Here is a 72,089-nt window from a genome sequence, read left to right as displayed (position 1 = left end):
TTACTTAAATTTCCAAGTGGGGTCAGTTATAATGATTTGCTTTATTAAGAATTTACACCAGACTCCTATTTCACAGCATGCATAACTATCCTAAGGTCAAGATTTATTTGTTTTCAGGAGACTCCTGTTTACTCTCTGAGCTACAGACTTCACCTTATTGCTGATGAATATGATAATCTCAGTTGCTATGAACCTGCACTCCATCAAACTGGATCAGCCAGGAAGCAAAACTCCCAAGCCATGTCCACACCTGTCTTTTCTTATGTGTCCTATATTCAAGTCGCATGTTTCATTGTCCACCTACCTGAATAAAATCTCACATGTGATGAAAACCAACAGAAAATTCTTCCAAATTAAATTTTACCATCTTACTTCTAAGCCCATTACCGATTCAATTTTAAAGAGTCACTGTCTTTGCTGTTGTTAAATGATATGCTCCCTGTTTAGAATTACACCAGCCCATAATCCCATAATCCCCCCACCCCCCGTGCCTGCCCCTCTACCCCAACCATCTCCTCTGTGTTCAGCCTCTTTGACTCGGGGAAAAGCTTTAGCTCATCTTTAAAAATTTCTCAGTCACCCAAATCCAGAGAATCCTCTCTCTCGTACAACTCCCAGAGCAATTAAGGCCTAGACCACTAATCAGCCACTGAAGTAGTTTATTCCTAAACCTGACCTCCAAAAAATGCCTCTACTACCTACCTGCTTTTCCTCACATCAAGAGGGGGATTTTACTCTCCCAACTCCATCTCACCAGCACAGGCTGGTTTTGTGACTGCCTGGACCAATAGAATGGGGTGAAAATGATATCTGGTACTTCGACCAGAGGATGTAAGAGTCCAAGAACTTCTACTTCCTGAATCTTGGAGACTTATGTGTGATATAAGGAACCGCACTGGTAAAAGAGTCACATGAAGGTGTTCTGGAGGATGAGATACTACGGGAAACCCCATCTCAGCTATCATCTGACTGCAATGGTATGAGAGACTTCAAGTCAAACCAGAACTGCCCAGCTAAGCCCCAGCCAATCCATAGAATCATAAGAAATAGTCAAATTAATGGCTATTGTCAAGCCATTGTTAGGGTGATTTGTTATGCAGCAATAACCAAAATAGCCAGTCATGTTAGCAGCATAGGTATTTATTGACTGAGTGGCGTTAAATATAATAACTGTCCTGTCTTAAGGGCAAGGAATGTGTTTTAATGGTTTTTATGTCACTTACTCTCTAGCACAGTGTCCCCAAAATTATAGGTACTGATTATTATCTTGTCCACAGACTAAGTACTTTAAAGGCCCATCTAATTTCTTCCGGCTCTTGGAAGTTTTAGAATAAAGTTAATTTTATTTTAAAATAATTTTCTAATATATATAAAAAAAAACCTTTGAGGACTATATTATTAACAAGTTTTCAGAATCTAAAACATAATTTTGATATTATTTGCATTTGTACTTTTATTATTTTTTATATGTGAAGAAGCATTGCTACCTAATTATTCAACTATAATAAGAAGAAAACATAATTGTTTTTGAGACCTTCCTTAGAAACAAACAAAAACTCAGCTGCATCTAGAAAAAGAGTAACATTTAAAATTCCAAATGACTACGAGTAACATTTTAATTATCCAAGGGCATAGAATCTATATTGCCCGTGATATCCCAAAGCACTTTAGAAGACTTAGGTGAGTAACAATGAAATGATTCCATTTCCAGAAAAGACATGTAGCAAGCTTATTGTTGGTCCTTTCTGCACTTCAGTGATTCAGTCTTTTGGTCTATGTTTTAACTTCTTTTCCGTCATTGGAGGCTTGTCCAAAACATACTTTAAATAACCATGTAACTTCAGAGCTTCATTCTTAAAACATTCAAGAATATTTGGCCAATTCAATGATCTTATTGGCTAAATATCTTTAGCTATACAATTTTGCACTGAAGTCACATATCAATTGGGGAACAAGTACTATGCATACCTGATAATCTGGCCTCACTTATTTCATATTATAAAATTGTTACAAGTACACTGGTCACTTAATTTAAAGGCTTACCTTCATCTGGGATCACAGGTATTAGAAAGAGCATAAAATACACAATTTTGAAAATATAATTTAGTATATTAAGTTTTAATACTGTAAACATAGATTATAAATTAAATTTAAATTTAAAAATATTTGAAATAATATTTATAAACTGGTCCTCAGAATACATGAACTTCCTACATTTTCACCTGGGTATAATTTGGGTTTCCTCTGACATATAGTTTGAGAAAGCAATCAGATCAAAAACAGTAACAAATGTCCTGAGTCAGTATTCAGACAACTGAAAGAACCACAGCCCAATATGCTAAGGTTTTTAACTTTATGGCTTAATATATTGTAGAATCAGTGGGTTATACAAAACAACTCTTCCGCCAGACACCTACCTAATACGTGCTTCTCCTTCTTTTAATGACAGAACTGTGGAGAGACAAAGAGCCAAAAACAATAAAATACTTAGGAATAAAATTAACCAAGGAAGTGAAAGACCTGAATATTGAAAACTGTAAAACACTGAAAGACACTGAAGACACAAAAAGGTATCCCATGTTCTTGGATTGGAAGAATATTGTCAACATGTCCATACTATCCAATGTGATCTATAGATTCAATGCAATCTCTATCAAAATCCCAATGGCATTTTTCACAGAAATACAAAAAACTATCTTAAAATTTGTATGGAACCACAAGAGATCCCAAATATCCAAAGCAATCCTAAGAAAGAAGAATAAACCTGGAGGCATCATTCTTCCTGATTTCAAGCTATATTAATCAAAACAGTATGGTACTGGCATAAAAACAGCCACATAGACCAGTGAAACAGAAGAGAGAGCCCATGTATATGGCCAACTAATTTTTAACAAGAGTGCCAAGAACACAAATAGGGAAAGAACAGTCTCTTTAATAAATGACACTGGGAAAACTGGATATCCACATGCAGGAGAGTGAAAACAGACCTCTATCTTACATCATACAAAAACTAACTGAAAAACAAAGACAAATATGTAGGACCTAAAACCATAAAACTCCTAGAAGAAGACATAGGGAAAAAAATCCTTGGCCTTGGTAGTCTTGGCAATTACATCTTAGATAAGACACCAAAAGTACAGACAACAAAAAGATAAAATAAACAGGGAGAACTATACCAAACTAAAGGGCTGCTGCACAGTAATAAAAACCATCAATAAATTGAAAAAGCAACTTACAGCATGGGAAAAAAATACATGTAAATCATGTATCTGATATCCCAAATATATTTTTAAAAAACTCATACAACTCAATAGCAAAAAAGAAAATAAACCAGTTAAAAAATGGGCAAAGGACTTGAATAGACATTTTTCCAAAGACATACAAATGACCAACAGGTATATGAAAAGGACTACTGCAATGGCTTAACATCACTAGTCATCAAGGAAATACAAAACAAAATCACAATGAGATAGCACCTCACACCTGTTAGGAAGTCAAATGTTGGAGAAACTGTGGAAAAAGGGGAAATTTTACACACTGTTGGTGGAAACATAAATTGGTGCAGCCATTAAAGAAAAAGTATGGAAGATCCTCCAAAAATTGAAAATTGAACTACCATATGATCCAGAATTCCTACTCTTAGGTATATATCTAAAGGAATTAAGATGAGTATCTCAAACAGGTATCTACACACACATGCTCATTGCAGTATTCACAGTATCTCAAATATGGAATCAATCTAAAAGTCCTTCAATGGATGAATGGATAAAGAAAATGTGTATGTATACACACAAATATTATATGTTACCATTTATATGTGGAATCTTAAAAAAAAAAAGGCCAAGATAATTCATAGAAACAGAAAATATAACGGTGTTTACCAGGGAAGGGAGGAGGAGAGGGGGAAATAGGGTGATGTGAATCAAAGTAGAAGTTCTGATTATCTAATGTACAGCATGGTGGTTATGGTTAATAATACAGTATTGTATACTTGAAAGTTGCTAAAAGTAGACCTTAAGCATTGTCACCCAAAGGGAAAAAAAGTTAGCTCTGTGAGGTGATGGATGTATTATCTTGATATTGATAATCATTTCACAATAAATATATGTGTGTGTGAAATGACATTGTACACTTTAAGTATATACAATTATTTTTGTCAATTGTTTGCCAATAAAGTTAAAAACTGATTTTCTCCAGACTCCCCTGCAACTAGTAGTAGTTGTATGACAAGTTCAAGTCAATAGGATGAAAAGCTCCTTCTCTTCAGATACAGGTTCCACCTTTTCTGTTTGTTCTTTTGTCCTCTAGTATGGGACATGAAAGTGATATGTGGGAATGCAGCAGCAATTTTGAAACAATGGGGATATAAAGAAAGGTCTTCTCCCCAAGAATGAGAGGAAATATGGAGTCCAAGACCCTGATAAAACATTTAAGCCATTGCAGTAGTCCTAAACTGCCACTTCCCCATTTCTGCCTAGGTTGCTGTATTTGGGCTTTCCATAATCCATTTTTACTTTCCTCAAAGCCCTCTATGTCATGGTTTAAATCACAACTATATTTATCAGTATCTATTCCTAACTGGTTAAAAATACAAGTTGAAATAACATAGACACGGGGGGAGGAGTCAAGATGGCGGAGAAGTAGCAGGCTGAGACTACTTCGGGTAGCGGGAGATCAGCTAAATAGCTTATCTAAAGATTGCAAACACCTACAAATCCAACGGGAGATTGAAGAGAAGAAGAACAGCAATTCCAGAAACAGAAAATCAACCACTTTCTGCAAGGTAGGACTGGCGGAGAAGTGAATCCAAAGCGACGGGAAGATAGACCGCGGGGGGAGGGGCCAGCTCCCGGCGAGCGGCGGAGCAACGGAGCAAAATCAGGACTTTTAAAAGTCTGTTCCGCTGAGGGACATCGCTCCAGAGGCTTAACTGGGGTGAAGCCCAGGCGGGGTAAGCGCGGCCTCAGGTCCCGCAGGGTCGCAGAAGGATCGGGGGTGTCTCAGTGTCGCAGAGCTTACCGGTATTAGAACGGGGAAGCCGGCTGCAGAGACAGAGCCGAGGAGTGACTCTCAGCTCGGGGTTGCCTTGAACCGGTCGCAGGCTCGGTCAGCTCGGAGCGTGGCCGGAGGCCAGGGTGACGGGAGTCATTTGGCGCTGTTCTCTGAGGGCGCACTGAGGAGTGGGGCCCCGGGCTCTCGGCTCCTCCGGGCCGGAGACCGGGAGGCCGCCATCTTTATTCCCGTCCTCCGGACTCTACGGAAAGCGCTCAGGGAACAAAAGCTCCCGAAAGCGAACCCGAGCGGATGACTCAGCGCGGCCCCGGGTAAGGGCGGTGCAACTCCGCCTGGGGCAAAGACGCTTGAGAATCACTACAATGGGCCCCTCCCCCAGAAGATCTACGGGAAACCCAGCCAGGACCAAGTTCACCTACCAAGGAGAAAGGCGGAATTCCAGAGGAGAAGAAAGCAAAGCACGGAACTCATGGCTTTCTCCCCATGATTTTTTAGCCTTGCAGTTAATTTAATTTTTTTTTCTTTTTCAATTTTTTTTTTCTTTTTCTCTTCTTCTGCTAAATTTTTTTTAACTTTTACCGTTTTCTTTTTTTAACGTTTTTTAAATAGTTTATCTAATATATATATATTTTTTCCTCTTTTTATATTTTTTCTTTATCGGCTTTCTTTTTTTTAATAGTTTTTTTTTTCTTTCTTTCTGAACCCCTTTTTATCCCCTTTCTCCCCCCTCACAATTCAGGATCTCTTCTGATTTGGCTAAAGCATATTTTCCTGGGGTTGTTGCTACCCTTTTAGTATTTTACTTGCTCCTTCATAAACTCTTATCTGGACAAAATGACAAGGCGGAAAAATTCACAACAAAAAAAAGAACAAGAGGCAATACCAAAGGCTAGGGACCTAATCAATACAGACATTGGTAATATGTCAGATAGAGAGTTCAGAATGATGATTCTCAAGGTTCTAGCCGGACTTGAAAAAGGCATGGAAGATATTAAAGCAACCCTCTCGGGAGATATAAAAGCCCTTTCTGGAGAAATAAAAGAACTAAAATCTAACCAAGTTGAAATCAAAAAAGGTATTAATGAGGTGCAATCAAAAATGGAGGCTCTCACTGCTAGGATAAATGAGGCAGAAGAAAGAATTAGCGATATAGAAGACCAAATGACAGAGAATAAAGAAGCTGAGCAAAAGAGGGACAAACAGCTACTGGACCACGAGGGGAGAATTCGAGAGATAAGTGACACCATAAGACGAAACAACATTAGAATAATTGGGATTCCAGAAGAAGAGGAAACAGAGAGGGGAGCAGAAGGTATATTGGAGAGAATTATTGGAGAGAATTTCCCCAATATGGCAAAGAGAACAAGCATCAAAATCCAGGAGGTTCAGAGAACCCCCCTCAAAATCAATAAGAATAGGTCTACACCCCGTCACCTAATAGTAAAATTGACAAGTCTTAGTGACAAAGAAAAGATCCTGAAAGCAGCCCAGGAAAAGAAGTCTGTAACGTACAATGGTAAAAATATTAGATTGGCAGCAGACTTATCCACAGAGACCTGGCAGGCCAGAAAGAGCTGGCATGATATATTCAGAGTACTAAATGAGAAAAACATGCAGCCAAGAATACTATATCCAGCTAGGCTATCATTGAAAATAGACGGAGAGATTAAAGCTTCCAGGACAAACAAAAACTGAAAGAATTTGCAAATACCAAACCAGCTCTACAGGAAATATTGAAAGGGGTCCTCTAAGCAAAGAGAGACCCTCAAAGTAGTAGATCAGAAAGAAACAGAGACAATATACAATAACAGTCACCTTACAGGCAATACAATGGCACTAAATTCATATCTCTCAATACTTACCCTGAATGTTAATGGGCTAAATGCCCCAATCAAAAGACACAGGGTATCAGAATGGATAAAAAAACAAACCCATCTATATGTTGCCTACAAGAAACTCATCTTAAAACCGAAGACACCTCCAGGTTTAAAGTGAGGGGGTGGAAAAGAATTTACCATGCTAATGGACATCAGAAGAAAGCAGGAGTGGCAATCCTTATATCAGATCAATTAGATTTTAAGCCAAAGACTATAATAAGAGATGAGGAAGGACACTATATCATACTCAAAGGAACTGTCCAACAAGAAGATCTAACAATTATAAATATCTATGCCCCTAACGTGGGAGCAGCCAACTATATAACCAATTAATAACAAAATCAAGAAACACATCGACAAGAATACAATATAGTAGGGGATTTTAACACTCCCCTCACTGAAATGAACAGATCATCCAAGCAAAAGATCAACAAGGAAATCAAGGCCTTAAATGACACACTGGACCAGATGGACATCACAGATATATTCAGAACATTTCATCCCAAAGCAACAGAATACACATTCTTCTCCAGTGCACATGGAACATTCTCCAGAATAGATCACATTCTTGTCCTAAATCAAGTCTCAACCGGTATCAAAGATTGGGATCATTCCCTGCAATATTTTCAGACCACAATGCTCTAAAGCTAGAACTCAATCACAAGAGGAAATTTGGAAAGAACCCAAATACATGGAGACTAAACAGCATCCTTCTAAAGAATGAATGGGTCAACCAGGAAATCAAAGAAGAATTGAAAAAATTTATGGAAACAATGATAATGAAACACAACAGTTCAGAATCTGTGGGACACAACAAAGGCAGTCCGAGAGGAAAATATATAGCGGTACAAGCCTTTCTCAAGAAACAAGAAAGGTCTCAGGTACACAACCTAACCCTACACCTAAAGGAGCTGGAGAAAGAACAAGAAAGAACCCTAAACCCAGCGAGGAAGAGAATCATAAAGATCAGACCAGAAATCATGAAATAGAAACCAAAAAAACAATAGAACAAATCAACGAAACTAGGAGCTGGTTCTTTGAAAGGATTAATAAGATTGATAAACCCCTGGCCAGACTTATCAAAAAGAAAAGAGAAAGGACCCAAATAAATAAAATCATGAATGAAAGAGGAGAGATCACAACGAACACCAAAGAATACAGACAATTATAAGAACCATACTATGAGCAACTCTACGCCAACAAATTTGACAATCTGGAAGAAATGGATGCATTCCTAGAGACATATAACTACCACAACGAACCAGGAAGAAATGGAAAGCCTGAACAGACCCATAACCAGTAAGGAGATTGAAACAGTCATCAAAAATCTCCAAACAAACAAAAGCCCAGGGCCAGACGGCTTCCCGGGGGAATTCTACCAAACATTTAAAGAAGAACTAATTCCTATTCTCCTGAACTGTTCCAAAAAATAGAAATAGAAGGAAAACTTCCAAACTCATTTTATGAGGCCAGCATCACCTTGATCCCAAAACCAGACAAGGATCCCAACAAAAAAGAGAACTACAGACCAATATCCTTGATGAACACAGATGCAAAAAATTCTCGCCAAAATACTAGCCAATAGGATTCACAGTACGTTAAAAGGATTATTCACCACGACCAAGTGGGATTTATTCCAGGGCTGCAAGGCTGGTTCAACATCCGCAAATCAATCAATGTGATACAACACATTAATAAAAGAAAGAACAGAACCATATGATACTCTCCATAGATGCTGAAAAAGCATTTGACAAAGTACAGCATCCCTTCCTGATCAAAACTCTTCAAAGTGTAGGGATAGACGGCACATACCTCAATATTATCAAAGCCATCTATGAAAAACCCACCGCAAATATCATTCTCAATGGAGAAAAACTGAAAGCTTTTCCCGCTAAGGTCAGGAACCACGCAGGGATGTCCGTTATCACCACTGCTATTCAACATAGTACTAGAAGTCCTAGCCTCAGCAATCAGACAACAAAAGGAATTAAAGGCATCCAAATCGGCAAAGAGGAAGTCAAACTATCACTCTTCGCAGATGATATGATACTCTATGTGGAAAACCCAAAAGACTCCACTCCAAATTGCTAGAACTTGTACAGGAATTCGGTAAAGCAGAGGACATGAACAGACATTCTGCAAAGAAGACATCCAGATGGCCAACAGACACATGAAAAAGTGCTCCATATCACTCGGCATCAGGGAAATACAAATCAAAACCACCATGAGATATCACCTCACACCAGTCAGAACGCCTAAAATTAACAAGTCAGGAAATGACAGATGCTGGCGAGGATGCGGAGAAAGGGGAACCCTCCTACACTGTTGGTGGGAATGCAAGCTGGTGCAACCACTCTGGAAAACAGCATGGAGGTTCCTCAAAATGTTGAAAATAGAACTACCCTATGACCCAGCAATTGCACTGCTGGGTATTTACCCTAAAGATACAAACATAGTGATCCGAAGGGGCACATGCACCCGAATGTTTATAGCAGCAATGTCTACAATAGCCAAACTATGGAAAGAACCTAGATGTCCATCTACAGACGAATGGATAAAGAAGATGTGGTATATATACACAATGGAATACTATGCAGCCATCAAAAGAAATGAAATCTTGCCATTTGCGACGACGTGGATGGAACTAGAGGGTATCATGCTTAGCGAAATAAGTCAATCGGAGAAAGACAACTATCATATGATCTCCCTGATATGAGGGAGAGGAGATGCAACATGGGGGGTCGAGGGGGTAGGAGAAGAGTAAATGAAACAAGATGGGATTGGGAGGGAGACAAACCATAAGTGACTCTTAATCTCACAAAACAAACTGAGGGTTGATGGGGGGAGGGGGTTGGGAGAGGGGGTAGGGTTATGGATATCGGGGAGGGTATGTGCTATGGTGAGTGCTGTGAAGTGTGTAAACCTGGCGATTCGCAGACCTGTACCCCTGGGGATAAAAATATATGTTTATAAGCTGTAAAAAAAAAAAAAAGAAAAAAAGAAGAAAGGATGAATCCCCAAGTTTGTAGCAACATGGACGGGACTGGAGAGATTATGCTGAGTGAAATAAGTCAAGCAGAGAGAGTCAATTATCATATGGTTTCACTTATTTGTGGAGCATAACAAATAGCATGGAGGACAAGGGGAGATGGAGAGGAGAAGGGAGTTGAGGGAAATTGGAAGGGGAGGTGACCATGAGAGACTATTGACTCTGAAAAACGATCTGAGAATTTGGAGGGGGGGGGGGTGGGGAGGTTGGGGGCACCAGGTGGTGGGTATTGTAGAGGGCACAGATTGCATGGAGCACTGGGTGTGGTGCAAAAATAATGAATACTGTTATGCTGAAAAAAATAAAAAAATTAAAAAAAAAAAAAAGAAATAACATAGACACTAGACAAAAGATTGTATATAAATTCTTTTCGTGGGTTCTCCCAGATCTAGTATCTCCTATTTCAAAACTTTGAACTTTTTATGTAATTACTTCATATTTGAACATTGTAACAGTTTTCTAAGTAATTTCACTGTCTCTATTATCTCTTATCCCACTCATGGTTATTAGAATAATCTTTAAAAAAACAAAAAATAAAAAACATTTTCTTTACTTATAACCCCACTCAAAGAGTCTCACTGACTACCTGTCCCCTGCACTGACTCTAAATTCCTGATGTTCACTTTTCCCACAATTGGGAGTCTTCCATACAATCTCTTCAATCTCAGCAGATATACCCTTGCACTATAATCTTGAGTTCATCTTACAGTTTTTCCTTCCTCCTCGTATGTATCATTTCCTGTGTGTTTTATGCCAACTTTCAACCTTCCATTATCCTTTTCCACCAAGTTTGAATTTGGTGTCCCCTGCCAAAACAAAACAAAACAAAACACCTTCAGGAAGTTTTTCTGATTAAAATCCTTTAAATTAACTTCTGATTACTATGACTTTGATTTATAAAAAATACACACACACACACATATTTAAGCAAACTCTATAGTAAAAACCCTCATATAAATAGTTAGATGGTATTCTTGAATGCAGAGATACTATTCCTCTTTCACTCTACTTGAGGGCTTAGCACATAGCAAGTACTGAAATAAATGAATATGCCCAACATGATTATTTGAGCGTATGGCATACACTTACAAATTTAGAAACTATTCCTAAGATGACACTCAAAAGACATTATTAGATCTCAAAGATAACTATGCAGGTATAGCTCATTAATACTTAATTTAATCCACTTAAAATCTAAATTGATAAAAAATGTTTATGTATCACTGACAATAAATAGGAATTTATTAGAATTAGGACTGTTCTTTTCTTCTGGGTGCTAAACAGTCAAGTTACAATGAAAATCTAAGAATATCTAATTTTCATAGCACAGGGTGCTCTATGTACAAAATTACATGGTTAGGAGAATTTAATCAATTTACTGATCTGAATATCTCACCAACCCACCTCCTCTCATCCCCCAAGTGCTCCATATTGGTATTTGTAACTACATATATTGTATTTGTAAGTACATGATATTACAAGTAGAGTAAACTTAAATACTGTATGGTAATTTTAAAAATAGAAACTTTAATAAGTTATAACTAAAACTTCAATAAGTTTTCTAAAATAATTGAAAAACTTGCATAGTCTTGAAAATTTCATTTCATTAGCCAGACTGTTTGTGTAAGAAATTACTCAAAGAAATGTATTCTTTTTATATCATAGGCTTCATAATATAAAGTATAAAATAATTTTTTGAAAATAATTATAAAATAAAACTTTCATAAAAGAAATAATTATTTTCAAGGCTCTAACTTCATCTTATAATACAAATCAAATGTAACTACACATTAATTAGACTTCACTGGTTTTTCCCTTTGTAATACAAAAATAATAGAACAATCTCAACTTTATTTAAAATTTGAATTTTTAGTATTTGTTTTACAACTGCAAAGCCTTAAAATTAAAGTCAGTAGGGATCAAAATGAATGTTTTCTTTATTTAAATCTTGGCAGCCTTAACTCTCAGAGCCCAGAGATAAAATTTGATTTAAGAGCCCACTAAGAACAACTGCTTAATCAGAAAGCCTGACTTTACAATTAATAAATTTCATCACCCATGAAATATGGGGGGAAGGGAACTCCTATGACCACAAAACATAAAAATGCTCATTTTCATTTAATTCTTTGTAGATCAGAGTGAGGGAGAAAAAAATTGGGATTTTTTTCTTGCTTTACTAGTTATTAAAATCCATAAATGGTAGCTTTAGAAGATCTTCATCATAAGCACATATTTTTATATACAGATAACATTATATTTCTTTACATTGTGATATCCTAGTTGTGGTTTAATCCCAACTCATATAAATTTCTGAAAATATTTAATTAGATAACAATTCCATTTTAATCATCTTTGACCCCTAAATTTGCAGTATTTAAAGCAGGATTAGGCCAGTTGCCCTGAGTTCATTATAATGCTACCATCCCCAGTAGTCTGTGGTTCTCCTGAAAATTAAGAAATATAAAAATTCCAGTCATTTCACAACTTCGTCTCAAGACTTACCAGGGCATTTTCCTTCAGCTTTTTTGTCTACATGAAAATTGCCAGCCACAGGCAATTTTGAGCATGATTATAAGAATATCAAGTTACTTCTCTCTGAATCTTAGCTTCCTGGTTTGTAATTTAAATGAATAATTATAAATAACATCTATTTTATAGGATTCTAGTAAGAACTAAATAACTTTACCATCATGCAGATGGGGTGTCTACTGACCTGATTTTATTCACTCATGATTTGCCTGGGTATTAAATTTACTTTATGTGTCCCATACTAGTTCAGCAATTCTCCTTGATGACTCTCAATTCGGGTTGGGTGGGTGAAAAGAGTTGGAGAGAAACAAGAAAGAAATTTCTTCCATTCAAGTTTTCTTTGACATATAATAAAGTAAACAAATTTCTTCACCCATTCACAAGAGCAGATTTTGAAGACAAAAGCAACCTTGACTGGAAAATTACATTTAGAATGGACTGGGATATGGGGACAGCACCAAACATGGAGGGTCATATGATCGCAAGAATCAGGATGTCTGAAAGTTCCATGCAGGAAAAGAAGAGCTAGCACTGAGGGTGAAAAGTGGTGCTGATGCTACTCTGGAGGGGAAAGCAGCAAAAAATTGTAGCAGATTTCATAAATAGGGAAAAGAAAATCTATCTCAGGAAAAATTTTAGAAGCTTTCTGGGTGAAATGTTACAGAAAACACTATACTGTGCCTTTAATTGATGAATAATGGAAGATAGAGTCTTATCTGTATTATCCTTCAAACCTTTGAAAACAGGTTTCTGTTTTCTTGAATGTGACACAGCAAAGACCACGCTAAGTGGTCAATTTTATGTGACTTACATTACTTATCCATTCAACAAATGTATAACTGAGTGCCCAACTGATGTAGCCACAGTAGCACATTTTGCAGGGCTACCCTCTAGAATTCTAGATCTCAGATTTAGTACCAGGCGACACTAAGAGATGCTACAGAACTAAGATTAGAATGCATTTTCACCATGCCTATCAAATTCTTGGGAGTCAGGATGCAATGGATTGAGTAAAAGATAGCTAACTCTGTGCTATTTTGGTTCCTGGTACAGCATCATAAAGGAAAAAGACATTATTGAGATGAGTACAACTTGAGAAGATTCCTTTTGGTGCTGAATATACAAAGAAGCAAATCCTGTATAGCACTATTACCTGTGCAACATATACAGGAAGCCTAAGAAACTCCCTTAGGAAACTGCAAATTGGACATGAATTTTAATCCAACTTACATAATACAAGAAATCTTGAACTTGAGTTACTTTCAGATGGGTGGGATAAGGTTGATTGGGGAGATATGCTTGGATAGATTCAAACACAAGATCCTAGCAAACAGGATCCAACAGCACATTAAAAAGATTATCCACCATGACCAGGTGGAATTCATTCCTGGGCTACAAGGATGGTTCAACATTCGCAAATCAATCAATGTGATAGAACAAATTAATAAGGGAAGAGAGAAGAACCACATGGTCCTCTCAATTGATGCAGAAAAAGCATTTGACAAAATCCAGCATCCATTCCTGATTAAAACGCTTCAAAGTATAGGGATAGAGGGAACATTCCTGAACTTCATAAAATCTATCTATGAAAGACCCACAGCAAATATCATCCTCAATGGGAAAAAGCTTGCAGCCTTCCCGTTGAGATCAGGAACACAACAAGGATGCCCACTCTCACCACTCTTGTTCAACATAGTATTAGAAGTCCTAGCAATAGCAATCAGACAAAAAGAGAAATAAAAGGTATCCAAATTGGCAATGAAGAAGTCAAACTCTCTCTCTTTGCAGATGACATGATCTTTATATGGAAAACCCCACCCCCAAACTACTCCCCCAAAAGACTCCACCCCCAAACTACTAGAACTCATACAGCAATTCAGTAACATGGCAGGATACAAAGTCAAAGTACAGAAATCAATGGCTTTCTTATACACTAACAATGAAAATACAGAAAGGGAAATTAGAGAATTGATTCCATTTACTATAGCACCAAGAACCATAAGATACCTGGGAATAAACCTAACCAAAGAGGTAAAGGAACTGTACTCGAGGAACTACAGAACACTCAGGAAAGAAATTGAAAAAGACACAAAAAGATGGAAGACCATTCCATGCTCTTGGATCGGAAGAATAAACATTGTTAAAATGTCTATACTGCCTAGAGCAATCTATACTTTTAATGCCATTCCAATCAAAATTCCACCGGTATTCTTCAAAGAGCTGGAGCAAATATTCCAAAAATTTGTATGGAACCAGAAGAGACCCCGAATTGCTAAGGAAATGTTGAAAAACAAAAATAAAACTGGGGGCATCACATTATCTGATTTCAAGCTTTACTACAAAGCCGTGATCACCAAGACAGCATGGTACTGGCATAAAAACAGACACATAGACCAGTGGAACAGAGTAGAGAGCCCAGATATGGACCCTCAACTCTATGGTCAGTTAATCTTCGACAAAACAGGAAAAAATATACAGTCAAAAAAAAAAGTCTCTTCAATAAATGGTGCTGGGAAAACTGGACAGCTATATGCAGAAAAATGAAACTCAACCATTCTCTTACACCATACACGAAGAGAAACTCAAAATGGAAAAAAGACCTCAACGTGAGACAGGAATCCATCAGAATCCTAGAGGAGAACATAGGCAGTAATCTCTTTGATATCAGCCACAGCAACTTCTTTCAAGATATGACTCCAAAGGCAAAAGAAACAAAAGCCAAAATAAACTTTTGGGACTTCATCAAAATCAAAAGCTTCTGCACAGCAAAGGAAACAGTCAAGAAAACAAAGAGGCAACCCATGGAATGGGAGAAGATATTTGCAAATGACAGTACAGACAAAAGATTGATATCCAGGAACTATAAAGAACTCCTCAAACTCAACACACACAAAACAGATAATCATATCAAAAAATGGGCAGAAGATATGAACAGACACTTCTCCAATGAAGACATACAAATGGCTATCAGACACATGAAAAAATGTTCATCATCACTAGCCATCAGGGAGATTCAAATTAAAACCACATTGAGATATCACCTTACACCAGTTAGAATGGACAAAATTAGCAAGACAGGAAACAACATGTGTTGGAGGGGATGTGGAGAAAGGGGAACCCTCTTACTTTGCCCTAATCTGTTGCCAGAGACCAGATTCTTTAAGGACTTTGCTGCTACTATTGGACTTAGAATAAGCCTTGGAGCCAGTGGTACAAGCTAATCCTTGAGAAATTTTTGGAAAATACCATGTGGAGAAAGAGAACATAACTGAGTCATGGCTAGGGTGTGCCACTAAAATTGGCCAGGAATGTCAAGAAAAATGCCAATTTTTAAGTTTTCAAATAGATTGTGAACTCAAATGCTTACAGAGGAGCAGAGTTAACATAAACAAATAAAGCAGACCTGATTAAGGGGAGTGAAAAAAAGAATGTTATCATCTGAAAGAAGCTAATATTTAGGCCCACTGACTATGGATGTATTATTTCCATATTGTCTAATTCTTTAAAAATCCAGAAGTTTTAAATTTGCAGATGAAATTTAATTTTAAAATGTAATTAACTCAATTAAAAACACCAAAACTATGTGTGTCAAGCAAAACTCTGCAACCCAAATACAGCACTTGAACCATTTAATTTAATTCATGGTGGTTTTCACACTCCAACTGTTATAGATGGTAGCTGATGAAATCCCTCCAATATGAACATAAACAATTCCCCAGGTGGTCTAGTTGTTATGAAGTCAACATACACATCCCAAACAGTCTTTATTTAGGAGTATACTGTCTTCAGATAGTGCTGTTATTCATTAAGTAAAGAGATTTCAGTGCCTATGGGTCCACAAAGAATCCTCACGTTGAGACCTAATAGACATAAGCCATTTTTCTATTAAAATATATTTCTGTGCTAACTACAAAGGTTTTTAATAATAAAATTCAAGTATACAGGCCAAAACCATCCCAACCTCACCAAGCTATCCCTTTGAAACAATATCTATCTTCTAACAGTTTTCCTCTCCTCATTATATGTAGCATTAGATAAATCAAGAAGAGTATGAATCTTAACTCTGACTTGTTTTCAGTACAATTACTAAAGAAAATCACAGGGAAAAAATTAGAAATGAAGAGAACATAGGAAAAACAACTAAATGCAACAGATTTAAGAAAAGTTACCAATAAGGTTTCTCTCTTTTCAGTTTTTATGCAAATGAAATTAAAGATATTAGGGAGCTCAGAAGTGTAATCATGGTAGTTCATGAACTTTAGACAACGTGGGTTAAGGCTCTGATACATCCAAATAGAACATTTTCCATATTACCTTTCTCAGAAACCAGTCTATTTTTTATTTTTATTTTTGAAGAGCTAGAAGGAATGTTAGAAACTACTGCCTTCAAGTCCTTAATTTTATAGAGGGAGAAACTGAAGCTACTTTGCTTAAGCGTAGTTAATGGAAGAATTGAGATGATCATTGATATTTCTTAAAACAAGCAACAAAGTTCTATCCTTTGGATTATTTTTGGAGTTTGGTAAGGTTATAATATACATAAAGATGTATATCTGGATATATGTAACCAAAAGAATTGAAACTACATCTACATCAAGCCCTGCCTATTGAAAAAACAGTCCTTTTAGGAATTAAATAAAAATCTATATATGGGCTTTGAGGGATTAAATAATTAGAAGCTCTTGCCCTAGAAGAACTTCCATTCTACGGGCAAACAGAAATGAATATAAAATGACAATTAAAAATATAACCTGAAATACAACTTAAGACAGCATGAGAACTATCACAAGGCAGGTAATTAATTGCCCAAACTTGAATCATGTACAGATATTCAATCTAGCCTTTTAAAACCTATATCTCCATTAATAAAAAACATCTGCCTTTGTAGCATTATTTAGTGGACAAACTATTATTTCAAACTTTAAATATCAGTAAAAGAAGATACAGCATCTACAAATTAAATAAATTATTTCTTGAGGATAGTGAATACAACTACTCTGTCTCAAAAGCACAGTGTTCCCCTGTCTCACTTTTCTATGATGCTCAGTAGCTATGAAGCCCTAAGAGCACTGAGTCCACTGCTTTAACAAAGGATACACTGGCCAGCATGAATTTTTATTTAGACACAAAAGTTTCTGATCAAAAACATTTTAGAGTCATAACATCCACTTAAAAAAGAGATAAATGAAAGTTAGGGTTTGTATAAAACAACTCCAACTCTAAGGAAGAAACAGTTAAATAAATACTATTTCATTTAAAACATTTACATAAAAACTATTTTAAGAACAAACCAATGATTTTACCAACTTTCTGCTTAAAACAATCAACAAAATAATTAGATGATCTTCTAAAAATTTCTAATAGGTATAATTTTTAAACAATAACTATTTGCATCTTCCTGAAATATTTACTCATGAAAATATTGACTATAACAATCTTAAGGTAAATAATTTAACAAAGAACCTCAGTGTGAAAAGTAGTCTCTCTCACACGAGTCTTATTTAAAGTACCTTCCTACATATTAGTTCTATGCTAAGTTAAATTTACTAACTTCTGTTTCTGGATGGCTTAGAATTATGATGACCAACTGTCTCAGTTTGCCAGGAAGTGGAGCATTTCCTGGGATGGAGGATCTACAGTGCTAAACTGGAACAACTGGGCAAACTGGGATAGGTGATCAGCCTCACTGAAGTAAATTTATAGCCAACAAGTGTTCCCTCTGAGAACAAAGTAAACTAGATAATATACAGAAACCATTTATATGAAGACAAATGAGATCTGCTAAGGTAACAAGAAATGGAAGGACTGACTCCGGAGGGCAGGACATTAGAAAAGTAAGCTAATATTAGCAGCAAATTTTACCTTGGAGGCATCTGCCAATTCTAACAAAAGAAGAAGTTTGCAACTCCAGGCTGCTATAGCAGAGCTTTTAATGGAGACCTGGAATGTTGGATTACAAGATCAGTTTTTTCCATCAGGGCATTTACAGAATTCTTAGGCCTATGTGGCAAAGAATGAAAAGTGAAGCAGAGTTTTTGGCATTCTCATGTGTCAAAGATTAGCATTCAGTACATGCCAGAAGAAGAGCCATCAAAAAACCATAATCAAGCTCCTGGTTAAAACACCTGGAAGGCCAAGTGCAGGTAAGAGATGAAATGAATCTCTTCCAAACTACACCTCAGCCATGAGTTAGCATAGTCACCAATTGGATTAAGGTGATAAGCCATCACTGTCTGCATAGTGCAGGAAAGAATGACCCCTCTGTAGAGAATAACTTTTTTCAACAAAATATCTGGATTTGAGCAATATTTATTAGGCATGCCATAAGACATAACTACATGAACAAAAAAAAAAAGAAAGAAAAGAAAGAAAAAGAAGAGGAAGAAAAAAAGGCCTCAGATAACCCAAATATTGGAATTCACTGATGATTACCTTAAAATACAATTAATATGTCCAAGACAATAGAGGAAAGGATGGATAAAAATTAAGAATTTCAACAGATGAGTCGGCTGCAAGCATTCAGGGGGAAAAGAGATCTGTAATTTAGAAATTATCAGATATGTTTCAGAGCAGATGAAACAGAGCAGAAGACAAAAATTAGTAAACTCAAAGTCAAGCGAACAGAAATATCCAAACTAAAGGACAGAGAAAAAAATTTAATGTAAAAAGCATTTAGAGTGTAAGAGATACCTACAGAAGTCTAATATAACACATAATTGGAATACCAGAAGAGGAAAAAGAAAATGGCCAGAATCAAAATGTGAAAAGATCGTTATCTTCTAAGAATCTTCCAAAACTTATGAAAGGTACCACCTTATTTTCAGAAAATTCAGGAACCTCAAGCAAAATAAAAATGAAAACAAACAAACAAGCCAAAAAAAAAAAAAAAAAAAAAAAAAAAAAAACCTAGGGAAATTAATCACACCAACACTGCTAAAAACCAGAAAGGAAAACCTTTGTTAACAGGAAAAAAAAAAAAAAGTATTGCTGTAAGTCTTATGAACGTCTCAAAAAATGATGGAAGCCTGAAGATACAGTATAACATTTTTAAAGTGCTGTAACAGCCAATTCTAGAATTCTACATCTAATGAAAATACCTTTCAAATTTGAAAATTAAAATTTTGGGGAGCCTGGGTGGCTCAGTCAGTTGAGTGTCTGCCTTTGGCTGATGTCACGACCCCGGGGTCCTTGAATCAACCCCAACATGGGGCTCTCTGCTCAGCAGGACGCCTGCTTCTCCCTCTCCCTCTGCCTGTTGCTCCCCCTTGCTTGTGCTCTCTGTCAAATGGATAGATAAACATTTAATTTTTTAAAAAAGATGAAATTTTTTCACAGACAAAAAACAGAATTTGTTACCAAGAAATAGACACTAAAGAAAATTCTGAAAGGAGTTCTTCAGGTAATTTCAAAAAATTCCAAAGAAAAACATGGAATTGTAGAAATGATCAAAAGGTGGACATGAAGGTAGATATAAATATATGCTGAATACTGGCAGTATCAAGTATTAATAATCCCAGTATGGTTTAACATGTGTAAAATTAAAATAATCAAAAGACAGAAGTAGGTAAATGGAATGAAAATGTCCTAAGGTTCTAGAATTAGTCACAGGTACATGTTGTAATCTCTAGTAAAAGAGTGCATAGATTAATAAATAGTATAACAAGTGAATGATACATATTATAATCTCTAGTATAACAATGTATAACTAGGATAATAGTAAAATGAACCATAAAATTCAAAGGAAAACAAAATAGAAAAATGCTTGATCACATAGAAAAGAATTAGTAAAAAAATAAATCTGAACCCAAATGAAGGACTGTTAATTAAATATAAGTGGACCACAAATTTCAATTACTAATATTATCATATTGGATAAAAAAATAAAACCCAGAGCAAGATGGTGGAGGAGTAGGAGACTTAAATTTTATCTGGTCCCTGGAATTCAGCCAGATAGTTAGCAAACCATTCTGAACACCTATAAACTCAACAGGAGATCAAAGAAAAGAATAGCAGCAATTCTAAAAACAGAAAAGTGACCACTTACTCAAAGATAGGAGGTGCAGAGACATGAATCTGAGATGATATATGGAAAGATAAAATGTGGGGTGAGGGAGCCTCCATCAGCTGGCTCCTGCCAAAGGATAGAACAGTGGAGCACAAAATCAAAAATTTTATAAGTCAGCTCTACAAAAGGATGTTGCTCCAGTGGCTAAGTGGGGTGTCTGTGTGTGTGAGTGTGTATGTGTGTGTGTGTGTGTGTGTGTAATCCTAGCTGGGACAGTGTGGTCTCAGGACCCTCAGGGTCACAGAAAGACCAGGGGTGCCTCAGTGTGGGAAAGCTCCCAGGTATCAGAGTGGGGAAGCTGGCTTCAAAGGCAGAGCCCAGGAGGGGCTATCAGCTTGGGGTTACCATAAACTGTGATCCAAAGAACATTTAGGCCACTACTCTTTGAGCAGGGACCCCCACAAGTGGCAGATCCTGGAAAGATCGCTTTCCGCCACTGGAAGGAGCAGTGAGGGAGCATACAGCAGGAATTTGCTGGGTTTGGAGGCTCCAAACAGGGCTGTGTGCCCAAGATAGAAATGTTCAGTCACAGGCTGGGTGAGCTTGGAGTATGGCCAGAGACCAGGGAGACAGGAGTTATTGACTGCTTTTCTCGGAGGGCTCATGGAGAAGTGGGACCCCAAGCTCTCAGCTCGTATGGGGCTAGAGATTGGGAGGCTGCCATTTTCATTCCCATCCTCCAAACTCTACAGAAAGTGTTGAGGGAACAAAAGCTCCTGAGACCAAACCCGAGTAGATTACTTAGCCTGGTCCCTGACAAGGGGGTGCAATACCACCTCCAGCAAAAACACTTGAGAATCACTGCAACAGGCCCTTCCCCCAGAATATTGGCAACAACATCCAACCAAGATCAACTTTACTGATGAATGAGAACTGCAAAACTCCAGTGCCAGAGGAATATGGCATATAGAATTCATGGCTTTTCTCCCATGATTCTTTAGTCTTTCAAAGTTAAACTTTTTTTTTTAATTTTTTTTCTATTTTTTGAATTTTTCTCTTTCCTATTTTAACCAACATCTTATCAATACCTCTTTTAAAATTTTTTAATTTTCATTTTTATAATCATATTCTATCCCTTCACCATATTTTTAAATATACCTTATTTTTTGTATATATAAGATTTTCATTAAAATTTTGGGATACACTTTGTTCTATGAGACCAAAATATACCCTAAATTCAGTGTATTGCTTTGTTCTAGTCGCCCACCTGATCACATTCTTTTTTTTTAAGTATTTTCATTCTTTTTTCAACCAACTTATGTTATCCATTCCTTTTTTAAAATCTTTTTTAATTCTCATCTTTACAATCATATTCTATTCCTTCATCGTATTTACCCTTATTTTTTATATATATGTTTTTCTTTCTTTAAAATTGTGGGCGGCTTTTTCTTCTAACCAACAAAAATACACCCAAAATCAAGTGTGTGGCTCTGCTCTATTTACCAGCCAGATTATTTATATATAGATATAGATATAGATATAGATAATAAAATATATATATTTTTTCTTTTGTTTCCCCCCCAGTTTCAGATCGCTTCTGATTTCTTTAGTGTATATTCTTCTGAGGTCATTGTTACCCTTTTAGCCCTTTGTTCTGTCATTCATTTATTCTTCTCTGGAAAAAATAACAAAGCAGAAAAACTCACCTCAAAAAAAGAACAAGAGGCAGTACCGGCTCCTAGAGACCTAATCAATATGGACATTAGGAAGATGTCAGCACCAGATTTCAGAATGATAATCATCAAGATGATACCTGGGCTTGAAAAAAAACATAGAAGATACTAGAGAATCCCTTTCTGGAGAAATAAAAGAACTAAAATCTAACCAGTTGAAATCATAAAAGCTGTTAATGAGTTGCAATTAAAAAAGGGAGGCTCTGACTGCTAGGTTAAATCAGGCAGAAGAGAGAATTAGTGATAAAGAAGATCAAATGATGGAGACATAAACAACTACTGAATCACAAGGGGAGAATTTAAGAGATAAGTGATATATTGGGGCAAATTATAGTGGAGAACTTCCTCAATTTGGGGAAGGAAATGCATCAAAATACAGAAGGCACAGAGAACCCCCCCTCAAAATAAATAAAAATAGGTCAACACCCCGTCATCTAATAATAAAACTCACAAGTCTCAGAGACAGAGAGAAAATCCTGAAAGCAGTTCAGGACAAGAGGTCTGTAACCTACAATGGTAGGAATATTACATTGGCAGCAGACATATCACAGAGACCTGCAGAGCAAGAAAGGATGGCCATGATATATTCAGAGCACTAAACAAGAAAAATATGCCGCCAAGAATACTATATCCAGATAGGCTATCATTGAAAATAGAAGGGAAAATAAACAAACAACCCCTACAGGAAATATCAAAAGGGGTCCTCTAAGCAGAGAGAGCCTAAAAGTAGCATAGCCCAGAAAGAAACAGAGACAGTATATAGTAACAGTCACCTTACAGGAAATACAATGGCAATATATTCATATCTTTCAGTACTTATCCTGAATGTAAATGGGCTAAATACCCCAATCAAAAGACATGGGATATCAGAATGAATTAAACACACACACACACACACACACACACACAAAGACCCATCAATATACTGTCTGAAACAGACTCATTTTAGACGCCAAGAAACCTCCAGATTTAAAGTGAGGAGATGGAAAACAATCGAATATGCTAATAGACATCAAAAGAAAGCTGGGTGGTAATCTTTATATCACACAAATTAGATTTTAAGTCAAAGACTATAATAAGAGAAGAGGAAGGACACTATATCATACTCAATGGATCTGCCAACAAGAAGATCTAAGAATTTTAAATATCTATGCCCCTAACATAGGAGCAGCCAACTATATAAACCCATTAATAACAAAATCAAAGAAACACATTGACAATAATACAATAATAGTAGGGGACTTTAACACCCCCCTCACTGAAATGGACAGATCATCCAAGCAAAAGATCAACAGGAAATCAAGGCCTTAAATGACACACTGGACCAGATGGACATCACAGATATATTCAGAACATTGCATCTCAAAGCAAGAGAATACACATTCTTCTCTAGTGCACATGGAACATTCTCCAAGATACATCACATCCTGGGTCACAAGTCAGGTCTCAATAGATACCAAAAGACTGGGATCATTCCCTGCATGTTTTTGGACCACAATGCTTTGAAACTAGAACTCAACCACAAGAAGAAACTTGGAAAGAACTCAAAGACATGAAAGCGAAAGAGCATCCTACCAAAGAATGAATGGGTCAACCAGGAAATTAAAGAAGAATTGAAAAAATTCATGGAAACAAATGATAATGAAAACACAACTGTACAAAATCTTTGGGTGCAACAAAGGCAGTCCTAAGAGGAAAGTATATAGCAATACAAGTCTTTCTCAAGAAATAAGAAAGGTCTCAAATATACAACCTAACCCTACACCTTAAAGGAGCTGGAGAAAGAACAGCAAACAGAGCCTAAAGGCCTAAACCCAGTAGAATATAAGCAATAAAGATCAGAGCAACAATCAATAAAACAGAAGCCAAAAGAACAGTGGAACAGACCAATGAAACAAGGACCTTGTCCTTTGAAAGAATTAATAAGATTGCTAAACCCCTGGCCAGACTTACCAAAAAGAAAAGAGAAATGACCCAGATTAATAAAATCATGAATGAAGGAGGGAGATCATAACCAACACCAAAGAAATAAAAACAATTATAAGAACATATTATAAGAAACTATACGCCAGCAAATTTAACAATCCGGAAGAAATGGATGCGTTCCTAGAGAAGTGTAAACTACCATAACCAAACCAGGAAGAAATAGAAAACCTGAACAGATCCATAACCAGTAAGGAGATTGAAACAGTCATCAAAAAGCTCCAAAAAAACAAGAGCCCAGGGCCAGATGGATTCCCAGGGGAATTCTACCAAACATTTCTTTTTTTAAAGATTTTATTTACTTATTTGCCAGAGAAAGAGAGATAGAGAGAGAGAGAGTGAACACAGGCAGAGTGGCAACAGAGGCAGAGGGAGAAGCAGGCTCCCCGCCAAGTAAGGAGCCCGATGTGGGACTAGATCCCAGGATGCTGGGATCATGACCTGAGCTGAAGGCAGCCGCTTAACCAACTGAGCCACCCAGGCGTCCCATCTACCAAACATTTAAAGAAGAATTCATTCCTATTCTCCTGAAACTGTTCCAAAAAATAGAAATGGAAGAAAAACTTCCAAACTCATTTTATGAGGCCAACATCACCTTGATCCCTAAACCAGACAAAGACCCCATCAAAAAAGGAGAATTACAGACCAATATCCTTGATGAACACAGATGCAAAAATCCTCACCAAAACACTAGCCAATAGGATCCAAAAGTACATTAAAAGGATTATTCACCACGAACAAGTGGGATTTATTCCAGGACTGCAAGGTTGGTTCAACATCCACAAATCAATCAATGTGATATAATACATTAATAAAAGAAAGAACAGGAACCATATGATACTCTCAATAGATGATGAAAAAGCATATGACAAAGTACAGCATCCCTTTCTTGATCAAAACTCTTCACAGTGTAGGGGTAGAGGGTACATACCTCAATATCATCAAAGCCATCTATGAAAAATCCACAGCAAATATCATTCTGAGTGGGTAAAAACTGAGAGCTTTTCCCCTAAGGTCAGGAACATGGCAGGGCTGTCCACTATCACCACTGCTATTCAACATAGTACTAGAAGTCCTACCCTCAGCAATCAGACAACAAAAAGAAATTAAAGGCATCCAAATAGGCAAAGATGAAGTCAAACTATCACTCTTTGCAGATGATATGATACTTTATGTGGAAAACCCATAAGACTCCACTCCAAATCTGCTAGAACTTGTACAGGAATTCAGTAAAGTGTCAGGATATAAATTCAATGCCCAGAAATCAGTTGCATATCTACACATCAACAGCAAGACAGAAGAAAGAGAAATTAAGGAGTCAATCCCATTTGCAACTGCACCCAAAACCATAAGATACCTAGGAATAAACCTAACCAAAGAGGCAAAGAATTTGTACTCAGAAAACTATAGAATACTCATGAAAGAAGTTGAGGAAGACACAAAGAAATGGAAAAACGTTCCACGCTCATGGATTGGAAGAACAAATATTCTGAAAATGTCTATTCTATCTAGAGCAATCTACACATTTAATGCAATCCCTATCAAAATACCAGCAACTTTTTTCAAAGACATGGAACAAATAACCCTAAGATTTATATAGAACCAGAAAAGACCCCGAATAACCAGAGGGATGTTAAAAAAGAAAACCAAAGTTGGCAGCATCCTAATTCCAGACTTTGAGCTCTATTACAAAGCTGTCATCATCAAGACAGTATAGTACTGGCACAAAAACTGACACATAGATCAATGGAACAGAATAGAGAGCCCAGAAATAGACCCTCAACTCTATGGCCAACTAATCTTCAACAAAGCAAGAAAGAATGTCCAATGGAAAAAAGAAGGTCTCTTCAAGAAGGGAAAATTGGACAGCCACATGCAGAAGAATGAAACTGGACCATTTCCTTACACCACACACAAAAATAGACTCAAAATGGATGAAAAATGTTAATGTGATAGAGGAATCCATCAAAATCCTCGGGGAGAACACAGGCAGCAACCTCTTCGACCTCGGCTGCAGCTACTTCTTCCTAGAAGTATCGCCAAAGGCAAGGGAAGCAAGAGCAAAAATGAACGATTAGGTCTTTATCAAGATCAAAAGATTTTGCAAAGCAAGGTAAACAGTGAACAAAACTGGAAGACAACTGACAGAATGGGAGAAGACATTTGCAATTGACATATCAGATAAAGGGCTAGTACCCAAAATCTAGAAAGAACTTACCAAATTGAACACCCAAAGAACAAATAATCCAATCAAGAAATAGGCAGAAAATATGACCAGACATTTCTGCAAAGACAACGTCCAAGTGGCCAAGAGACACATGAAAAAGTGTTCCACATCACTCGGCATCAGGGAAATACAAATCAAAACCACAGTGAGATACCACCTCACACCAGTCAGAATGGCTAAAATTAATAAGCCAGGACAACAGATGTTGGCGAGGATGTGGAGAAAGAGGAACCCTCCTACACTGTTGGTGAGAATGCAAGCTGGTGCAGCCACTCTGAAAAACAGTATGGAATTTACTCAGAAAGTTGAAAATAGAGCTACCCTACGGCCCAGCAATTGCACTACTAGGAATTTACCCTAAAGATACAAATATAGTGATCCGAAGGGGCATGTGCACCCCAATGTTTTTAGCAGCAACGTCCACAAAAAATATGGAAAGAGCCCAGATGTCCATCAACAGATGAATGGATAGGGAAGATAGATATTGAATATTATTAGTCATCAAAAAAAAAAAAAAAAACTCCACAAAATTTTGCCCTTTGCAACAAGTGGATGGAACAAGAGGGTATTACATTAAGCAAAACAAGTCAATCAGGGAAAGACAATTATATGATCTTACTGTTATGAGGAATTTGATAACAAGACAGAGGATCATAGGGGAAGGAAGGGAAAATTGAAACAAGACCAAACCAGGGAGGGAGACAAACCATAAGAGACCCTTAATTTCAGGAAACGAACTGAGGGTTGCTGGAACAGAGCAGTGTGGGAGGGATGGAGTGGGTGGGTGATGGACACTGGGGAGGGTATGTGCTATGAATGCTGTGAATTGTGTAAGACTTACAAATCATAGACCTGTACCCCTGAAACAAATAATACATTTTATGTTTTTTTAAAAATCCTAAAAAACTAAATAAAATAATTTTAAAAGAACAAAACCCAGGTATATGCTAATTATAAGTGACACACTTTAAAGAAAAAGAATGTCTGAGAAATATAATGGAAAATAAATATCATACAAATACCACCTGAAGAAAACTCATAGCTAGTCAGACACAGGGAACTCTAAGACTCAAAAAAGAAAATCACACGTAGATGGCAATATCTTAAGAAAACAAGGCAAATGGTTTTACACGTAATAAAAGGAACATCTCAAAACTCTATCCATCACTATATCCAATCAGGAAAGTATTGCTTTAATGTAGCTAATATAAGTAAGGAGGAAACTGCAGCATGTCAATAGGTTTTATTTTTAATTATCAAGTTTTATTGACAATATTTAGAAATATTGGTTGGATACAAGATTATGACTACATGCCCCAAGAGGAATGATTTAAATAACAAATTAGTATCTATCCCCAGAGCAGGACAATTGATTTATCTACTTAATGGAAATTCTACCAACCATTTCTTATTGTCTAGATTTTGCTTAAATACCCAGAAGCTAGTATACTGCCATGTGTTTGTGGTTTTTGTGTGGTTTTTTGTTTTGTTTTTTTAAAATAATTTATTTGTTTATAAACATATAACGTATTAGCCCCAGGGGTACAGGTCTGTGAATCACCAGGTTTACACACTTCACAGCACTCACCATAGTACATACATACCCTCCCCAATATCCATAACCCCACCACCCTCTCCCTACCCCTCTCCCCCTGGCAACCCTCAGTTTGTTTTGTGAGATTAAGAATCTCGTATGGTTTGTCTCCCTCCCAATCCCATCTTGTTTCATTCATTCTTTTCCTACCCCCCAAGTCCCCCACGTTGCATCTCCACTTCCTCACCCAAAGAACAAATAATCCAATCAAGAAATGGGCAGAGGACATGAACAGACATTTCTGCAAAGACATCCAGATGGCCAACAGACACATGAAAAAGTGCTCCATATCACCTGGCATCAGGGAAATACAAATCAAAACCACAATGAGATACCACCTCACTCCAGTCAGAATGGCTAACATTAACAAGTCAGGAAATGACAGATGCTGGTGCAGACGCAGAGAAAGGGAAACACTCCTACATTATTGGTGGGAATGCAAGCTGGTGCAACCACTTTGGAAAACAGCATGGCGGTTCCTCAAAAAGTTGAAAATAGAGCTACCCTATGACCCAGCAATTGCACTACTGGGTATTTACCCTAAAGATACAAACATAGTGATCCGAAGGGGCTTGTGTACCTGAATGTTTATAGCAGCAATGTCCACAATAGCCAAACTATGGAAGGAACCTAGATGTCCATCAACAGATGAATGGATAAAAATGATGTGGTGTATATATACAATGGAATACTATGCAGCCATCAAAAGAAATGAAATCTTGTCAATTGCAATGACATGGATGGAACTAGAGGGCATTATGCTTAGTGAAATAAGTCAATCGGAGAAAGACAACTGCCATGTCTTTGTTAAATGAACAAGATGGGTAGATTTGAACCTAATGTATTTGGGCAACCATAGATACACAACTAGCAAGAAAGGCAGCCTCTGGATTAGTAATCTGCCATTTGGCAAGTCCAGTTTAAGCAATATAGCCAGATTAAGAAAAGAATGATCTCATACAGGGTCAAACTTTCTGTAAAGAGCCAGAAAGTAAGGGGTGCCTGGGTGGCTCAGTTGGTTAAACGTCAGCCTAAGGCTCAGGTCATCATCGGAGCATTCCAGGATAGACCCTGGGGCTCCCTGCTCTGCAGGGAGTCTGCTTATCCTTGTGCCCCTCCTCTGACTCGTGCTCTTTCTCTCTCTCAAATATATAAAAGCTCTAAAAAGAGCACTAGATAGTAAATATTTTAGGCTTACAAGACATATAGCATTTACTGCAACTAATCAACTGTACCATAATTTGTTATCATGAAAGCAGTCATAAATAATAGGCACATGTGTGCCTATATTCCAATAGAGATTTATAAAACTTTTGATCCAGTGCAATTGTTCTCAAAAGTGTAGTCTCTAGATGAGCAAAATTAGTATCACCTGGGAACTTGATAGAAATAGATTCAGTTCTACCCCAGATCTACTGATCAGAAACTGGAAGAGATTAGACACAGCAATCTATACTTTAAGCCCTCCAGGTGATTCTGAAGCTTAATAAAGCTTGAAAATCACTTATCTAGGGAGCATGGCATCATGAAACTCATCTCCAGCCATCTCCGTACTGAATGTCAAGATTCAAATACCAAAGAGGACAACTAAACACCCATCCTTAGGTACTATACCACCTTCATGTTAAGCAATCAAGGCCTAAATGTGTTTAAGGGATACAGTGGGAAGGAGAGTACATAGCCAAAAACAAGTTACTACATTACAGATGAGGAAACTGAGCCAACATTTAAATTACTTGTTTTAAGGTCTCACAGGCCCTCCTCAACATGCAAAACACAATTCACTTAGTCCAAAATTAGTTTTTTCCCTACCTCTGCCGGAACTCATATCCTAGATTCTCTTCATTGTTTCTAACTCAGGTGTGAGGGATGGGTGGCATATAACTACTTCAAGATACATTAGACAAGCCAATAAATTTCCCCTACTATTCTTCTATCTTCATTGTGTCTTGATTCTGGCTTTCTTCAATCTTTAACTCTCATTAACATGTTGAGTTATATAGTTTACCAACATAGCAAAATTTCTACCTATAACAAAAGCCTCTCAGAAGAGATGCTAAACCCACATAGACACCATCATTACCTCTACTCTTACTTCTACCAACTTCCCTCATCCCATCCCACTCCCCAGGCTGCACACACACCTCTTCTGGTCTTGTATTTTCCTGGTGGTTAGCAATATTATGGTCTGCAATCATGGGGGCAAAAACCCCCAAGTTTTTCCAAACACCCAATGAGAATACTTACTATTTTGCTCTTCAATTGGAGAAGCTTAATCTTAGCCCACTCTTAGTTTTCATACTTGAAGGTTAGGGTGAGGTTAAAAAATTGCAAATAGAAGCCTAATATAAATAATGTAAAAATAAGTCCAAATTATTTTCAAGTCTTTTTAGGAAGTGGTAGTGTGCCTAACTGCATTATGATGTTCATCTGTCACTATAAGAAATAGGAAGGATGAGAAAATCTCATTTTTTAAAAATCTAATGATTCATGAATTTGCATATCATCCTTGAGTGGGGCCATACTAATCTTCTCTGTATTGTTCTAATTTTAATATGTGTACTCCCAAAGCAAACATAAGGGAAAAACTTGTTTTTAAAGTAACTTAAATATTAACTCTAAATATATTAGTTCTAGTTTCCTGGGTCCAAAAATTCCCTAATCTGGCTCTTAAAGTGAAGTCAAATGAAAAATAAGATTGATATTACATGTATTTATAGAACTCTTCAGCATGAATTACATATTCTAGTTGCATGTGTTTTCAAACTTAGACATTCTCATGGAAAATCTTAATATTTATCTATAATTTATCTTTAACATAATTTTATATTAAAATGTGTATTTACAAGTAAATATGATGATGAAATCTTTGCACATTAATGCTTTGTATTACATTCAACATAAAGAATTCATGAGGTTTTCTGTTCAAGACTGACCACACACACACACAAAGACACACACACAGATTTTCTCTACTCAGAATCCATTAAAATAATAAAGCATTAAAGAATATAAGCCAAAATTGAAGAGATAAGATACAGATATTCAAGAGAGTTCAAGAAACTTCTAGATGCAAAGAGTACTGAGGTAGAGCCAAGGAAGTCACAGGTAACAAGAGAAGATGCTACAGCTAACCCAGCCAGGCAGAACTCTGGGGCTTCTCCTGAGTCCAGACAGCCATGTACAATGGAAGAAGATCTTGTAAGATAGGGCAATAACAAAATGATTAACTAGTGATCTGTGTGTGGGATGGTTCATTTTCCAAAACTTTATCTTAGGGGGGAAAAAAAGTGTGGGGGTACAGATTTTTCTCTAAAGAAATTAAATAAATTACACAGAGGATTAGGTCACTAGAATGGATGTACATAGTATATGATAAACTCCACATATATGGATATAAATTCCATATCATCTCTATGGATATAAATCCTATATATGAGACTGAAAAGTAGAGAGAAAACAGACTACCTAGAAACTTGAGGCAAAAAACAAACAAAAACAGTGAGGAGTACCCTGGGTTTTCTCTCCAGTTCTATCCTAGACTAGATTATTAGAGAAGGAGGCAACTCAGAAACACCAATAAGCACAGATGAGGGGGAAAACTGAAAAACCCTCCCAAAAAAAACTACCTTCTCTAACCAAAAAACAAAGGGTACCCTAGCAAAACAGAAAATATTAGACAATAACCAATCTGTTCCAGCCAAATAGCACAGATAAAAACTGCAGCCTCCATTCCGCACCCCCTTCAGCAACCATCAAGTAGACAGCCTAGACTTTTATTTTTGCAGAGACATAATGTAGCTTTTTAAATCCTGCTATTAGGGTGGTGTCGAAGACCAAGTGAGGAGGTAGTAATTTCATCCTGAGCCCAGAATTTCATCCTCAAAGAACTAGCAGTGAGAAGGAATTTCATCTTCTTATTGTTGGGCAGGGATCAGAAACCTGGAGAGGCAGAACTGTTACCACTCAGCAGTAATGAGGGTATACCCTCACAGTCAGTGAAGACCTCATAAGAAGTCTGGTATTTCACACTTATGCTGCAGTTAAAAAAAAAAAAAAAAAAAAAAAAACACCTCTTATAACTTCCCCATTGCGTGGTATTGGAGAATAGTCAAGTTGGGACTTTTCACCAATACTCAAGGGTAACATGACTACCTTCCTACAACATCAGTGGAATACACGCAAACGCAGTAATAAGGCGACTCCTCCCTCTCCCAACCAGGATGGTATCAGCAAAGACTTAGTGGGGAGCCTAAGCTCCCACCCTCTGCCCAGAAATAATAAGAGACAGCTCCTTCCTTCACCATTACTGGCCATCAACAGAGGCTAAGTAGAGAACTTGGACTTCTATCCTCACCAGCAGTAACAAGGCAGTACCATGTTTTATCCACTAGAATGGTGCCCGAAAAGTCCTGTGATAGCACAAGATTTAAATAAGATCCAGTCTCGTAACATCCAAGTTTCAGTAAAAAATAGCACGCATAATACCAAGAATCAAGATGCAAATTTCATGATAAAAAACAAATTTCAACACCAAGATGGTACAGATTTTAGAATTATCAAAGATTTCAAGGCACCCATCAAAAAGTTCTTGAGTAATTACAAACACACTTAATGAAAAAAAAAAGGAAGCCTCAGCAAATATACAGAAGTTATAAAGAAAAAGCAAATGGAATTTTAGAACTAAAAAGTTTAATAACTGGGAAAAAAATGAGACAACAGAATAGTGAAACAGAAGAAATAACCAGTGAACTAGAAGACAGAACATAGAAATTTCCTAATCGATGAGAAAATATACACACCCCCCCCCCTCCCAAAAAAGGGCCTCAGGAATTTATGGAACTTAAAAAAAAAAAAAAATCTGATGTTTATGTCATTAGAGACCCAGAAGGGAAGACAGATGGGGCTAAAAGGTATTCAAAAAAATAATGACTGAAAATTTCCCAAATTTGGCAAAAACAAAGCAAACAAACAAACAAAAACCAGATTCATAGTGTAATCTCCAAACAGGATATATGCAAAGACATCCATTCCACAGCACATCATATCAAACCTAAACAAAGACATAAAACAAAAATCTTGAAAGTAGCCAGAGAAACAATACACTAATTACAGATTTTTTTTCCCATCAAGGAGCATGGAAGCCAAAAGGAAATGATAAAACATTTTTCAAGTACAAAGAACAGTCAAACCAGAATTATCTATCCAGTGAAAATATATTTCAGGAATGATGGGGAAATCAAGACATTCTCAGATAAAGGAAATGAAAATTTATCACCAGCAGCTCTACCCTAAAAGAATAACAAAAGGAAGTTCTCTAAACAAAAAGGAAACGACAAAAAGTGAAATCTATAAGACACTGATGAAGAAATCAAAGATGTAAATAAACAGAGACATTCTATACCCATGGATTGGAAGCCTCAACAAAGTCATGATGCCAATTCTTCCCAAATTGATATACATGTTTAATGCAATTCCCATTAAAATTCTGGCAAGCTAAAATTTATATGGAAAGGCAAAGGAACTAGAAGAGCCAAAACAATTTTTTTCCTTACCAGTTTTCAACAAGCTTTTAAGTCTGTCTCAGATAGCCATTTAAAAACACAGAACACAAGAATCTGCATGTTATCCTTGTGCAGGGGCCATGCTAATCTTCTCTGCATGGTCCTGATTTTAGTATATGTGCTGCAGAAGCCAGCATGAGCCAAAACAATTATGAACAAGAATCACGTGAGAGGAATCACTCTGTCTGATTTCAAGACTGATTATATAGCCACAGTAATAAAAACTATGTGTTATTGGTGGAGACTGAGGAAAAGTAATGGAACAGAGAATTCAGGAATAGCCCCACAAGTACAACTAACAGATTTGTGACAAAAGTGCAAAAGATCTTCAATGGAGGAAATAGTCTTTTCAAACTAATGGTGCTGAAATAATATCCACAGACAAAAAAAATAACTATTGACCTAAACCTCATACCTCATATAAAAACTGACTCAAAATAAATCAGACTTAACTGTAAAACAAACTATAAAATTTGTAATATATAAAAAGAAAGGAAGAGAGAAACAGGGCAAATCTTCAGGACCAACGACTTAAGAGTCCTCAAACATTACACCAATACCATGAAAGGGGGTGGGAGGACCCAATTAAGATGGACTTCATCTATTAAAAACTGTTGATCTTCACAAGACCCTGTTAAGAGGGTAAAAGACAACAGGAAAAAATATATATATATATTGCAAACCCCGTATCTGACAAATGACCCGCCCTAGAATAATGAACTCTTAGAATTCAACACTGTAAAAACAAACAATCCAAATAAAAAAGTCAAAAGAAATGAGAAACATTTTACCAAAGAGGAAAAATGGATGAGAAATATATATGAAATTATGTGCAACATCATTAGCCATTAGGGAAATGGAAAAAACCATGAGACACACTCTCATCAGAGCAGCTTAAAATAAAAAATAACAATACCAAATGTTTATGAGAATGAGAATGTGAAGAAACTGGATCTCACATAAATTGCTAATGAGAATATAAATGGTATAGCCATTCTGCAAAACAGTTTGGTCATTTCTTTTTTAAAAAGTAAAGATAAACTTACCATTCAACCCAGCAATCATACTCCCAGCCATTTATCCCAGAGAAATGAGAACTTTTTTATCTGTATAAAAACTTGTACACATTGGTTCATAGAAGCTTTATTTATAATAGCCAAAAACTGGAAATAATCAAAATGCACTACAATGGGTGGACAGCTGCAGAAAGTGTGGTACATAAATACCAAGGGATATGACTCAGTAATAAAAAGGAACTGCTACACGCAACAACTTGGATGGATCTCAAGGAAGTTATGCTGAGTGGGGCAGGGGGAGACAAATCCCCAAAAGTCATTACCTGTATGATTTCCATTTAAAATGATAAAATTATAGAGCTGGAGAAGAGATTAGTGGTTGCCAGGGCTTAGGGACTGGAGAGGAGGGGTGTCCACAGAAGGCTAAGTGTTAATTATTAAAGGACAGCATGATGGAGAACTTTCTGATGATGAATAATTCTGTATCTTGACTACAGTGGCTGTTACACAAATCTACACATGATAAAATGGTACAGAATTACACCTACACGGTGCTAATATCAAATTCCTGTTTCGAGTATTTTAACTATTTAAGATGTAACCACTGGGGAATAAAAATAACTATCAGATAATACACAATAAACTTCTAAAGGATTCCTTAGGGGAAATGAAACACCCACTTATTAAATCTACTTAAAATAAGTCAGTTTGCTCTATTATTTTTTTGACTTGGAAGGAGAAACAGGTTTTGAAAACACCTTGCTGATGTTTCTAGTTGAGAAAGGTCAATAATGGTGTAAAGCAAAAATTGCATTGCTTATGCGACAGCATTAAATAGTTAAAATTGGTATCTAGATTGACTGCATATTGTCTTTCTTCAGAAATTAAATTGATTCCATAGTTAATTGTAACTAAATCTAAATCCTTATAAACAATTCTAACACATCTCTTCAAACTACTTCATATGTAAAATATCATTTTTGTTATGTAAAACATTTGTAATATCAACAAAATGAAGTAAAATGAGGCTACTGAAACTGAATGAAACAATTTCTCAAAAAAACTTTTAAATAGTCCTATGTTTTTGAGATATTCCAGTACCAGTAAAAAAAAAAAAAAAAAAAATACACACATCCCTCAACTAGTCAATATTTTAATAATAAACAAACTTAGCTGATACGTAAAAAGTGCTTTCACAGTCTGTTACCATCTAAAATAAAACATCATATAATTTTCAAAATGTGTTCTTTGACTTCTAACCTCTGCTCTTCTTTAGAATTACCTGTGAGGGGGGAGAAAAATGAAGATTCATATTATACCGAAGGCAAATAAAACAGAATTCCTCGACAAAAAGTTCAATCATCTTATGTGCATAATATTCAAGAGTCTGAGTCTATAAAACCCAGTTTGGAAGGTGATTATGGAATGTTTTACTTTATAAATGGTCCTAGACTTCCCCCTAAACTAGTCCACTTCTCTCAAAAAATGTGAAACAAGCAATTCACAAAGTCTGGTCTTATAGTAACTTCTGAATGTCAATTTCTTCAAATGTAAGCCAAAAGTACCCAGATTAGTGGTTCCCAACTTGAAGTTTGTAGACAATTTGGTAATCTAAGGAGTTAAATAATTTTCCAAAATCCTATTATAAATCAGGCATTAACAACTATAAAGCAATACAAATCCATTGCAACACCAAATTTCTTATATTTGAGCTAGAATTCTATCAATTTAGAGACAAAGACTAGTCATCATATGCTTAAAAAAAAAACAACTTAGGTAGACAATTTTCAAAACATATAGCCCATGAGAAAATAAAATAAAACCAGATCTTTAGCTATAAAAGATCGGAAGCAGTAAACCAGAATATATCCAGAAACTTTTTAAAGAACTGTAAGTACACCTATAATAAAAACAAACCCTAAATTTAAAATACACACATATACTCTTCAAGCTCTTAGCCTTACTTTTACCTGCAGAAAAAAAATACTTACATTGCCTTTAACAGTCTAGAAACATATTGAAACATAAGCAAATTTGAAGCCCCTAAAAAAGTACTAGGGCATGCAATTTCTAGGCTTCCACAGAGACCTTCGAATAGGTTTATATCCCAGGCCAGTACTTGTACTTCTCTGGTTCTACATGTTAGCATGAGCACTACAAAAAAAAGTACAACATACTCAAATTTGGTGAGTATATTATGTACCCAAATCTTTACTATGTTAAGTTAAACAGAGTTCAACAAATTTCTTTACCTCTGTTTCTCATAAACTTTCATAACTTTACATAACTATAGTTATATAAAGATGATGGCATTGTGGAAAACTGGATAAAAGACAGATGGGAACTCTATTATTTTTGCATCTTCTGTGAGACTATAATTATTTCAAAATTTAAAAAAATTAAACAAAAGTCCACAAAGTAGACTGTCAAAAATATGTATCTCTCCCACATCATCCACCAGTCAACCATGGTTGCCAATTTCTTATGTTATTTTAGAAACAAGCTCTCTATATAACATTGTGACTATTCAATTTCTCTGACCCTCCAAAATTTTTATGGTGGGCCATAAATTTGATTTCATTTAACATCAAATGAAAATAATAATCTTGGAGACATATTTAGAAAAAACTATCCTAGGTATCATATTCTTACATTATATAGAAATACCAGTAAGAAGCAACTTTCTCTGCTTATATAAATGATTTGATTCATAAATCATTATGACTTATGACATATCATAAGTCACCTCAAAACAAGTAATGAGGAAAAATTAAAATGATCAAGAAGTTTTCATAAATTTCAAGGTGATAAGCCTTCTCAACTATGTATAGCCTACTATAAATCATACAGTTTAACAGCCAAGCATTCATTTCCCTTAAGTAATGATAAAGCATTGGCCATGAATCTTCCCATCAGAAATCCATAATATATACTATAGAAAAATAAAATCTCCATAATTAAACCCATTAACATAAAAAGCCACACCTCCCCAGCTATAGGCAGCTGCCTATATTGCCCTGTACCTAGGCAACAGTTACACTGCCAGGGAAATAGCAGCTGACAACTGGTCAGCATTCTGGGCCTAATCCATGCCAATTCTGTTGTTAACTTTACCAGGATGCCAGCATAACTGAGGTAGGGTGGGGAAGCCAAACATCAGTCAACAAAGCTAAATAAGGAATTCAAAGCAGACAGAACTGATATACGAGATGATAATTTTTTAAATTAATTCTTGCTCAAGAAAAGAAAGATTTTACCTTTGCTGCAGCCTGTACATGCTCCTTTTTAATGATTCCATACTTATTCTCAAAAGCATTCATTCTGGACTCTTCTGCTAACCGATGAACAAACAGTAAACAATTCAGATGCACCTTTAAGAGAAAATTCAAAAGGATTTTTATTTTTTTAAAGATTTTATTTATTTATTTATTTATTTGAGAGAGAGAGAGAATGAGGGAAAGAGCACAAGCAGGGGGAGAGGCAGGCAGAGGGAGAAGCAAGCTCTCCACTGAGCATGGAGCCTGACATGGCACTAGATCCCAGGACACTGGGATCATGACCTGAGCTGAAAGGCAGACACTTAGCTGACTAAGCCACCCAGGCACACTCAAAAGGATTTTGATGCTTTGAGTAATGATTTTTTAAAAGATTCCAAAATTTCTATTTTATTAATTTTTATTTTATTAATTCCAAAATATTTATTATTAGTGTGCTTAAGTCCATTCATTTTTATTTAAAGTAACACAGAATTCGATTTAATTTAAGTCCAATTTAAATTCCATACAAAAGAGACTTAGTATCAGGAATACATAAACCAAGGCTATATATAAGGCTGACCAAAGTCCATAGACAATAACATTTTGTAAAGCATAATTACAAAGCTTAGGTAGGACTCTATTAAATAGCAAATATTCTTGCTTCCAACTCCAAATAAATTTAAAGTTATAATGGAATTTCCCAAAAAATTTAAAAGCAAAACATCAAAAATGTGTAAGGCTGATCATCTCATTCTACGAACCATGGGTTTAAGATTTTTTAACCAGGTATTTAATTTGAAACATCTATTCAAAAACATGTTAGTAACTGGAATGTTAACCTTCCTGAAGTGAAATATGTATAAAGGTCAAGTTACTTGTCATCCAACATATCAAAATAATTACATCTACTATTAATCTTTGAGGCCCTTAAGAAATGAAAATAGATAATATAAGCAGATAAATAATATTAATTACTTGAGTACAATTAGAAAATATCCTTACTATATTGGTGATTGATATATTACACGTTCTTTGCAGTTAGAACAATACTCATCTAATATTCACTACGAATACTACACACAACCACTTCCCCTCAGTTTACTAAACATTAAATAACTAGGTAATGTAGTGTTTTAAATTTAAATATTATGCAGAAATCTTTGGTGGATGGTTATAGATGTTTAAGAATGTTTGAGTGATATCTGGAAAAAATAGGAGTTTGGGAATTTAAATTTAATACAATAAAGAACCTATAGAAGGACATCTTCCTTTGGTACTTTCTTGATGCTGGTCTCCTTTAATTCTCACAAGAACTCTAGGGTAAAGCACCCAATTCTGATTCTTTATGTAATACCATGTTATTCGATTCTTTTTTTTTCATTAACATATAATATATTATTGGCTTCAAGGGTATAGGTCTGTAAATCATCAGTCTTACCTTCCCCAATGTCCATAACCCAGCCACCCTATCCTTCCTCCTAACTCCCCAGCAACCCTCAGTTTGTTTCCTGAGATTAAGAGTCTCTTACAGTTTGTCCTCTCCTGATCCCAACTTGTTTCATTTTTTCCTTTCCTACCTCCCACGACCCGCCACCCTGCCTCTCAAATTCCTCGTATCAGAGAGATCATATGATAATTGTCTTTCTCTGACTGACTTATTTTGCTTAGCATAATACCCTCTAGTTCAATCCACATTGTTGCAAATGGCAAGATTTCAGGGGTTTTTGATGGCTGCATAGTATTCCATTGTGTGTGTGTGTGTGTGTGTGTGTGTGTATATACCACATATTCTTTATCCATTCATCTGTTGATGTACATCTAGGTTCTTTCCATAGTTTGGCTGTTATGGACATTGCTGCTGTAAACATTCGGGTGCATGTGCCAGAAAACTATAAAGTACTCATGAAAGAAATTGAGGAAGACACAAAGAAATGGAAAAATGTTCCATGCTCATGGATTGGAAGAACAAATATTCTGAAAATGTCTATGCTACCTAGAGCAATCTACACATTTAATGCAATCCCTATCAAAATACCATCAATTTTCTTCAAAGAAATGGAACAAATAATCCTAAAATTTATATGAAACAAGAAAAGACTCCAAAGAGCCAGAGGAATGTTGTAAAAAAAAACCAAAGTTGGTGGCATCACAATTTCAGACTTCAAGCTCTATTACAAAGCTGTAATCATCAAGACAGTATGGTACTGGCACAAAAACAGACACATAGATCAATATTCAATTCTTTTTTAAACTTCCAATGACATCCCATTTCCTATTGCAGCAAAAACAGTATATAACATGGTGTAATTTCCTATTAATCTAGATTTCCTACTTCTAAAGATAAATAGCTTCCCAATATGCCCAAGATAAATTCCTTAATACTAAACCCCATTTGACTAGACTTTTCCAGTTTCATCTCCCAGCTTACAGTTCTATAGTAAGTCTTCTGAACTTCTTTCCATATTCAAATAAAACCTTGCCTACAGGCATCCTACTAGTTTGTAAACGTCTCTGAAAAGTCCAACTGCCCCCAATACGTAAGGTTATGCACCCTGAACTTCCTACCACTGCACATACTATATACACCATGAAGCAATTTCTCACCTGTCCTCCTCAATGACATATAAGGATAAGAACTATGTTTACCTTCCCCAACATTGTATCATCAGTGATCTCTAGTCCATGCACAATACATAGTAGGTAGTCAACAGTTATTGCATGAACAAAAGATTTCTCCATATCTCCCCAAATTAGGCAAAAAAAAATTTTTTTAGCCATTCCCAAATAAACCACACCCACTGTTTTAGAGAACTGATGGATAATGGAGGTGAAAGTGTGGGGGGGATGGGCAAAATGGGTTTAGAGGTGTTGGAGATACTGGCCTCCAGTTATAGAATGAATAAGCCATTGGAATGAGTAAGTCACGGGAATAAAAGGCACAGCTTAGGGAATATAGTCAATGTACTGTTACAACATTGAATGGTAGTGGTAGCTACACTTGTGATGAGCACACCATACAAACTTGTTGAATCACTATGTTATGCATCAACTATACTTCAATTTTGAAAAAATGAAAAGCAAAAATGAAAAGGGAAAAAACAAAAAACCCACACTGTTTTGAGACTTGGTTCACCCTATTAATCTACATGGAAAGTCTTTTCCTCTTCGTAAGCATGAGCCATAGGTACTGAGACAAATTAATATTACTCTGTCACAGAATTTTTTTTAAGCAACCTAATCCTCTCCCATAAAATAGTTGATTTTTGGAGTGGTGCCACTCAAATGTACTAAGGTTCTTTGGGTTTGGTTTTGTTTTAAGATTTATTTATTTTAGAGAGAGAGCTTATGGGGGGGCAGAGAGAGGCAGGAGAGAATCTCAAGCAGACTCCCTTTTGAGCATAGAGCCTTAAGCGTGGCCTGACCTCATGACCCTGAGATCACAGCCTGAGCTGAAATCAAGAGTTGGAGGCTCAATCATCTGAGCCACCCAGGCACCCCTGCACTAAGGTTTAAATTAAATATCAAAACAAAAACAAATTTTAAAGTATTCAGCTAGACATTCAAACTTGAAAAAGCCCATTCCATCAAAAATTTACCTGAAAAAAAAAATCACCTTGCTTGAAAGGTAAATCAAAAAAAGAAATATCCATTCCTTAACAGTCAATTTGGTCAATTGATCAAAACACTGTGCCAGTCTGATTTCCCCCTCCCTTCATCATAGGACTTTTGAATTTTGCATAAACTGTAAGCATCCAGAGATTTCCTCAGTGAGAAATCTGAAAACCCACTGAGCCATGAGAAAGCTGAACGATTTATACAGATTAACAGATGTGCTCCCCAGTACTGGCCCTGGGGATATACAACCAAATAAAGCATACAATAAAACAAAAAAACTGGTGCGGGGGCGCCTGGGTGGCTCAGTGGGTTAAGCCGCTGCCTTCGGCTCAGGTCATGATCCCAGGTCCTGGGTTTGAGCCCCACATCGGGCTTTCTGCTCAGCAGGGAGCCTGCTTCCTCCTCTCTCTCTGCCTGCCTCTCTGCTTACTTGTGATTTCTCTCTGTCAAATAAATAAATAAAATCTTAAAAAAAAAAAACTGGTACAAAAGAACTATGAAATAACACAAAGAAATTAAGAGTAAAGTATGAGAAATAACAATAAATCCACATTAGTTACTATATATTCCCAACATTATTTGTACACTCATAACATTCAAAGTATTACGCCGAACATTAGAAATACAAAAAATCCCCAATTCAAAGTTTTCATCCAATGAGGGAACCAAACCCATATGAAATTAATGACAAATGTGTGACAATAGATGATAAAGTTGGTCCTAAAATTAAGGAAGACTCAGGAAGTGGCTAGCATTTGAACTGGATTTTGAAATTGGAGTCTGCCAAGTGGAATACAATGAGGTAATCTTCAGGCAGAAGAAATGCAGTATAACAAAAGACAGCATAAAAGTAAATTAGTTTTGTATTAAAGATAATGGGAGACACAAAAAGGAGATCTATATGGTTCCTTCCTCTCAAGAAGCTGCGTACCACACTGGGAGACACAATGACATATGAAACTTACAGAATAGTGTCAGAGTCTCAATAGTTTAATTGTATGATGTAATTCTTATATTGCTATCAAAGTTCAGAAAAAAGAGATCAAAACAGAATGCCCTAATTGTAGAAAAGTTTATGGATGATGTGGGACACTTGTTGGGTAAGATTACGAAGTGTCAAAGGTAAGAAGAAAACCGTTAAGCAGAAAGCCATAATCAAAGAAACCAGGGTGATGCATGCCATATACAAGACAGTGAGAGAACCAGTGCAAGCCAAAGACAAGCATACAACCCAGGAATAGATGCCAACAGAAAGAACTTCCTTTCCCCTACCACACCCCAACTCCTTTTTCCCACATCATGAATCCCAATCCCACCCCACGAGAGAGCCCAGGTATCCATGGGTCACTTTGAGGCAGACAGGTATGATGTGGGAGGACTCTACTTGAGAAATTTCTGCCAAACAATCTGCACCAGCTGTTAATCTCCTAGATATTCCTGAGCAAGTACACCTCCTCCCCATTTAGAACCCAAGCTCCAATGAAAACTCCAGAATAAATTCCTGAAAATGTTCTGCAGATCAATTTCACTTATCCAGTTCACTTATGTTACCTTTATCACCATTGGGTGAGGCAATCAAAACAGTAGGTACAGGTTGACCCTTGAAAACATTTTTTTTTAATAAATACAGTACTGTAAATGCATTTTTCTCTTTCTTATGATTTTCTTAACATTTTCTTTTCTCTATCTTATGCTAATGTAAGAATACAGTATATGTTTACAAAATATGTGTTAACAACTGTTTTATGTTATCAGTAAGGCTCTGGTCAACAATAAGCTATCAGTTAAGTTCTTGGGAAGCCAAAAGTTATACATGGATTTTCAACTGTGGCAGGTTAGAGGGGTCATTCAAGGGTTGTTCAAAGATCAACTATATTGTCTTTCCTTAAGGGTCTAAGAAAAGAAGGGCAGGAGACAGTAGAAGAGCTACTCTTGCAAGAAAGCTGCTTTGGCTTCAGAGACCAAATAACGGAAAAGTAAAGACAATTCTATAGTAGTGTAGCAAAAAGGGAAATGCTGCACTTGCAGGCAACAGATGGGAAGGCCGTAGTGAACTTGGGGAGGCTGTAGAGAAGAGAGTTGTAAAAACCCAGTGTAGTTTAAGAACAGATGGATGATGCATTTGAAGACATTCTCGAGGCCCTGTGCCCTAGCTACCAACAATTCTTTACCTTGGCTTCCTGGAAATTAGGTGCCAATTTATAAATGGCTCCTTTATTAAAAAATCTGTTCTGACAAAAGGAAGGCGGTGCCTCTTATGGTTTAAACCTAGGGAAAGAGTGTTTATTCTGCTAGAGAAACATATGTTCTAGGCACTCAACATAAAAACTCCGAATTTAAAAAAAAAAAAAAAAAAAACTCCGAATTTATTTCAACACAGAAATATACAGTGGTTTGGCTATGGCTATTAAGTGAGCATTATGCTGCAGGAATTCTGAGTCAGATAAACAAGTCTTCGTGGTTTGCCTTGAATACTCAACTAACAGCTGCTCTATTTGTCTAGGAAAATGAATTCACAGTTGAAAGCATACCACTTACAAGTAAACTTGAATCAGGGTTCTTTAATAACTAAGCTACAGTACAGGAAATAGGGAAATATGTTTGGTTAACAACGTAAAAAAGGGAGAAAGGCAAAGGAGACACACACGTAAAAGGCCTGTCAGTTATGCCTTTTACAATCATTCAATAAATATGACCCTGCCTGAATTCCAAAATTTACTTTTTTTAACTGTATCTTTCGCAAGTACACTAAGCGCAGTACCAGACTACGCCCTGGGAAAGCCATAAGCAGGAAGTGAACGTTAGTTTTCCCCCTAAGATGATGTGGCTAATAGCCTCCCGTAAAAAAGGTCCGGATACCTACATTTCAGAGGAGGACCCCAGGCAACTAAGCGTCAGGAATATGAACTGACGGGTGCGGCGAGGACAAACCTGCCTCGTCATCACAGGAAACCCCTTAAACGTAGGCCTGACGAAGCTGGACTCGCTAGGGGTGACGAAATAAAAGCTGGGGTTTATTTCCTCTATCTCTCTCTTGCTCCATTCCCAACCAAAGAAGGGACAGAATCTCACCAGTAAGTCGCTACTTGTCTCTAGACGAAGGTGAGGCTTCTGTCGCTTGAAGACGCGCTTAAGAAAGCCCCGGGGAGCCTTCCGTTTTATATACTTTCTCTGGGAGACTGTGGTCGAGAACGCCATTCTCTCCCTCACGCACCAGCCTCCTAAGCGTCCGAGATCCTCCCGGGACTGCACAGGAATTCACCCTGGAGTGAAGAACAGGAACCACTCCGCCGCTACGCGGCTTCTTCAGGCCCCCAAATCCCGGCCCAAACGTTTGAATCAGCCGCCGAAAGAGCGCTCTCGGCGCTAGGTAGTGACGTTCACGGGGTGCAAGCCCCGCCCCTGGAGTGCCGGCTGTTCAGGGAAACACCCTGGGTAGGCGTTCTGTGACTTCCTTAAAGGTCTAGGCTTCCTTTAATCACTATTTGTATTGTACCTGCGCTTTGGTACAGTTCTCCTGTGTTTCTCCTGTGTTTCACAGGTCTGTTGAGAAACTGGAAAATGCTGGTATGCCAAGGTAGTTACACTTATTCTATATACTGAGCCTAATACCTATACTAAGAAATAGATGAATAGAAGATTGTGATATTTTATCAGGATTCCTAAAGATTCAATGCCTTCCTAGCAGGGCATGACTTTCTAATATTAATAGCTAACAATTTACACTTGTACGTAATTTCACTTCATCTTACTTGAGGTCTTCTCATGATTCTAGCTTTTTTGTTGTTGTTGTTGTGTGTTTTTTTTTTTTTTTTTACAAATGCTGCTCCCTTTCATGTTAAGTTCCCTGCACTTAATCTTGCGATTACTTCAGATATAGTTTAAATGCTACCTCTTTGAAATCCTTGCTATTTCCCCCAAGTAATTAACTTTGCTATCTTCTGTGCTATCAGTACAAGTAGTCCCTAAACTTCACTGTGATCAGAAGAAGCACCACTGGCGGGGCAGTGGGGGGGGGGGGGGGATATTCCATAGATATGTATGGGACTTGAGAATTTGCATTTCTAACAAATAGGTCATGTTGGCGCTGCTAGTTTGAGGACCACCCTGAGATCACTGTGATGTTCACTGTAATTATCTCTAATACTATAACTGTGGTAATTATTGTGATTTCAATATCCACACCGATGATCCTTCCACCATCTGGTCTCCCATTTCGAAGACCTCCTCTCTGCCAGTGATATCTTTCACCCTATCAGCCACTCATACCTGCAGTTATACACTAGGGCTTGTTGCTACCAAACACCATACCCTTCCATATTCTCAATTAGTTGTCTCACTCTTCAACCTCATCTATCTTTTCAAATCACTCCTTCCGATGTTACAAATCCAATAATTCTTAGATGTCACTTAGATGGGATAGCAGTCTCCTTCTATCCTTACCAGGCCGCCAGCCCTTCTGTACTCATTCTCCCTCCTGTGGTCCATTGCCCATTATTAGAATATTCCCTTGCATTTCTCCTCAGCTCTCTAGCCATCTCCAGCTAATTCTCTTCCCTAATCAGATGTGCATATCCAATTCTCTACTGGACTGGAATTTTAAATCATCTTAAATTTCACATATCCAAAATTAGCTCTTGATTGGCCCCTATATCCCAAACCTGCTCCTTACACCAACTTTCCTATTACAGTTGATGGTACTTCCATTTTTCCAATTACTCAAGCCAAAATCTTGGAATCATCCTTGGGTCCCCTCTTTTTCTCACCCCACACTCAATCTTTCATCAAATTTTGTCAGCTCTATTTACAGTCTCTGATCACTTTTGGCCAAGTCACCATCGTTTCTCACTTGGATTATTGCCAACACCCTCTTGACTGTGCCTCAGCCTGTTTCTCTTTATCCTCAACAGAAGAGGCAGGTTTAACTCAGATTATATCACTCTACTCCTCAAACCCCTTCCATTTCCATCAAAATAAAATTTCCTACAATGACTTTTGAGGCCTTACCTGCCTGCCAAGTACAAACACACTTAAAAATACACAATGAACCCTTTGACTTTATCTCCCACAATTAAGGAATTCACTCTCCTCCAGCTGTATTAGCATACTTAATAGCCTTCAGATACACCTGAAATCCACCAAATACACCAAACACTCATCCATCAAGTGTTTGCACTTACTATTCTCTCTGCTAAGAATATTTTTTCCTCATTTATTTGTATAAGTGTCTCCATCACTTCCTTCAAGTCTCTGCTCCAACAAGTATCAGAGAGACCTCCTATTTAATATAGAAATGCCACACATGTATACAGGTATATACCTAGACACACGTAGGTGTACATACACACACACAGGTCCAACAGGGTGCAAAAGCTGACTTATCTTCTCAGCATTGTGTTCAGTAACATTTTGTTGGCAGCTAAAAATATTTACACCACTGGAATTGGCAAATACACAAATCAGGGGTTCTTGTTTTTGTTTTCTGGAAAGAAAGTTGTTAAACATTTACCAACATAACACTGCACATATCTCTACTGAGATGAACATCCTAACCCTGTGGTTTATTTTTCTCTCTAGCATGTTTCACAGTATAATATTTGCTTCTACATATAGAAAAATGTTATCATAGCATTATTTATTATAGAAATAATTGGAGACAGTTGACATTCATTAAGAAGGGAACGGAAATACCTATGGTTGTATGTATTAGTATCCTAGCATTGCTGTAACAAATTACCACCAATTTAATGGCTGCAAACAGTACAAACTTACCATCTTTCAGATTGCCGGTCTGAAATCCTAAAATCACAGGGTCAGCAGCACTGCCTTCTTTCTGGGGGCTATAGGAGAGTGTCTGTTTCCTTGACTTTTCTAACTTCTAGAAGCCTTTTCCTTTCTTTGACTCAAATCTCTTTTCTCCATCTTCAAAGCACATCAGTCTACTTTCTGTTTTGATCAGTACATCTTTTTCAGACTTTGATCTGCCAGACTTCTTCTAAGAACCCCTGTTATCACATTTGGCCTACCCAGATAATCCAGGATAATCTTCATATCATGAGATCCTTAACTTAATCACATCTATAAAGCCTCTTTTACCAAGTAAGGTAACATTTTCAGATTCTAGAGATTAGAACATGGCTATCCTTAGGGGGAGGGAGAGCATTATTCTGTTTACTACATGATCTCTTCCTGGACTTGATTCTAGAGTAGAACTGTTCAATAGAACATTCTTCAGTGATGGATATGGTCTATATCTGTTCTGTCCAATACAGTAGCAATATGTGACCACTGAGCATTTGAAATATGGCTAGTATGACTAACAATATCAATTTTATTTAAATGTAATTTACATTTACATTTACTAGCCACATGTCACTAGTAGCTACCATATCAGACAGTGCAGTTAAAGCAAACTAACAAGTAATTCTAAGTAATTCTCTCTAACATTTTTGTAGGTATGTGGAAGCCAGGGAACCGGATTAAAAAGGACTTTCAACTTATCTGCATTTTTCATACTTCTACAATGAGAACACTTTTATTTAAATTTTTGCACATTTGAAACAATAGTTAAGTAGAGTATGATGGTAATAATTGTATTTATCCCTGTAGTGAAGCATTTCTCTAGATATTATCTTATTTGATCTTAACAAAACTATGGTATTTGTAGGGCTGGTATGGGGTGTTATTATTTCTATTGCACATGAAATTAAATGATCAGAGAGCTTGAGTGACTGAAAATAAAAAAGTTTATGTCTAAATAGAAGAGAAGTTTTAAATTCCACTCAATTGCTTTCCTTTAAAAAGTTTTATTTTTTTTATAGACTTTCACCTTCATAGAGTAAAACATTGGAAAATTTCATCACAACCTAAATTTTCAAAATGTTCTTCTTTTCTTTTATGGTTTTTCAGTAAGTTCCTTTGATTCAACGGGTGAAGAATCACAAGGCAGCTATTGGAACCCTACCCACAAAACTAGAATCTTCCCCAAAAACTGAAAGTGTCTTGAGTAATGACAGCCCTAAGTCCAAATCCAGGGAGAGTAAAGGACATCCAAGTAGAAAGAGCAAGATCTGGACAGGAGTTAGCAGTGACACTAGAAGGATAAATACATCCTCTTCTTTATCCCAACTAGTTTTTTAAGGTAAATTTTGCCCTGATTTGAAAAGCACAAAGCCCCCATGCTACTGCTGTTTACTTTGACATTTACAAAATTAAAACTTGTTCAAAGAAAATTACTGAGAGATTTTCACTCCTGTCATTCTATTCTAATATGTGAGAAATAAATATAAATATAAATTTTGAGAATCTTTGCCTTTTTTGTTAGTGCATCTTTTGATGTCTGTTAAGATTGTTTTTTAAATAGGGATGCATTTTTTTTCAGGATCTAGCCTACAAAAATTATCCTAAATATAAAATCCATTTTATGCACAGAGATTTTAAAAATATTTTTTAAAAAAATATCTAACATAATATAATAAAAAACATTATCTAATGTGGAAATTTGGGCACATACATTCATTCAGTTAACTATTATTGTAGCCATATTAAAAATGACACTGATGAAAGACTTAAGCCTAGAAGAAGTTAATGTTAATGGCAAGTGGGAGAAAAATATGTGTATACCAAGTTAAATATAGTATGACCCCAAGAATATTGAAAAACATGTATGTCCATGCACCCAGACACTACACTGAGAAGAAATATACCAAAATATGAACTTAGTTTTTAGATAATGGGCATATGGATGATATTTTTATTATTTTAAATGTCCAATATTCTACAATAAACATACTTTAAAAAAGAAATGATGACATATTTCATATTTTAGCTAACATGTTTACTGAATAAATTTCATTAATATATTTCTCTAAGAAAGCTACATTTAAAAACTTTAAAGAATAATTGATAATACTTTCTGGTATTTGACACCATCTTGGAAAATGATTTGATTTTGTTTTTCATATATTGAACTAATGCACACAAATGGAATATGTTACTAGATAATGTTTTCATATGAATTGACATTTTTGGATCATTTAAAATGAAGTGAATGGCTTAAAAGATTGTTTCTGATTTGTGCTTTTGTGCTTGTTAACAAAGCATTATAAAGTGTTAATAATAATTAGGTAGAATCTTTTAATTTGCAAAAAGTTTGACACATTGTTTTATTAGAACATTAAGAAAATTGGGTTATTGTAATAATGATTAATCTTTGACAAAGCAGGAAAGAATATCCAATGGAAAAACGACAGTCTCTTCAACAAATGGTGTTGGGAAAACTGGACAGCATGCAGAAGAATGAAAGTGGACCACTTTCTTACACCATGTACAAAAATAAATTCAAAATGGATGGAGGACCTAAATGTAAGACAGGAAACCATCAAAATTCTAGAAGAGAACACGGGCAGCAATCTCTTTGACCTCAGCTATAAGAACTTCTTACTAGACACATTGCCAGAGACAAAGGAAACAAAAGCAAAAATGAACTGTTGGGACATCATCAAGATAAAAAGCTTCTGCACAGCAAACAGTTGACAAAACCAAAAGATAACCTAAGAATGGGATAAAATATTTGCAAATGATATATCAGATAAAGGGCTAGTATCTAGAATCTGTAAAGAATTCATCAAACTCAACACCCCCAAAATAAATAATTCAGTTAAGAAATGGGCAGAAGACATGAATAGACATTTTTCCAAAGAAGACATACAACTGGCTAATGGACACATGAAAAGATGTTCAACATCCCTCAACATCAGGGAAATGCAAATCAAAACCAAGATGAGATACCACCTTACAACTGTCAGAATGGCTAAAATTAACAACATAGAGTATAACACATATTGGCAAAGATGTGGAGAAGAGGAATTCTCTTACACTGCTGATGGGAATGCAAACTGGTGAGGCACTCTGGAAAACAGTGTGGAGGTTCCTCGGAATGTTAAAAAATAGAACTACCCTATGACCCAGCAATTGCACTACTAGGTATTTACCCAAAGGATACAAAAATACAGATTAGAAGGGGTACATGCACCCCAATGTTTTTAGCAGCATTATCAACAATAGCCAAACTATGGAAAGAGCCTAAATGTCCATCTACAGATTAATGGATAAAGAAGAAGTGGTATATTGGTAGATAGATAGATAAATAGATAGATAGATATAGATAAATTTAGGTATAGATATATTGCTACATACATAGGAATATAACTCAGCCATCAAAAAGAATGAAATATTGCTATTTGCCATGATGTGGATAGAGCTAGACTGTATTAGATCAAGCAAAATAAGTCAGTCAGAGAAAGACAAATACCATTTGATTTCCCTAACATGTGGAATTTAAGAAACAAAACAGATGAACATGTGGGAAGGGAAAAAAAGAGAGAAAGAGAGAGAGAGAAGCAAGCCATAAGAGACTCAACTATAGTGAACTGATGGTTGATGGAGGAAGCTGGGTGAGGGATGGGCTAGATGGATGATGGGTATTAAGGAGAGCACTTTGATGAGCACAGGATGTTATATGTAAGTGAGAAATCATGAAATTCTATTCCTGAAGCCAATACTACACTATACGTTAACTAGAACTTAAGTAAAAACTTGAATAAATAAAATAAAATAGAAATTTTAATCTGCCAGATGCAGCACATATGCCAAAACTTTTTGTAACTTTAAAATACCTCTGTCATGGCTTCTTTCATCATTTATGAGATACAGAATTTCAGAAAATTTTGGAACCTGCACCATTTCAGTTTTTCATGAACAGAGTGGTTTATAAGACAAATTATTCCAGAAGTTTGGAAACTTTCAGCTTACTTGTGCATCTCTTAATTAATATTCATGTTTCAAAAGTTTGGCTCAACTAAGAGCATCTTTCCTAATCCTCTTCCCCTCACTGATTCTCCCATTTTTCATATGGAATATGGAGTGGTTATAGGGACACAAATCTATGTTTTAGTGTTGATGATGGATATTGGCTTTGAAATAATTCCTTGTTAGGAATCCCAGAAACCTTGGGCTTTTTGATGTGTTTTCCATGACTGAGAGATGGCTTTGAAACAGGACATAGTATTCCAAAACAAATGAACTTTGTTAGGAAATATCAAGTGGGAATAAAAATCATAACTTGGAGCAAAAGCTACATTGTGAACAATTTTTCTGTAACTTTTTTTTTTACACTATGGAGAACAATTGCTACTAGAACATTATTTGGAATAGAACAGGGCAAAAGAGAAATACTGTAATTTAAAAATTTTCCTCAACTGGTAATAGGCCCACATCAAATCATCAGTATTTTTTTTTCCTCTTAACTTAGGGACTCTAAAGAGTTTTCAAATTGGCACCACTTTCCTTAGACAAATTATTAAGGATTCTGTGAGAAAATAACATGACATCAGTTGGCCAGTTGTCAATAATAGTAGAAGAAACTAATTATTTCTTTCCAGGTAAAACTGTTTCTCTTCTATCCCTAAAATAGCCACATTTTTCCGGGGGGGGGGGGGGGGTAAGGGAAGAATTTTTAAGCAAATATAGAAAATTCCAACATAATTTATTATTTAGCAACTTTTATTAGAAAGTAAGGGGGAGAGCTAGGATAAAGTGAAAAAATTAAGACTCCTCCCTCCTTCTACTTCAGGTTTCTCAGTTGGGATCAGGTACAAGAACTGGAAGAGTAAAGTTTTAAGTTGGGTAAAAGTTTAAAGTTTTTATTATTTCTCTGGACTGAATTGAAATGGTAGGTAATTATGAGAATAGACTAAGCTTTTAATCATCTAAATACAGGGGTTTTGAGTTTATCACCTGAAGACAGTTAAGTCCTGAGACTTCAATCTAAAAAAAAAAAAAGGTTCGGAGAGAAGAAGAAGAAAGTTCATTTCTGCCTACACTTCATCGAGTCTGGCTTGTTCAATATCTTAAGCCATTACAAAAAAATACAATTAAAATAACTATACTTCTGTGAATGTTTACCATGTGCCCAGACTGCTCTAGATATCAACCACACCTGCACACATCTAATCTTCTCTAGAACTCCAGAGATAAGTACTATTATTATCCTCTTTTACAGAGAAGATAAGGGAGACGGAGTGGTAACCTTGTGAAATTTATACCTCCAGTGGAGATGAGATGAAGTTTATCACAGCAAAATCTGGGAACAACATAAAATGTGTAGTTAAGTAAACATAGCCTGTCCTTGAACTGCCATGCATTCACTTAGAGCATGATTTTAACCACCAGGTGGAAATATGTAAGAATGTAGCTTAATAATGGTAAATTTTAAAAAAATCAAGATATTCTATCATTGGTGATTTAGTTTATACATCTTTTGTTTAAAATAAAGTTTAAAAAAATGGTCATAAGAAAAATCACAAAATGTGATTGAAAGGGTATTAATTTTATAGGTAATTTTTTTTCTCTGTAATTTCCTATTTTTTAATGTAGTAAGATTGCATCTCTACTGGAAGAATAAATTAATAACATAGGAAAAGTAATTCACTTGAAATTTTCATCAATACCAGTCAAATGGTTTATATTTTAAACACTGACTGAAGCTAGATTTTTAGTATTATGAAACTAGCAATGAATGACAATCACAAAATTTTCTTACTCCTTATTGAAAATCCATCTTTTAACATGGTCATATCCTTAAACTTGATCTTCTGTGGGCACATCTGTGTTCCAGCAAGAACAAAAGAGGAAGCAGAAGGGAAGTACATGCCCCTTTTTTTAAGGTCAGTATCTGAAAACTACACATATCACATCACTTCTATTCCTTTGAAAAGAATTCCGATACATTATGACACCAAAACATAAATCAGGGTAGAAAATGCTATTTGTATTTGGGCTACAGTGTGCCCAGCTATAAACCAAGGGATGTATAATAACTGGCAGCTTTTGACACATGAGGTTTTACTGAGAGTCAATATAAATAGAGATTAGAATGGATTTTAAAGTCAAATAAACTAGAATCTGAGTACATGTCTATAACTTAGCTTTGAGATCTTAGAAAATGGCTAATCTCTTTAACCATGAATTATATGATCTGAAAAGGGGGAAATACCTAATATTATGACTATAGTATACATTTGCCTATATAGTATATAACTATATAGTATAGTTCTGACTGCCTTCCTATTTTGGCAGGAAATAATGATTGTGTGAGTCTTGTAAAGCTGTCATCACACTGCATGAGATATGAACAATTTTCTGTTTACATTACTGCTCCTGGGCGCCTGGATGGCTCAGTGGGTTAGGCCGCTGCCTTCCGCTCGTGTCATGATCTCAGGGTCCTGGGATCGAGTCCCGCATCGGGCTCTCTGCTCAGCGGGGAGCCTGCTTCCCTCTCTCTCTCTCTCTGCCTGCCTCTCCATCTACTTGTGATCTCTCTCTGTCAAATAAATAAATAAAATCTTTACATTACTGCTCCTATTATAATTTGTTATTATGTTCTGTAAGATGTTTTCAAACCAAAAACTAATCATCAAATTCTATGATTAGTTCAATTATCATAATAATACACAAATATAAGATATGGGGGTTTCTTGGTTTTTGCTTTTTTAATCAGGCTCCACACCCAATGAAGGGTTTGAACTCATGACACTGAGCTCAAGAGTCGCATGCTCTACTGACTGAGCCAGCCAGGGACCTTGAAAAGATGCATTTTAAAAGAAAACTTTTGCGTTTGACTACAGAACAGGTGACGAAAACAGTATCCTTGTAATATCCTCCAACATCCAAGCTTCTATTTTCTCTACCAATCTACCTCTATACATAAATTTCTAATGCAAAATTAATGAACATGTGAAAAAACTAACCATCAGCAGCAAGCACAAGGGAAGTAATAAGCATCTGAAGTAGAGCCTCAAAATATCTGATAAAGACATGATGGACTATAGTATATAAAATAAATGTTCAAATTTTTTTAATTAGCAAGCAACTCATTACAAAAATGAAGCCACCCATATTTTTTCAAAAATAAAGTGGAATATTAATAAATTTTAAAAGAGTATTATTTAAAATTAAATAATTAATTAAGGCATTGGGAGTGGCAAAATAGGAAAGCAGTGACTTGTAAACTGAGGAAATTACAAAGTGATGGAAAATATGAAAAATTTTTAAATATGGAAGAAAAAAATAGGAGATCAGGAGGAGAGAGTAGATAGAATGGAAGAAAAGGAATATTCAAAACATAATGGCTAGGATTTTCCAGAACTGAATTTTTACTTTCAAGCAACATTATACATCTCAAGCAGGATAAATAAAATGCAGACCTAGAAACATGTTAGGAAAACTATTGGATACCACTGACAAAGGAAATATGGTAAATGCATCTAGAGATTAACCACAGTCTTCAAAAGAAGAAAAATAAGCTGAGAATATAATTTACTATAGTATCAGAAGCCAAAAGATAGTGATATAACAACTTCAAACCACTGCAGCTAATAAGACTCAACACAGAATTTTATAACTAACCTATCACTGAGGGCAATATAAAAGACATTTTCAGACAAACAAAAAATGATCATTACCATCAACAGCTTTTACAGAGACAATGTCTAAAGAATGTTTTTCAGGAAGAAAGAAGTTAAAACCAGAAGGAAAAATTCAGATAAGTATACAAGTGAGTAAATCCAGACAAGCATTGATCATAAAGGGTAATAATAATAATATTCAATTTGGGAGAATTTGGAGGAAGTTAAATACTAAACAACAATGACATTTGAGATAGGAAGAAGAATAATCCAAATCAAAATAGTGTGATATTCTTCGGTTTGGGGGAAGGAAAGTGGAAATATTGGATAACTTTATATTTTATTAAGTATGTATATTAAAATATGAAAGGATTAAGAAAAGAAGAGAAGATATAACATCCACCAAAAATATCCAAAAGAAAACAGAATTAGTCAAAAGCAGAAGGTATAAACAGCAGCATTATTAACCACAAGTATATGAGATAATAGAACAAAATTTTGAAGGAGAATCAGTATTCTTTTTTTTTAATATTTTATTTATTTATTTGACAGACAGAGATCACAAGCAGGCAGAGAGGCAGGCAGAGAGACAGGAGGAAGCAGGCTCCCTGCTGAGCAGAGAGCCCGATGCGGGACTCAATCCCAGAACTCCAAGATCATGACCTGAGCCGAAGGCAGCGGCTTAACCCACTGAGCCACCCAGGCGCCCTGAGAATCAGTATTCTTAAAGTGAGTAAATGCATAAAAACTAAAAAGAGGATTACTAAACTGGAAAATAAATCTAACAAATTATCTACAATGTGGAACAGAGATATAAAATTATAGAAATTCCTAAAGAGAAGTAAGAGATGTTGAGGATAGAATGAGAATATCTGACATAAAGATGATTCCATATCAAGGGAACAGAGAGGATAAGGGAGAGGCAATACTTTTTTGAATGGCTTGGAATTTTCCAGAGTTGACAGAAGATACAAAATCTCAGACTCCTGAAGTACAAGCAGGGAAAAAAAAAAAAGAATTAATATACAACAAATGCACTGTAGTGAAATTGCAGAAAACCTAAGACATAGAGATCTTAAGAGGAACAACAGATGACAGGTGAAGTTCTTCACATATTTTTATGACGAGAGTATAATTTTAACATAAATCTAGATAAGGACAATAAAAGAAAGGAAGATAAGAGAGGCTCTTACTTATGGGCTAAATAGAAAATTCTAAATAAAAATCTTAGCAAAAAAATTTAGCAACATATTAATAGATTTAACCCAGGAATATAAGATGATTAACTTTGTAACAGCTACTGTCACAAGCACCCTATGAAGGCGTACCCATGAGCTGTGTTCTTCCATAGTGTCAGCTTCATTCAGTCATAAAGGAGGGTTAACATAATTAAAAAGCAGATTCAGGATTCCAAACTCAGGGACATTTTACCACATGATTAACTTGACTTCTTACAACACATAAAGCGGAACACAAGACGAGTTACACAACAAGATAACTCAGGGAAGAGGAAGCTGAAGAACCAAACCCAAAGTCAGTTTGGTGGGCACATGGTTGAGATAAGGCCTTGGTCCCATCCGGGTGGGCTCTGGGCACTTACTGCTTGTTGCCATCAAGCAGTGAAGGATCTCAGTTCTGTCAGGAAATCAGCTGGGCAGAGCTTGGCGGCAGCCACCTTTTTGAAGTAGTCAGACATAGAAGGGTCAGTGTCTGAGGAGGAGTCAGAGTTTGCTGCAAAAATCCTCTCTTTTTAAAGGGATTTAATCAGTCTTAGGCCCCTGCAGATCTCCTCTGCTTCTACTTGTTATCAGTTCTGGGGTATGGTCAGCTGGTGGGGGTCTGGACTTAACTGCTGGAGTCATTGCTTGACACACAGGCCCCTGCTTGACATGAGTGACTCCATCTTGCTCTCTACAGCTACTAATGTAAATTCACCACAGTGACTTTAAAGGAAGGGGAAAAAATCATATGAATATTTCAACAGAAGTAAACAATTATGATAAAAATTCATCACACATGTATAACTTAATAAAACCACTAGCAAACTAGGAATAGAAGGAACCGCCTCTCCATGATGCATGTTATCTCTCAAAATCCACTGCAGATAACAAACTCAATTTTGAAACATGATAAGCAATCAGAGCATGATAAGCAATGCCTTATAATGCAGAAACATTGTTAGTCAGCATTATATTGGAAGCTCTTTACAGTTAAATAAGGTAAAAGGTATAAAAAATAGGAAGTAGAAGCGCTTGGGAATGAAGAAATAAAACTGTCACTATCAAAAACAAAAAAATTATTGTGAAAATCTGCAGATATATATAATTTCATTAAATAAAAGATATTAGCAAATTTTTTTGACATCAGCTCGCTACATAAAACCAATGGCGATCAATATACTTGAGCAACAAACAGAAAAATGTATTTTTTTTTTTAAGATTTGACTTATCTATTTGACAGAAAGCTAGAGAGCACAAGCAGGGGGAGCAGCAGAGGGAGAAGAAGAAGCAGGCTCCCTGTCCAGCAGGCAGCCGGATGTGGGGCTCCATCCCAGGACCCTGGGATCACCACCTGAGCCGAAGGCAGGTGCTTAATGCGCTGAGCCACCCAGACACACTGAAAAATGTATTTTAAAAAAGATATCATCTACAATAGTAACAAGAACCATAAATTTCCTGAGAATAAATCTAATAAATGAAGTATAACATTTACAGAATATAGTAAAATATTTTTCAAAGGCATATAAAAGTCTTAAATAAGTGCTATAAAATGTTTATGAATAGCAATCATGAATAATAAAAATATGACAGTTTCTCCCAAAATTAATCTATAAAATTAATGCAGTTTCAATCCACAGGATTTTTATGGAACCTAACAAGTAAATCCAAAAATTTACATGAAAAAGTAAAGGGACAGGATAGAAACTGGAATACAAAATAAGCATATGAAAATATGCTTAAAATCATGGGAGTATAAATTTAAGTAATGATGAAATACAATTTCAGAATCATCAGATTGACATAAACTATTAGATTAGATAATATCAAAGTTTTGTGAGATGTGAGGAAAGGCAAATCAGTTATACATTTTTTTTTAATTTTATTTATTTATTTATTTTTAAACATATAATATATTTTTATCCCCAGGGGTACAGGTCTGTGAATCGCCAGGTTTACACATTTCATAGCACTCACCATAGCACATACCCTCCCCAATGTCCATAACCCCACCCTCCCCCTCAACCCCCCTCCCCCATCAACCCTCAGTTTGTTTTGTGAGATTAAGAGTCACTATGGTTTGTCTCCCTCCCAATCCCATCTTGTTTCATTTACTCTTCTTCTACCCCCTTAACTCCCCATGTTGCATCTTCTCTCCCTCATATCAGGGAGATCATATGATAGTTGTCTTTCTCCGATTGACTTATTTCGCTAAGCATGATACCCTCTAGTTCCATCCACGTCATCGCAAATGGCAAGATTTAATTTCTTTTGATGGCTGCATAGTATTCCATTGTGTATATATACCACCTCTTCTTTATCCATTCATCTGTTGATGGACATCTAGGTTCTTTCCATAGTTTGGCTATTGTAGACATTGTTGCTATAAACATTCGGGTGCACGTGCCCCTTCGGATCACTACGTTTGTATCTTTAGGGTAAATACCCAGCAGTGCAATTGCTGGGTCATAGGGTAGTTCTATTTTCAACATTTTGAGGAACCTCCATGCTGTTTTCCAGAGTGGTTGCACCAGTTTGCAATCCCACCAACAGTGTAGGAGGGTTCCCCTTTCTCCGCATCCTTGCCAGCATCTGTCATTTCCTGACTTGTTAATTTTAGCCATTCTGACTGGTGTGAGGTGATATCTCATGGTGGTTTTGATTTGTATTTCCCTGATGCCGAGTGATATGGAGCACTTTTTCATGTGTCTGTTGGCCATCTGGATGTCTTCTTTGCAGAAATGTCTGTTCATGTCCTCTGCCCATTTCTTGATTGGATTATTTGTTCTTTGGGTGTTGAGTTTGCTAAGTTCTTTATACATTTTGGACACTAGCCCTTTATCTGATATGTCGTTTGCAAATATCTTCTCCCATTCTGTCAGTTGTCTTTTGGTTAAAGTACTCATGAAAGAAATTGAGGAAGACACAAAGAAATGGAAAAATATTCCATGCTCCTGGATTGGAAGAATAAATATTGTGAAAATGTCTATGCTACCTAAAGCAATCTACACATTTAATGCAATTCCTATCAAAGTACCATCCATTTTTTTCAAAGAAATGGAACAAATAATCCTAAAATTTATATGGAACCAGAAAAGACCTCGAATAGCCAAAGGAATATTGAAAAAGAAAGCCAAAGTTGGTGGCATCACAATTCCAGACTTCAAGCTCTATTACAAAGCTGTCACCATCAAGACAGCATGGTACTGGCACAAAAACAGACACATAGATCAATGGAACAGAATAGAGAGCCCAGAAATAGACCCTCAACTCTATGGTCAACTAATCTTCGACAAAGCAGGAAAGAATGTCCAATGGAACAAAGACAGCCTCTTCAATAAATGGTGTTGGGAAAATTGGACAGCCACATGCAGAAAAATGAAATTGGATCATTTCCTTACACCACACACGAAAATAGACTCAAAATGGATGAAGGACCTCAATGTGAGAAAGGAATCCATCAAAATCCTTGAGGAGAACACAGGCAGCAACCTCTTCGACCTCAGCCACAGCAGCATCTTCCTAGGAACATCGCCAAAGGCAAGGGAAGCAAGGGCAAAAATGAACTATTGGGATTTTATCAAGATCAAAAGCTTTTGCACAGCAAAGGAAACAGTTAACAAAATCAGTTATACATTCTTGACATAAGATGAGACTGTAAAAAAGCAAAAAAATATGCACATACTCTACTAATACTTCTAAACAGAAATATTTTAATGCTTTTTGTTTATTTACTTGAAAGAGAGCAAAAGTGAGAGTGAGCGAGCACAGAGAGAGAGGCAGCAGAGAGCTAGCTGAGCAGGGAGCCCAATGTGGGGCTCGATCCCAAGACCCCAACATCATGACCTAAGCCGAAGGCAGGCACTTAACCCACTGAGCCACCCAGGTGCCCTTACCAGACAAAAATTATTCTGGGTTTCTGTCCTTGACAACTTTCATATACATATGCAAAGAAACATGTACAAGGATGGTCACTGAGCACTCTGCAACAAAAAAACTTTGGAAAAATATAACTACCTCCCAATAACTAGCTTACTCATGCAATGGACTGATGCCTAGAGCTGTTAAAAAATTATTAAAGTAAATCTGCATGCATTAATATGGCTAAATCTCAAAAACTTAATGTTGGATAAAAATAGAGCTGTAGAAACTTATATGTAGTATGATAACACTGATATAAAAATGTAAAGCAAGCAGTATAGTTTTACATACATGTATAGCACATACTGGAATTGCACAGAGCAACTTCAGGGTAGTGGCTGCCTCTGGATAAACAATGGGGCTTCAGCTGTTGCTGTTTCTTCAAACTAAAAACAAGATATTCACAAAGATTGAAACAGTATGACAAAATATGGAAAACTGTTTTATCTCAGTGGTGAGGACATATTTTTGTATGTTCAAAATTTTTAAAATATTCATACCTGTGCATAAAGCTGTATGTACACAGAGTTTTATTGCAGCATTGATTGTAATTGCAAAAAAAAAAAAAAGGGATTAGAATCAATTGGATATCCATAAATAGGGAAATGAATAAGTAAATTACGATACATCATACCCAGGAATGCTAGTGTACACCTATATGAATGTGTATTTGTTTGATTGCATTGGTGGCTCCACTTTTTATGCTTCTGATCAAACTCAGGGCATTCTGTCCCACTCTTTGACTCCGGGATCAACTACAGCACTTGCATTGGCCAAAGGAATGTTATCAAACATGACACAACCGGAGGTGAGAAAAATTCTTGTGCATTGTGACTCGACCTCTTGCTCCTTACCAGAATCATGAGGACATGCCGGAGCTATTTTGTTGGGGAAATATGAGGAATAGCAAGAGCAAAGCTGAGTCATCACTGTGTTGATCATCCTGCACCAACTGGCCCTCTCAGAGCCTCCAACTGCTGAGAGATAGAGGTCTGAGAGAGTCCTGCTTTGATCAGTTAAGCTAAACCCAGATCAGTAACAATGCCCAGCCAATCATAGAGTCGTGAGACAAAAATTAGCTTTCAGTCCTTTCACCAAAGCAATACATTTCAAGGAAAATTCTGAGTGGAAAATGACTGTAATAGAATGTGTACAATGTCATTTTTATAGTCAGAATTTTCCCTGATAATTTATCTTTTTGGTTAAAGAATAGAAAGAGCATTCTTCACTATTACTTCCCCATAACTGTCTTCTTCCTTAATGCACTCTAAAGAGAATTGATTGTAAATTCAACACTCCAATTACAATTGGTATCTACAAGTTTACATTTGCTCATAGTTTAGAGTTAGAAAGCCTCGGCTTATATCAGAAACAAATTTCTGCTAGGACTAGTGTTTCCAAAATATAATATTTTAACAAGCAGTTAAAGGGAATTATTAACAGGGTTTTAAAACAAATCTAAAAACAGTCTCTTCACATTAAAAATCTAAATGGATTTTACCATTATAGAATCACACAATTGAAAGAATCCGCAAGAGATTGCTTGGTTCTGACACCTGGTAAATAAGTTAAATTTTTAAATTAGCATTTGTTTTAAGATATAAGTTAATATGTGCACCTCTATTTATCTCTGCTCTCTATTTTATTAAAATATATGCTATCCAGAATGGAGTCATGGTTTGTTTGCCAAACTTTTGCAAAGCAGGTACTTTTTTAGCAAACAAATAGCAGACATGTTTTTCTGTTTAGGTAAATGTTAATAATAACAGCTGGTTTGGTAATTCAGTTATTCGGCAAAGACATTGTAAACTACTTGAAAAGAAACCATCTGGTTTGCAGTTGTAAAACTGAAACCAATTAAAACATTTAAATGGCATTTTGTTTTTCATTTTAATCTGTAAAAATGTATTTTCCAAGCTCTAATTAGTGGTTGATTTTTCTCTATTGCTTTTATAATATGAATCTGACTCTCAAATAATTTTTAAGTTCAACAAAGGTGTTCCTATAATTAATACTGTATTGGGACATCAGATGAATTAAATGATAAAGAACACAAAATGTACATGCACACAGGCACAAATAATGCAGTACACAGAATTTCTATATATCAGACGTGATAAAATAGAAGTTCTACCATCTCACAAGATTTGTTTGGTTAGGTATAGCCTAAGAACCTGATAATGTAGCGGAGGGCCTACATCCGCTTAATAAAGAAAAAGGAAAATCTAGCAAGCAAGCCAGCCAGAAAAATAACTCAAAGATTATAATCAGAAATACACTTTTCTTCCCCTATCCGCTTTCCTTTCAAAATTTATTCAGTGATAAGAGCTCTTCACTTTTACTCTGGAATAAAACACAAGTAACCCCATAACTGTTCTCACTTACAGATTAAAAAAGAAAAAAAATAGCATGATCACTCAGGGTTTCAAAGCCTGGATTTAGTACTTAGCATGTTGAGTCTCGTGTAATAGAGTATCCAACTTCATTGAAAATTAGAGGTACACCAGATCCTGATGTGGAGTTTATAGGCCTATTGTAAAAAGCCAATAAAGTGGTGAGAGGTACACATGTTGTATCTTTTTCTCTCTCACTCTTCTCCTCAGGCCTTCAGTCCTACACCACTATCTTGCTAACTATGGTTATTAAAGCTTCCCTCTAGAGCTACTCTGAGAGGAAGAACAAGCTGGAGCAAGGAAATTCTTACCTGACTGCCATTGTCTGAAGTTTCCTTGTATCTTTGAAGAGCTGGCAGATGGTTAAAGTTAACACTTTATCTTCTGGGGAACTTTTATATTTGTTTGGAATGCCCTACTCTACCCTCCTCCCTTTTGAGGTGGTCTCTGATCTGCCGTTCTCTAGACAAGGGTAAATGCACTCCACTTCTGTGGTTGCTTACTCCTTCTCTGCCATATTGAGTTTGGCAATTCACCTCTAGCTTCTCCTTCTGAGGCTTGTTTGCCTTTTGTGGACCTGTTTGTATACTATCTCATAAACATCTTATGAAAATTCTCTATCTCAACCGTATATGATAAGCACAAATCACTTGGGCATCCTTCTCCCACATAAGCATAGCAGGACAATCCCAACAGAGGAGCTACATTCCATTCCCATTGTAGCTAGCTGTTCCCTTACCTCTACGTTTCTGTGACTCCCTAACTCCCAGGCCTTAGTTCAGTCTCTGAGTAATCCTATTAGATAGAAATCCTCACTTGACTTTAAATGAAGAGGGAATCCTAATTTTGTTTAAAAAAAAAAAAATCCTGTTCACTAATCTCCACTCCCTTTCTGCTCTTTGTTATTTATATTCCCAATGAGAGTAAGAGATTTTTAATGTCAAGAAGCCCATTTACAGACATTTCCTTTGAAAATGTTCTTCTTGTTCTGGCATCTCACTTTAGAATTTCATAGCCCATTACATTACATCTAATATTTCAATTAAAATTTCACGTTAACATCTGGCCTCAATAGTTTTTTTTTTTTTTCATAATAATCCCTAGCTAGAGAAAATACTTAACTGCTGTACAGACAAAATATTTCCACCTTTAAATTAATAGCATCATTACAAATATTTGACACTAATATAGGTCTATTTTTCTGTAATCTCAAAGACATTACAGAATGAGGCAATAAAGGTTAATGAAATAAAAATTATTGAGTTCTCTTTGTAGCAGCAATTGCTATTGTTGGCCTGGCATCGCCATCACCATCCTTTAAAAAAAAATAATAATCCTAGGGTGCCTGGGTGGCTCAGTGGGTTAAAGCCTTTGCCTTCGGCTCAGGTCATGGTCCCAGGGTCCTGGGATCGAGTCCCGCATGGGCTTTCTGCTCAGCAGGGAGCCTGCTTCCCTTTCTCTCTCTGCCTGCCTCTCTGCCTACTTGTGATCTGTCTCTCTGTCAAATAAATAAATAAATAAAATCTTTTTAAAAAAAATCCTATATCTTGACCACAGAGGTCATCCTGAGATCAAGGCTGGATCACTCATAATTTACTTTAGTTCTGGCTACATCAATGGTCCAGGGATGGGTATATGTGTTCAGGAACCCAAGCAGAGTAATTCCCCAGGATTGTTCTGCTAGAGATGCTAAGAACCTCTTTCCTTTCTGATCATGAAAATCAAATTCCAAGACATCAGAATTCCCAGCAGCCCTAACACACAGAAAGAAGTACTGATTAGAAGTAGAGAGCTTCTAATATCCAGGCTGTCTTGGTTCCTGTTACCTTCCTTAGTGGTCCACCCTGGCATTTTTCTTGTGAATCTCCTTTTTAACTTAAACTAATTTGAGAGCTAGTCCTATCACTTTAGCTAAACATGAATAAGAACTTGATGGTTCATTTCTTAAAGTGTATATATTGTACGGAGTCTTAAAATGTTTTAAACCCAATTGACAGAAGTAAGCTCAGTTTTAGGGGCAACTATAATACCATTGATATTAAAATAGCTGCAATGATTGTAAAGGCATGAACAAAGACTAAAAGAAGACAGTCTACTATTTAACATTCAAGGGAATAAGTTGGCTGTAGCAATAGAAAACAACAAGCATATCTTTTTAATTTGGGGATTTTATGACACCTAAGTGGCTTATACTCCTGTTTCTTTTAGACCCTTGTAGGGACTAAAGGTCAATGTAGCAAGTTCGCATAGACTAATTAATGGTTAATAAAAGCATTATTTCACTTAGAAAATATATATAATAGGAAGATAAATATGTAAATTTCTCTTCTCAACAAAAACAAAACAGAAGAGAACACATAGAGTATTAATTACCTAAATCAAAACATTTTATAATGCATGTATTTGCTTTCACCTGTTTATTACTCTCTTTATTAAAAAAAAAAATAATGACTTGAAGTAGCAAGAGAACACTTGGATTCCAAACTTCCAATGATTTGAATTACACCATTCAAAGAGTCTCCAAAATATTTAAGATAACTTGTGTTCATAGAATCTTCTTAGGAATAATTTTTCATTATTTACTTCTGGCTTCACATGCTTCTCTTAAAAATGTATTTAATTCCCTCAGAATTTGGAAACACTTACTGCATAAGTAATATGGTTTCATAGTTAAATGGCTAGCTGAACTAAATTATATTCCTCATTCTACTATTCAAAGCATTTTAGATGATGGGCTTGAAAACAGGTTCAGGTAGAGTGAAAAAGAGTGTATCAAATCAGTAATTTATCTGTAATCCAGAATTTCAAAATAAATTTTCTAAGTACTTTGAATTAATTAATTAGTCATCACATATTAGTTGGTTTTTTTAATTTAACAAGTATTTGATCGAAAGACATTTTCTGTATCTTATAGACCAAACAGAAGAGGTGATAAGCAAAATCAGGGCATACATTAAAGTGTGATTTTGTCGGGGCGCCTGGGTGGCTCAGTGGGTTAAGCCGCTGCCTTCGGCTCGGGTCGTGATCCCAGGTCCTGGGTTCGAGCCCCACATAGGGCTTTCTGCTCGGCAGGGAGCCTGCTTCCTCCTCTCTCTCTGCCTGCCTCTCTGCTTACTTGTGATTTCTCTCTGTCAAATAAATAAATAAAATCTTTAAAAAAAAAAAAAGTGTGATTTTGTCTTTAATGGAAGTGTGCATCTACATAAAAGGAATAGGATTACAGAAGGAGGAAGATCTAAATTTAGGGTTGAGATAGAATAAAAAAAATTGAAGAGAACTTCACAGAACAGGTACTAGTTGATTTTAAAATTGAATTCAATTTTTAGTTTAGGCATGAAAAATATATACTAGAGCAGAAGTGGCCTTGGTCACAATCCTCCTTTTCTGGGATCAATATACAAATATTTACACAGTAGATCATGGATACTAGATTCAGATCGGAGGGGGACAGTTGAACATAATAGGTATTAAATATAGACTGGGCAGAAGGTAATTGCCAGTGGAGCCAACTGAAGTCTAGCAGGACAGCTGAAAACACATGGGGCTTCTTAATGGGGACTTCATATTCCTTAAGGCATAGTTTATTTTTTTATTATATTTTCATGTTAATTATAAATGGGTATTCTTGAAGTACCAATTGTTCCAAATATCCTTTTAGTAAAAAAGTAGTATATTTTTAAAAAGAAGACAATAGTTTACCAGGATCTTATCATCACAAAGTAGTTTTGTTGGTAAATGGAAACAAGGCCACAAATCAAATACAATAATTTATCTTTTTAATTTATATTTTCTCTTTGTAAAGTAGAACATTCAGAACTGAAGAAACTTTGAACTCTATTGTCAAGAAAAAAGTATCTATTACCTTTCATGTGTTTCTCATAATCCTTTTAACTATCCCAGATGATTGTCAAAACTATTTATATTTAAACAGGGTTTTCCTTCCTCCCAACTTGAGTTCTCCAACTATTGGAACTTAAAGAGAAATAGTGAATTTGTGGCATCAAAATCCAACCTAGGGGAACCAATTGTTATTGTGGTCAGTCATGAATTTATAGTCTCATTGTAACAAATGAGAAAAATTGCAGCAAAAGAGATTATTTGTACAAATTATTCAAACAGTAGTAAAAATTATCCTCATAGCAATAGAAAAATAAAAGCTAACATTGCTCTTCCTTTATTACAGTCCTCAGTTTCTACACTTACAGAAGTATGAAGCAATCTTATTAAAAAATGAGTACCAGTATTTTTTTAAAGACCATATTCTTGGGGCGCCTGGGTGGCTCAGTGGGTTAAAGCCGCTGCCTTCGGCTCAGGTCATGATCCCAGGGTCCTGGGATCGAGCCCCGCATCGGGCTCTCTGCTCAGCAGGGAGCCTGCTTCCCTTCCTCTCTCTCTCTGCCTGCCTCTCTGCCTACTTGTGATCTCTGTCTGTCAAATAAATAAATAAATAAATCTTTAAAAAAAAAAACAACAACAACACTGTGAGTCACCATTGGGTTTACAAATAAATAAAGAAAGAAAGAAATAAATACCATATTCTTTTTTTTTTTTTTAAAGATTTTATTTATTTATTTGACAGAGAGAAATCACAAGTAGGCAGAGAGGCAGGCAGAGAGAGAGGAGGAAGCAGGCTCCCTGCTGAGCAGAAAGCCCCATGTGGGGCTTGAACCCAGGACCTGGGATCATGACCTGAGCTGAAGGCAGCGGCTTAACCCACTGAGCCACCCAGGCGCCCCAATAAATACCATATTCTTAAATGCATGCAACTATACACAGCTAGTATGAAAATCACCATGTAATGTCCCCATTTGATCAGATTAAATATTAAAGTTTGTGAGGAACAGTGAGAGGCCAGAAAGGAGGTGAGCTGGTCACATCTTCCAGGCCTTTGAAGCATATTTTTGGCGTCCAAAACAAAGACAAATATATTATCCATTGCTCCGGTACTTTGGCACAAACGTGCTCTATGCACAAGGGTCATATATTTGTATTTTTCTCTATTGTAATGGATTAAGGTTGAATCCACAGCGCTATAATATTTGTATTTACAAATAGAAACCATATTTATGCTGAATGCATTTGTAACTAAGTGTACAATTCACAGCTTTATCGCTTGTTTTATGAGTCCATTTGGCTTGGCACAGAAAAAAAAAATAATTAATCAAGTCTGGAGATTTCAGGGCCTGGTCTTTATTTATGCAGAAACTGCTTATTTATTAACATCAACCATCTCCCATTTGGTCTCAAAGAGACGTATAGTTACATGGAAACAGAATAGCTTTCAGTAGATGATTGCACAAGTACAGATGCTTTTTTCCGACACTGTCACAGCTGAGGAGGTCCAACCAAATGAAAAACAGCTCTGATGAAGTGAGAAACAGAGAAGCGGTACCATGCAAAAGTTATGACATAATAAAATGCAGGCCAGCACACGTTTTTTTACTTTCTTTATTAAATTTATGTGAATCAAGAGGAAAGGGTGAAAAGCATATTTACCGATGATAAAAATGATTCTCTGGATAATTTCAGTCATCTCATTTAAAACTTCTTCTTTATAAGTTTTTACTTTTCGACATTTCCTTTTAGCTCTCTGTCATCTACTCTGAAAGTTAGACTTTTTGGATTTAATAAAGAAATAGAATTTGCAGGTGGTATGTTCCTGAACAGACGGTCTAATATCAAGTGATATTACAAAACACTTAAATGAAAATTAGTAGGCTGTCCTCACTAATCCTGTTCTTTAAAATAGTTTCAGATGATTCATCTTCACTTGTTTCGACAGTCATGTTGGTGTGTGTCTCTCTTGCCCCACTGGGAACAATGCCAGCCAGATAATGCATGAAGTCACGGGATGTGTTATAATGCTATCCCTGAAAGATTTCCAGCCTAAGTTATACTCAACAGCATTATACTACGGGGAGCCTAGAACCCCAGTGGATTCTTAAAGCACATGCAGATGTGTTTTCTGAATAAGCAGTCCTAGAAATATTGCTTATTCTTCTGGAATGTGCTAATACAGAAACAGATACAAATATTAGAATAAGTAATTGTAAAACATATGTAAATGGATTAAGCACATTTATTTCTTGCTACCTAAAGTTCTTTTGCCATTACTTTGTGTATATGCATATATGTATCTGTGTTTGTGTATGTATATGTGTGTGTGTGTATATATGTATATATACACACACACTATACGTATGCTTCCATAAAGCTTTGCCATATTGAATTGTTTTCTTAAGTAATCATCTTTTTTTTTAATTTTTTTATTAACACATAATGTCTTATCAGCCCCAGCGGTACAGGTCTGTGAATCGCCAGATTTACACACTTCACAGCACTCACCACAGAATATACCCTCCCCAATGTCCATAACCCCACCACCCTCTCCCTCCCCCCATCCCCCCCAACCTTCAGTTTGTTTTGTGAGATTAAGAGTCTCTTATGGTTTGTCTCTCTCCCGATCCCATCTTGTTTCATTTATTCCTTTCCTGTCCCCCTAACCCCCCACGTTGCCTCTCAACTTCCTCATATCAGGGAGATCATATGATAATTGTCTTTCTCTGTTTGCTTAAATAATCACCTTAAAGTATATTTCCTCATATTCAATTAGTGGAATGGAAAATAATTTTTTGTTCTTTTAATTTTTGCTATCATTTATTAAAAAATTATTAGTTGCCAGGAATCTCTGTTGAATGTTTAACATATATTATCTCATTTAATCCTTACAATGACCTTTTAAAGTATCTTTATATCTGTTTTACCAAGGAAGAAATTACGCTCTGAGAAGTCAGGGCTTATGTGAGACAACTAGTTAATAAATGGGAAGCCAAAATTCAAAATCAGACTCTAGCTCCAGAGTCACTGCTCTTAACCAATATTTCTTTCAAGTCAGCAAACTAAACTAACTCAATATATTAGCACAAAAGGGATATAAAAGTGATTCCAATTAAGTATTCTTCATTGAAGAGATTATAATAAATGAATAAAACATATTCACTTTAACTAAAAACAGTAGGAGGGAATTGATTGCTCTTCTTATTCTCTAGCCCTAAATATCCCCTTGCTCGCTCACACCAACATCCAAAACTATTTGAGAAGAATACAAATCTAACATAGCGTCTGAGATATTTTGGCACTTTACATTTCTGTAGCATTTCTTGAAATACTGTTGATTATTTAAAGTCTATAGCATTGTCATTTGCTCAAGTTAAAGTCACACAAGAATGCTTTGCATTCTGTTCTGTTCCTTCAAGAGATTCCATCACACTTTTAATTTCTGTACAGTGAGTTCTATTCTCCTGGCATACAGCTCCCCTTCTGCCTTTTGTACTCTCTTCAGAGGTGCTTCCAAAGATGGAAATGATAGGAATGGGATGAAAAGGGCCTATTATCTTAAACTTCAGAGAAAGCAGGATGATATATTATCGAAGATATAACAGAGTTGATAATATATTTGGATTTACTGGTTATCTGCAGTGTTATTTCCAGCATACATAACCATTTCTAGTTCTTTTCCACAGGGAGTACAAAGAAGATAAAGCTGGCATTACTTTAAGGTAATGAGTAAATCTAGAGTTAGCCCTACACATAGGCAAGGAATAGTTGAGGCCCCATCTACTGCATTTGTGGAAGTTCCTATCATTCCTTTTCAAGAGATAACAAAATAGGGACGGTCTCCACCTAGAGTACATAAACAGTTCAAAAAAGCATGCTTAAATGCCAACACGATTGTTTTCAAGAGAAGAGAGAGTCAATCCCTTTTTCAAAACATGGGAAATTAATTAGATAGTACTGAACTTGTGAGTCTTTTTCCTCCTTCTACTCCAAGTGAACCCCTTTTCTCAAGGACAGAGAGAAATAGTGCAAAGAAAGAGTACCATGAAAAGAAAGAAAGAAGGCTTAATTTTATAGCAGGTATTTCCCAGCCTAACTGGAGAATAAAAATCTTTTTACTTTTTGCATGTATGTTTTCCTTAGTAATCTAGCAACACCAGCAACTTTAGTCACAAAAATACAACTGAATGTAACTGATAAGCAGCAAATCAAGGGATTGTGAATTCTTTACTGTCACTATAAAATCATGATAAATAATGTGATCATCCTGACACAGTCTATTCTGAAACACATTGAGGGAACTAAAGAGAAAGAACATATGCCTCGGAGTCAGAACAATCAATGAAGAACAGGTTCTAGACAAGAGCAGGATGAAGCATTCCCATAACACAGCTGAGCAAGAGTCTCATCATTTCACGATAATGAGAAATAACAAGTCAATGCAAATCTGTACTAACGAAATTAGAAATGCATGTAAACTTTGAACTGGTTTACTAATTATGGGAAGTGACGTACATATGTGGTTATCCCCTGCAGCATTCTTACAACAACAAAAACTTGGAAACAACCCAGATTTTCATCAAAGGGCACTAGTTTTCTAAATGTATACCCTTGCAATAGAATATTATGTAGTTATAAGAAATAATAAGGTCTCTCTCTATGCACTTAGTCCACTTGGGCTGCTAAGACAAATTGCCATAAACTAGGCAGCTTAAACAGCAGGCATTTATTTCTCACAGTTCTGGAGGCTGGGAAGTCCAAGATCAAGGTACCAGTAGGGATGTAGTTCTTGGCAAAGGCCATCTTCTTGGCTTGTAGATAGCCACTTTTTAATTATATTCTCACATGATGGAGAGACAGAGAGAGTGCTAGTCTCCTCCTCTCCTTATAAGGACACCATCCCATTATGGAGGTTCCAACTTCATGACCTCATTTAAACATAATTACAACCCAAAAGCTTCACCTGCAAATATCATCACATGGGGGTTTAGGGAAAGTGGAGGGGAGACACAATATTTAGTCCATAACAGCACTACATGAGAAAAGCTTTCAAAGGTCTATTAAGTGAAAAAAAGCACTGTGCAAAACCATTTTATAGAATTCCATGTGTTTAAAAGATGGAGCAAATTAGAATATATATTGACATTTTCTATTGGTTACATTTTAAAATTCAGAAAGCCTATTCATACTGGAAATTAATAAAAGTGTTTATCTGTGGATAAAGAATGGCAACTGGGAAGATGAATAATAGAGGTACTTCGTATGTTTTAATATCCGAATGATGTGACTGTAGTAAGTAAATGTTTTATTAAAGATAAAAGGGAAAGCTGCTATTGAAATTGGGCCTATACATTTGTCAAAATTCAACACCCATTATTAATGAATCTCTCATTAAACTAGAACTAAAATGAAAATTCCTTCACTAAAGAACATCTAAAAAACCTTGTAGTTAGTATACACTCGATGGTGAAAAAAAAAAAAATTACTTCCCCCCCAAGATCAAGAACAAAGCAAGGATATCTACTCTCATCCCTTCTATTAAACATTGTATTGAAAGTCCAAGTCAGAGAAATAAGGCAAGAGAAAAAAAAAAACAAAATGTATACAGATTTTTTTTTAAAAGAGGCAAATTGTCTTCATTCACAAATAAGATAATTGAGTACACATAAATTGGTAATGAATCAACAAAGAAAACTATGAGAATAAGTGCATTTAGTAAGGCTATAAGGTAAAATCCATATGAAAAAATATAAGAATATACAAAACTCCCACCCCCGCCCCCCTGCCCCGCCC

General features: G+C 36.2%; 1 protein-coding gene and 2 non-coding genes across 5 annotated transcripts; all 3 read right to left on the bottom strand.

Annotated features, from left to right (window-relative positions):
* Positions 1-30,482: 30,482 nt before the first annotated feature.
* LOC125103391 (U6 spliceosomal RNA) lies at positions 30,483-30,584 on the bottom strand. The gene has a single exon (XR_007128392.1). It is a non-coding gene; the product is annotated as a U6 spliceosomal RNA (small nuclear RNA).
* A 3,023-nt stretch (positions 30,585-33,607) lies between these two features.
* On the bottom strand, positions 33,608-33,711 carry LOC125103399 (U6 spliceosomal RNA). Its single transcript, XR_007128397.1, has one exon. It is a non-coding gene; the product is annotated as a U6 spliceosomal RNA (small nuclear RNA).
* A 2,016-nt stretch (positions 33,712-35,727) lies between these two features.
* On the bottom strand, positions 35,728-44,827 carry CENPW (centromere protein W). 3 transcript variants are annotated; one of them, XM_047735120.1, is made up of 4 exons: positions 44,535-44,827; positions 37,848-37,961; positions 36,096-36,201; positions 35,728-35,872 (listed from the first exon to the last, which is right to left on the bottom strand). In XM_047735120.1, the coding sequence occupies exons 1-4, from the start codon at positions 44,658-44,660 to the stop codon at positions 35,814-35,816; spliced, it is 405 nt and encodes a 134-aa protein (XP_047591076.1). In that variant the 5' UTR covers positions 44,661-44,827; the 3' UTR covers positions 35,728-35,813. The 3 variants fall into 3 exon arrangements, with proteins under 3 accessions (XP_047591076.1, XP_047591078.1, XP_047591077.1); XM_047735122.1 differs by lacking the exon at positions 36,096-36,201 and having other exon boundaries at positions 44,535-44,822; XM_047735121.1 differs by lacking the exon at positions 35,728-35,872 and having other exon boundaries at positions 36,040-36,201.
* Between the last annotated feature and the right edge of the window lie 27,262 nt (positions 44,828-72,089).

This window comes from Lutra lutra, chromosome 6, assembly GCF_902655055.1.
Source record: "Lutra lutra chromosome 6, mLutLut1.2, whole genome shotgun sequence".
Taxonomy (NCBI): domain Eukaryota; kingdom Metazoa; phylum Chordata; class Mammalia; order Carnivora; family Mustelidae; genus Lutra; species Lutra lutra.
Note: the sequence above shows the minus strand (reverse complement) of the source record. Positions and strands in the feature narration are given on the sequence as shown.

What these genes read in the sequence shown, in the direction of transcription:
- CENPW (XM_047735120.1), bottom strand. Translation starts at nt 44,660, where the DNA reads ATGGCGTTCTCGACCACAGTCTCCCAGAGAAAGTATATAAAACGGAAG. An exon ending in ATGTACAGGCTGCAGCAAAG is followed by an intron (nt 36,202 to 37,847) that starts GTAAAATCTTTC and finishes TTAACTCCTTAG; the next exon opens with ATTACCAAATTGTCTACAAA. An exon ending in TTACTATAAGACCAGACTTT is followed by an intron (nt 35,873 to 36,095) that starts GTGAATTGCTTG and finishes CCCCCCTCACAG; the next exon opens with GTAATTCTAAAGAAGAGCAG.